Below are 72,089 nucleotides of genomic sequence, written 5' to 3' on the forward strand. Positions count from 1 at the left end.
CAAACTAACCAAAAACAAAAGTTTAAAGAAGTCCTAGCGGTTGATATTTTTGACTGGATTAAACTGAGAATGAAAGATACATGTGCATAAAAGAATATCCCAAAATCCAAAGCAGTGAAGGGGAGAGGATGTCCTTATAAAAGTGTGTCATGTCTGATGACACATGCTCTAGGTCTTCACATACTGCACTGCACCAAGAATCTTGCACTTTAGTGGGGAAGGTAGAAGAGAGCTGGCAGTAGAAGAGGCATTAGAATGTCCTTAAAGTTTAGCAGTGATTAAATAAATGAAAGAGGCTGGCATGAGAGTGAGATCCATCCACAGTCAAGAGAATTATGAAGATACTGTAGGACAAAGCCAAAGTGATCACCCACTCCTCTCAGTGAGCCTTGTGCCTTTTATCTTCCATGGTTCAAAGAACAAAGTAGAAGAAACATGTATTGGAAGAAAGATGAGAAACTGTTTGTTTGTTTTTGGAACATTAAAAATCTTTATGTAGAAAATAATAAGATGTTTTATTACCCGAAAGGATAGAAGAGAAAGACTCAGGCTAAAACTGTGGGATATCAGGTTTATGTAAAATAGTGATATAGATTTTGAGGCATAAAGATTATTTAGTACTATGATGGTTTATCAAAAGAAATGTTAGAATAAATTTCTGTGGAGGTCTTTACACACATTTTTTTTCCATGAGGATTAATTCTTCAAAACTAGTTTTGTAAATAAGGAACTGGATTTGAATTTGATACACTAAACTGTTTCTGAAATAATCTAGAAAAAAAAAAAAACTTGGTTGTTCTCCTTAAAAAAGAAATATGGTCTGGCATTGTGTTTTAATGCTGTACCCTGCAAGTAATTTTAGAACATGTAATATTACCCAGGAATCTAATTGGAGCTCTATTCCAACAACCAGTACTGATGTTCATTATTTGTTGTCTGCTACAGTTTGTGGCTCTTAAGAGTTCTGACCTTGCATTAAATATACTGCATAAGTAATAAGAGACCTGTATTTTTTCACTGTCCTATTCTACTAATGCTTACAAAATGGGTTTCACTCACATTGCTGACAGATTGATGATGTAAATTTGTCTGCGGCTATGCTGTTTGATTTCAGTGTGTGCCTTTTTAAATTTGGAATGGGGATCTAAACTATTTTTATTTTCCCTTTAATCTTAGAAGATCACCTTTGTACAATTGTGAGTGTGGTTAGGAGAGAAGCTGTTGTGAACAATTTTGCTTTGATGTTCACACTGAAAAACAATGTTGACTTCCAGATTCTGCTGCTTGAAGACTACTAGGCTTTTCCTCAGATGAACTTCTCTGGCTCACTGTTGGTACAAGTCAGTTTGTTCTAGCTGCCTGATTGATGGATTTCCATAGCAATGCAGCAACTTAAATATCTATGTGTGCATAAATACATTTACATGTGTATTTATCTATGTACATATATATAATATGCATATATTTATATATAAGCACATATATTTTTCTGAAGTTACTGTAACTATCAATAAGCTAGGGAAAAACATATATATGGTAAAGATACTTAGAAAATCAGGAATGGGAAGAAATGTCCTCAACTTAATAAAAAGCATCTATAAAAAATCTATAGCTAATACTATATTAAATGGAGAAATACTGAATGCTTTCCTCTTCAGATCAGGGACAAGTTTAGAATGCCCACCTTCTACCCTTTTTGTCAACAGTGTATTTGGGATCTGAACCAGTACAATGAAAAAGACAAAAAGACTGGTAGGAGAAGAAGAAATAAATTTTGACTTATTTCTAGAAAACATGATTGTATAAATAAAAATACCAAAGAATTTACTCAAAAGCTACTGTAGGTACTGAGAACATTTAATAAGGCTGTAGGATTCAAGATGAATATATAAAAATTAATGGTGTTTCTATGTGCTTACAATGAACAATAGAAAGATTCTTGATACTAAGAAAATGTGCATACTGAAAACAACAAAATACTGCTGAGAGGTATGCTTTCTTTGTTCATGGCACAGGCCTTCAAAATTGTTAAGATGGCAATTATTCCAAATTACTAAGTAGATGAATCTCAATTTCTACTTAGATCCTAGCTGGCTATTTTATAAACATTGACAAACCAATGCTAAAATTTAGGAAAAAATATAACAGACCTAGAGGAAAAGAATTGTGAAACTAGAGGGATGGAATATACACTGACTTCAAAGCTTACTATAATGAAAGAATAATTAAGACAGTTTGACACTAGCATAAGGATTCACAGATCAATGGACTAGAATAGAACATCCCAAAATAGACCCCTACCTTCTGTCCAATTGTTCAAAAACAGCCAAGATGCTTTAGTGGGGAAATAATATTTTCAACAAATAGCGCTCAAAAATTTGGACTTCCTTATGCAAAAAATGCACCTTGATTCTTGTACCATGTACAAACATTAATTCAAAATGGATCATGGACTTAAATGGTAAAGGCTAATATTATAAAACTTCTGTAATGTAATATAAGAGGGTATCTTTGAGTCTTCAGATAAGATAATTTTAAAAAAGAAAATAGCTATAGTTTTTTATATGTTTCCAGCATTAAAACGTCAGTACAATTAAAATAATGAACCTATCGAGCCTGGGTGACTCAGTCAGTTAAACATTTGTCTTCAGCTCAGGTTATGAGCTCAGGGTTGGCTCAGGATAGAGCCCAGTGCTGCCTCCCTGCTCAGCAGGGAGTCTGCTTCTTCCTCTTTCTCTGCTCCTCACCTCCTGTTCATGCTGGCTTTTGTGCTCTCTCTCTCTCTCTTTCTCAAAGAAAGAAGAAATATTTTTTTAAAAAGAAAGATAATGAACATACCACTCATTAATTTTCTCATGTGTCTTTCTAATAATTTTCCTCCTTTGTCTTCTCCCCATCTTAATAACACTGATCTGCTTTCTGAATTCATAGTTTGCATTTTCCACAATTTTATATAACTGGAATAAATTATGTTCTTTTTGGAGTATATTATATATTTTTAGCATTAAGTATGTTTTAATAAGAACAATTTGCATAATTATATCTCAACTTCATATGCCCATTTAAATTGGATTTTTCTGCTGTTCTAAAATATTTTTACAAATTTGGTTGCAAATATGTTACCAATTTTTTAGTTTCCTGTGTACAACAGTAATTTGGTATTTATATAAATTATGAAATGATCACCACAAATTATGAAATGATAGCCTGTCATCACACAAAGTTGTTACATTATTGACTATATTTCCCATGATGTACATTACATATGTAGGTCTTAATTTTATAATTGGAAGATTACATCCCTAATTTTCTTCACTTTATTTGTCCACCAGCCCTCACATACACACCCTTCCTCTCTGGCAACCATCAGTGTGTTCTCTGTTATCTATGAGCTTGTTTCTGTTTTGTTTGTTCATTTGCTCATTACACATTTAAGTCCTACACATTAAGTCCTACAGTATTTGTCTGTCTCCTTTTTTAGGATGGCACCCTATAGGTCCATCCATTTTCTCACAAATGGCAAGACGTCATTCTTTTTCATATCTGTAATACTCCATTTTGTATGTATTTCCACATCTTCATTATCCATTCTATTAATAGACATTTTGGCTGCTTTTATATCTTAGCTATCTTAAATAATGCTTCAGTGAACATAGGGGGTGCCTATAGTTTTTGGAATTACTGTTTCGTTTTTTTTTTTTAAGATTTTATTTATTTATTTGACAGAGAGAGATCAGAAGAAGGCAGAGAGGCAGGCAGGGAGAGAGGGGGAAGCAGGCTCCTTGCCAAGCAGAGAGCCCGATGTGGGGCTCTATCCAAGAACCCTGAGATCATGACCTGAGCTGAAGGCAGAGGGTTAACCCACTGAGCCACCCAGGCGCCCCTGTTTTCATTTTCTTTAGATGAATATCTAGAGATGGAATGCTGAATCATATAGTATGACTTTTAATTTTTTGAAGAGCTTCCATACTTCCATCAGTTGGAATTCCCAACAGTATACAAGACTTCCTTTTTCTCCATGCCCTCACCAAACTTGTTTTCTTTTTGATAATAGCCATTCTGACAGATTTGAGGTAACAATTTTACTGTGGTTTTGATATGCTTCTATCTGATGATGAGTGATGTTGAGCATCTGATTCATGTGCCTGTCAATATCTATAGGTCTTCTTTGGAAAAATCCCTGTTCAAGCTTCTGCTTATGTTTCAATCAGATGGTTTTTTGATAGAGTTTTGGAGTTCTTCATTTTAGATGATAAAGAGTTATCTTTATCAAATGCATCACTTGTGAATATCTTCTCCCATTCAATAGGCTGCCTTTTCACTTTGTTAATGGTTTCCTTAACCTTATGAAGGTTTTTTAGTTTAATGTAATGCCACTTTATTTTTGCTTTTTTTTAATTTTTTTTTAAATTTTTATGTATTTATTTGACAGACAGAGATCACAAGTATGCAGGGAGGCAGGCAGAGAGTTATTTTTGCTTTTGATGCCCTTCCCTGAGGATACATATCCAAAATATTTATGTCTAAGACCATTGTCAAAGAACTTACTGCCCGTGTTTTCTTCTAGAGTTTTAAGTTTCGGGTGTTACATTTAAGTCCTTTGGCTATTTTGTGTTTATTTTTGTATATGGTATATAAGAAAGTGGTCCAGTTTCATTATTTTGCATGTAGCTGTCCAATTCTCCCATCACCATTTATTGAAGAAATGGTGTTTTCCCCATTGCATATTTTTCCTTTGCTGTAGATTAACTGACCATATAAATATGGGTTTGTATTTAGGCTCTGTTCTATTTCAGTTGCTTTGTAGTGTAGTTTGAAATCTGCAAGTGTGCTACCTCCAGCTTTTTTGTTCTTCTTTAAATTGCTTTGGCTACTCAGGATCTTCTGTGTTTCCATACAAATTTTAAGATAATTTGTTCTAGTTTTATGAAAAATGCTATTGGTATCTTGATTGGGATTGCACTGAATTTGTAGATTTCTTTGGGTAGTGTGGACATTTCAAGAATTTTTTCTAATTCATTTTAGTTCATCTAATTCTTTTCAATTCATTTTAAGATTCTTCCAGTCCATGAGAGTGATCTGTCTGTGTCATCTTAAATTTCTTTCAGTGATGTTTTATAATTTCCAAAGTATAAATTTCACCTCCTTGGTTAAATGTATCCCTAGGTATTTTATTCTTTTTGATGCATTAAAAGTGGAATTTTTAAAAATAGCATCCTTTCTAGCAGGAGTTCAAAACTCGAAACAGCTAAAACTAAATAAGTAGTTAGCTGGTAGACGGTACAGGCTTTTCCCATTGTATATTCTTACCTTTTGTCATCGGTGAATGGATAAAGATATGATACATACATAATGGAATATTATTCAGCCCTAAAAGAAAGAATGAAATCCTGCCATTTGTGACAACATTGATGGACCAATAGGGTACCATGCTAAGTGAAATGTCTGTCAGAAAAAGACAAATACCATATAATTTCATTCATATGTGGAAATTAAGAAACAACAACAACAAAAAAACTCTCTTTAATATGTATTTATTTAAGAGTGAGAGAGTGCATGCAAACAGGGGAAGAGGTTAGGGAACAGGAGAGAGAGAATATCAAGCAGACTCCCCTCTGAGTGTGGCGCTCAATGCTGATCTCAATCCCAGAACTCTGAGAACATGACCTAAGCTGAAATCAAAGAGTTGGAGGCTTAACTGAGCCACCCAGGTGCCCCAAAACCAGATTCTCAAATACAGAAAACAAATAAGCGGTTGCCAGAGGGGAAGCAGGTGAGAGGATGAGTGAAATAGATAAAGGGGATTAAGAATACACGTATCTTGATGAACACTGGGAGATGTATAGAATTGTTAAATTATAATGTACATCGGAAATTAATACAACACTGTTAATTATACTTGAGTTTAATTTTTTAAAAAAATTTCTTTCTAATAGTTTATTAGTGTGTAGAAATACAACAACAAGAACAAAAGAAATACAACATATTTCTGTAGATTGATTTTTGTCTCTTCTTACTTTACTGAATTCATTTATTGTAATGGTTTTTTGTAGAGGTTTTGGGGTTTTCTATATATAGTATGTAATCTGCAAATTGTGATACTTCTTCCTTTTCAATTAGGATAGTTTTTTGTTTTGGTTTGTTTTTGTTTTTGTTTTTTTTCCCCCTTGCCTAATTGCTGTAGCTAGGACTTCCAATAGTGTGTTTAATAATACTGGGGAGAATGGGTATCCATGTCTTGTTTCTGATCTTAGAGAAAAAGCTTTCTGGGGGTATGTCATATATATCCTTAATTATGTTGAGGTATGTTCCCTTTAAACTCAATTTGTTCCCTCTAAACTCAAGAGTATTATCATGAATGGATATTAAATTTTTCAAATGCTTTCTCTGCATCTGTTGAGATGATCATATGATTTTCATCCCATTTTGTTAAAGTGCTGGATTTCATTGATTGGTTTATAAATATTGAACTATTCTTGCATCTCTGGAATAAATCCCACTTGATCACGGCATATAATTTTTTTGTTAAGATTTTATTTATTTACTTGACAGAGATCACAACAAGTAGCAGAGAGGCAGACAGACAGAGAGGAGCAAGCAGGCCCCCTGCTGAGCAGAGAGCCCGATGCGGGGCTCCCCATCCCAGGACTCTGGGATCATGACCTGAGCCAAAGGCAGAGGCTTTAACCCACTGAGCCACCCAGGCACCCCTGGCATATAATCTTTTTAAAGTATTGTTGAATTTTGTTTCTGATTCAAGGGTTTTGTATCTAATTCCATCAAGGATATTGACCTGTAGTTTCCTTTGTGTGTAATGTCTTTGGTTTAAGTATCTGAGTAAAGATGGTCTTGAGGAATGAGCTTGGAATTGAATTTTTTGAAATAGTTTCAGAAGGATAGGTATTTACTCTTCTTTAAATATTAGATAGGATTCACTTTTTGAAGTCTGGTTTGGATTTTTGTTTGTTGGGAGTTTTTGAACACTGATTAAATTTTATTATTAGTAATTAGTCTATTCAAATTTCTAGTTCTTCCTGATTGAGACTGGAAGATTGTATGTTTCTAGGTATTTTTTCTCAGTTGTACATCTGTTGGCATCTAATTGTTCTTAGTAGTGTTTTATGATTCTTTTTATATATGTGGAATTAGTTGTAACTTCCCTTTTTTTTTTTCATTTTTTTGTCATTTATTTGGGTCCTCCGTTTCTTGATAAGCCTTACTAAAGGTTTATCAGGTTTATTATTTTGGTTCTGTGTTTCATTTATTTCCATTCTGATTTTATGATATTCTTCTTTCTACTAACTTTGGGATTTGTTCTTTTTTTTCTGGTTCCTTTATGTGTAAAATTAGATTTTTTTTCTTGTTTGTTGGGTTAGGTCTGTATTACTATAAGCTTTGTTTTTATAACTGTTTTTCTTTTTCTTTGTCCCATTAATTTTGAAGTGTTTTCATTTGCCTTAAGGTATTTTTTAAAAATTTCCTCTTTGATTTTTTTTCATTGATCCTTTGGTTATTTAGTAGTATGTTCTTTAGTCTCTACATGTTTGTGTTTTTTTTTAAATTTTCTTTTCGTTTAGTGATTAGAAAAGATACTTAAAATGATGTAAACCTTTTTAAATTAACTGAGACTTATTTTATGGCCTAATGTGATCTATTCTGGAGAATGTTCCATGTGTACTTGAGAATAATGTTTAGTCTGCTGTTTTTGTATTGAATGTTTTATATATATATATGTATATATATATATATATAATATTATTATATTATACACACTCACACACACGCACACACAAAGTCTATATGATGTAATATATTGTTCAAAGCCACTGTTCACTTACTAATTTTCTGTCTAGATGATCTATCCATCAATGTAAGTGAGGTGTTAAAGTCCTGTCACATTATTGCTTTGCTGTCAATTTCTCTCTGCATGTGTTAATATTTGTTTTATGTATTTAGATACTCTTATGTTTAGTTAATATATACTTATAAGTGCTTTATCTTCTTATTATATTTGTCCTTTAATCATTATATGATGCCCTTCTTTTATTTATTTATTAATTATTTTTATTAACATATAATGTATTATTTGCCCCACGGGTACAGGTCTATGAATTGTCAGGCTTACACACTTCACAGCACTCACCATAGCACATACCCTTCCCCATGTCTATAACCCAACTACCCTCTCCCTACCCCCCCAACAACCCTCAGTTTATTTGTGAGATTAAGAGTCTCTTATGGTTTGGCTCCTTCCTGATCCCATCTTGTTTCATTTTTTTCCTTCCCTAACCCCCAAACCCCCCACTCTGCCTCTCAAATTCCTCATAACAGGGATATTATATGATAATTGTGTTTCTCTGATTGACTTATTTTGCTCAGCATGAGACCCTCTAGTTTCATCCATATTGTTGCAAATGGCAAGATTTCATTTCTTTTGATGGCTGCATAGTATTCCATTGTGTGTGTGTGTGTGTATGTGTGTATATATATATCTCACACACACACACACACACATATATATATATATATATATATATTTATATATATATATGTGTGTGTATATATCTTATCTTCATAAAGAAGATGAATAATCTTCTTTATCCATTCATCTGTTGATGGACATCTAGGTTCTTTCCATAGTTTGGCTATTGTGGACCTTGCTGTTATAAACATTTGGGTGCACATGCCCCTTCGGATCACTACATTTGTATCTTTAGAGTAAACCCCAGTAATGTGATTGCTGGGTCATAGGGTAGCTCTATTTTCAACTTTTTGAGGAACTTCCATGCTGTTTTCCAGAGTGAGTTCACCAGCTTGCATTCCCACCCAAGTGTAGGAGGGTTTTGCTTTCTCTTCATCCTCTCCAACAATATGATGCCCTTTGTCTCATGTCACAAACTTTGTTTTAAAGTCCATGTAGTCTGATAAAATATTGTTACTTCATCTTTACTTTCATCTCCATTTGCATGGAATCTGTTTTTCCACCCAGTCATTTTCAGTGTGTATGTGTCTTTAGAACTGAAGTGAGTTTCTTAAAGGCAGCATATATGTGTGTCTTTATTTTTTTTAATCTATTCTGTTACCTTGTGTCTTTTGATAGAGCATTTAGTCCATTTTCACTTGAAGTAATTATTGATAGGTATGTATTTATTGCCATTTTTAAATTGTTTCTGATTGTTTTGCAGTTGTATTTATTTTTCTCTTGCTCTCTTCCTCTTCAATTTAATGAATTTTAGTGTTCTGTCTGAATTATTTTCTTTATGTTTGCATATATATAGGTTTTTGGTTGCTGTGAGGTTAATATAAAACCTATTTTTTTAAGGTTTATTTATTTTAAAGAGAAATTGTGTGTGAGTAGGGGGAGAAGAGACTTTCAAGCAGACACCTGCTGAGCATAGAGCCCAGAGTGGGGCTCTGTCCCAGGACCCATGAGATCATGACCTGAGCCAAAATCACAAGACAGACAGTCAACCAACTGAGCCACTCAGGTACCCCATAATAATCTATTTTTAATTGATGATCATTTAGGTATAAGAACAATCTAAAAGTGCTACATTTTTACCAACATACACAAATATTTTGTTTTTAATGTATTTTGGATCTTTTTATTTAGTCTATCATTTAATTATTCTAGATTTAATTGGTTTTACTACTTTGGTCTTTTAACCTTAATACTAGCTTTATAAGTGATTAATCCACTGGTGCAGTTTCTTTTACTTAAAATTTTAAGACTCATCTATGTTACTTATTTTACCAGTGGTTTTCAAAAAGCCTAAATCAATACTTCATTTATTTTTTTATTGCTAAATAGTATTTAATTTTATGAATATACTGCAGTTTACACTTTAACCTGTTGATGGACATTTGGTTTGTTTCTAGTTTTTAGTTATTGAAAATAAAACTGCTATGAATATTAATATGTTTTTGTAGGAATAAAGCTTTTATTTCTCTTTAAATACCTAGAAACAGAATGGCCTATTCATATGCTGTTTATGTTTAAATTTCTTTTAATCTTCCAAACTGTTTTTCAAAGAGGCTGTACCATTTTATATTTAACCAGATGTGCAGAGTGTCAGTTCTTCCACATTATTGTCAGTACTTGGTGTTATGACCAATGCTTTTAGACATTCCCATAAATAATGGGTTTTTATTTATTTTATTTATTTTATTTTTGTGGTTTTAATTTAGTTTTCTAAATTAAATATTTGTCCAATATATATTTGTCCAACAAATATATAGCGTTTGGTGAGGTATCAATTTAAATTGTCCATTTTAGAAATTAGTTTATTATAGAATTTTACCCCTGGGGATAAAAATATATGTTTATAAAAAATAAAAAATTAATGAAAAAAAAGAATTTTGAAAAAGTTTTATATATTCGGAGTATCCATTTTCAGACATAAGACTTTCAAATTTATAAGATTTGTTACTCTGTCCACATCAGATGGTCCCTGCTAAAATAATACTGCAACTAAAGAATGAACTCATGAAGAAAATCACATATATATATATATATATATATATACACACACAAAATATATATATATATATATATGTATGTTTATATATAGAGAGATTTTTCTTTTAAAGACACAAGAAAATGTAAATATAAATGACTATTCTGAAATAGTTGCTTGGGGGAAATTGAAAGTATTATACTAAAACACAAAATGGTAGAAATATAAAATGATGAAACTCTGAGTATTTAAAACAAAGATTTGAATGACAGATTCAGGAGCTCTAAGAGCAAATATATTTCCTAGATTTAATATACTGTTCTGTGAAACTATCTTGTCCTGCTGCCTTCTTTTATAGTAATTTTTTAAGGCAAAAACATTACCTTACATACCTTCTAAAGTTATTTGTATATTCTAGCTTTTCTTCTTGGATCAATTTTGGTTATTTATATTTTGCTAGGAAATCAACTGTTGCATGATATCTTTTTTAAAAATCTCTAAATATTTAGAATCATAATAGATTTTTAAAATATGTGATGAAATAGTATAGAACTTATTCTCACAAAAGTTATTTTACTTTGGTTTGCAGTGGTTGTCAACCATGAATAACTCATAAATACAATACTATTTTTAAAGGCATTTCAGAAATCTTGAAATTGATTTGTGCAAGCATAATCTACTTAATTGAAAAATTGATCATTGGTCTTTTATTTTCTGAAATTATAATCCCCTGGAACAGCAGACAATTATTAGTATCTGACTGAAAATATAACTTTCTTTAGAACAAGTATAGAATTGATTTTGACACTTTTGTTTGGAAGAGGGAAGTAAGAACTATCCAGGAAACAAAACAAAAAAAAAAGGGGGGGAGCGGTTTATACACAAACAATTTTTAACCCAGATTTAACTTATGGGCTAAAGTAATACTCTAAATCAAAATGGTGTTTAAAAACATCACCATTTTTTCTTATCTGTGGTCAAAATCAGTGGGAGTCCTAGTTTGAGATCATGGTTTTGTTTTGTTTTTAATAAAGCGTGACATGCAAGTTTCAGGAGATCATTAAAATCGGTCCAGGCATTTTACTCTTGCTTATTTTTTTTATATAAAGTAAGATTTTGAAACATTCAATATCATCCATGAAAGTTTTAGAGTTTTTTAAAATCCCAAGTACACTAATAGTACTTGACCAACTCCTATTGGGTAAGTAGCAGCATCAGGGAAGGGACTTTGTGAAGGTCTGTTACTAGAGGCAGGGGAGGCTATCTTGAGGTAACTGTTTGAAGGGCAGAGTTTGGAGAGGGCTGCTTTGCATTTTAAAAACAGAGCTGCCCTATGACCCTGCAATTGCACTACCCCAAAGATTTACCCCAAAGATACAGATGTAATGAAAAGAAGGGCAATCTGTACCCCATTGTTCATAGCAGCAATGACCACAGTTGCCAAACTGTGGAAAGAACCAAAATGCCCTTCAATGGACGAATGGATAAAGAAGGTATGGTCCATATATACTGTGGAGTATTTTCCCCCCATCAGAAAGGATGAATACCCAACTTTTGTATCAACATGGACGGGACTAGAAGAGATTATGTTGAGTGAAATAAGTCAAACAGAGAGTCAAGTATCATATGGTTTCACTTAGTTGTGGAGCATAAGGAATAACACGGAGGACGTTGGGAGATGGAGAAGAGAAGTGAGTGGGGGAAATCCGAGGGGGAGATGAACCATGAGAGACTGTGGACTCTGAGAAACAAACTGAGGGTTTTGGGAGGGGGGGTAGGTGTTAGGTGAACCTGGTCGTGGGTATTAAGGAGGGCACGTATTCATTGAGCACTGGGTGTGGTATATAAACAATGAATTTTGGAACACTGAAAAAAAGTACATTAAAAAAATTATTTTCCCGGGCACCTGGGTGGCTCAGTGGGTTAAAGCCTCTGCCTTCAGCTCAGGTCATGATCTCAGGGTCCTGGGATCGAGACCCGCATCGGGCTCTCTGCTCAGCGGGGAGCCTGCTTCCTCCTCTCTCTCTGCCTGCCTCTCTGCCTACTTGTAATCTCTGTTCTGCCTCCTTGTAATCTGTCACATAAATAAATAAAATCTTTTAAAAAAAATTATTTTCCCTATGACAAAATGATGAGCAGACCTGTTAGGCTTGAGTAGTAATTGATTTGACCATTCTTCCTTTGCGTTCTGGGCAGAATGAGTCAGAGTTAGAGATCAAAATATTGTTAATAAACCTGAATCGAAGATTGAAGCTTGACATAACATCAGAGTTGAACTTCATAATATTTCTCATTAAAATAAATAAACTTACCTGGAACTTTTTTAAAGACAGTATTTCAGGGTAGGCAATAGAAAAGAGGGGAAAAAGAGGAGAAAATGTGTCAACACTAAGGATGAACAGTTTCCAACAATCAGATAAATCACTTCACCTTGGGGACAAAAAAGAAAAGGGGTAGAGCCCAAACTCCTTCAGTATACTCTTTTCCATGGAGTGGAAGCTAATTCTATGAAAATGTGAGGATTTGGAGTACTCCCTGCGAAGGCACATATCTAAGCATGAATCTATTACTTCCCTTGAGGGAGGGTAGATTCTCTTCCCTTTTTTGTTAGTTGAAACATTTGGTAGGGTAGCATAATTTTGGATGGAGAGATTTTTCTACAGGATGTTTGTAGGCCTTACATACTTAGAATGTTGCAATATATATGAAAATTTACATGCTTCCTAGGGTACTAGAATATCTTACTGATGGACAATAGACAATATTCCATCTTTTTTTTTTTTTTTTCAGTAGGAAGCAACAAACACATTAACTATACGCTAGGGAGTATTCTGTGTGTGTGTGTGTGTGTGTGTGTGTGTGTGTGTGTGTGTTTATAAAACAAAACATGATCAAAGGCCATTTAAAACACTCTACTCCTGTAGTTTTTTTTTTTTTTTTTAAAGATTTTATTTATTTATTTGACAGGCAGAGATTACAAGTAGGCTGAGAGGCAGACAGAGAGAGAGGAGGAAGCAGGCTCCCTGCGGAGCAGAGAGCCCGATGCGGGGCTCGATCCCAGGACCCTGGGATCATGACCTGAGCCGAAGGCAGAGGCTTTAACCCACTGAGCCACCCAGGCGCCCCTCTACTCCTGTAGTTATCCCTGTGAATACATACAAACTTTTTAATAGCTGTGTTAATCATACCTCACACTTCTGTCTCACTCATGGTACCCAGAATGGAATGCCCTATTCTGTCTTCTGTCTGTGGAATCTTTTGGTATTGTCTAAGAGTCCTCCCTAGAACATTCCAGGATTTCTCTCTTGGGCTTTCTTAGCATTTTCTTTCTGCTAATATTTTTTTAAAATATTATTAATTGTTGTGTTTAAAAGACAAATTTATAGTTTTTTTTAAAAGATTTAATTTATTTATTTGACAGATAGATCACAAGTAGGCGGAGAGGCAGGTAGAGAGAGAGGAAAGCAGGCTCCCTGCTGAGCAGAGAGCCCAATGTGGGGCTTGATCCCAGGACCCTGGGATCATGACTTGAGCTGAAGGCAGAGGCTTAACCCACTGAGCCCCCCAGGTGCTCCCAAATTCATAGTTGTTTCTTTTTTTTTTTTTAAATAAAATCTATAGTAAATATAGAAGATGTAGAGGAGATATTAGCAACATCAATAAATCATTTATATTTACTGAGCCTCAGGTGTATGCCAGACACGTGCTAAAGGAAAACGATGAATATGACCAAAAAGGTCAATACATTCACCAAGAGTTACCATTCCTGTATTTTATTTGAAATTTTTCAATTAAAATTAATGACTAGGATTAATTATAGGATTTTGATATGATTTTTATTTAAATTACTTATAATGCACCTTTCCCCTCAACCACATCAAGAATTTCACTAAAAAATGCCTATGCATTTTTATTCTTATAAACAACCTAGTTGATTTAAATGCCAATCCCTCTTGTTAGTTTTAGTTTTTGTATTTAAACTTGGTTTGCTATATTAATATTGTAACCTTCCTAGTGTTATCTGCAATAGGATCCTAGTATTCATTCTCTCATTATTTCTTAATATCAAAGGCTCATTTTGTGATGGCACTAATGTGCCTGGATAAAAATATTTACTTCCCAGGACTCTCTTACATCTAGGTGTGGCTGTGTATCATAGTTCTGCCTAATGACATTAAGCAGAATTTCTCTGAGAACTTCTAGAAGAGATTTTGATTTCCTTTTAGAGGTTCTGCTCCCTTTTCTTCCTGTTTGAGTGTGGAGAGGAAGCTGGAAGTTGGTTAGCTCTCTTGAAATCCAGAGGCAACAAACATAAAAACAGACTGACATTGTTATGACAGAACTAAAACATCAAAAAACTTTGGTCACTAATAGCATACTTGAGTTACTGTGACCTGGGCTTTTTATTCCATAAAATAATAAAGTTCAAGCAATTATTTTGGGGTTACTTACCAGCAGTCAAACATCTAAATTGATATAACACCATACAGATTTGTTCAGTGTTAAGGCAGAAACAAGCAATCTTCACTTGGTATTAATACTATAGATACTTAAAATTAACTGGAATTGTGTGACTTAAATCAAGAATATAATAAGTTACGGGTTGAAATATATAAATATAGTACAGTCTAAAGTAAGAGTCATCCCCTTTTAGAAGTTATTAATTTGGTGGCTAAAGTAATAGCTTGAGCACAAATGGGACTTTCGAGATGAATATCACACATTCTTGGACGCAAAGGTAGGGGCGAGTTGGTCCTCAGGAAGGGAATAGACCTAAGAATTTGAAAGCCATTTCCCCATTACTCATTTTTCATTTCATCTTAGAGCATGAATCTTCTCTATTGTTCTCTCCCTGCAACTAATGAAAACTTCTTCATGGTCAACATAGCCTTAAACAGCCATTTCCGTAGCTCTTGGAGTACAGAATTTACCATCTAGCTCCTCGTGAAGTCTGATTCATCTTCTATCTTACATTACATGATTCCACATTTCTGGGAAGTGATTATTTGGGTCAGGTGTCTACTTTAGTTCAAATAGTTATTGTTGGACCAAATTTCAGGGAAGGAAAACTCAAAAGATCAACTGGGGAGAAAACCCAGAAAAACAAAATCATTCACATATCAACAGAAAATGGCACCACATTATTTTACCTAAGCTTATAAATGTTGGAGAATCACTCTGTTCTTATCCTCAGATTTCTAAAATGGGACTTAAGACAATGCAAAATAATGCTACTAGCTCTCCTCTCCCATCTCTCACTCCTGCTTTATTTTCTAAGAAGGGGCTTACGTAATTGAAAACAATAGAGAACAACTAAGCATGTGTATCTCCTGTCCTTCTTGGCTCTTCTTTTCTTGTTCCATCATGCTGATGTTTTTCATCAGACCATCTGTGGCCTGCTCTGCTTCTGTTTCTGTGCACAAATACACTCGAGCCACAGTTGAATTCTAACTTCTGAAGGCATTTCTGTGGTGTCTTTTCTCACTAGCCCTCCTGTCAGGTTTTAGTAGATGTAACACAATAAAGCAGAAATTCCCTTTGCTGTTTTCTATTAGGTGTGTTTGTTTGGCTCTGTGAAGTTATGTGCAGCTGTGAGCGTTAAATGCAATAAAATGAGAGCGACTCTTTAAGTTTATTTCTTTCACGTATAGAAGTTAAGAAATAAGCAGTTTGATTCTTCTCTGGTGACCCTGTAACATTAGGGTCTCAGAGACGCCATCTCTTTGCAGTTCATTTCTCTGCAACCCCCAGATGTCGCACTCATCCACATAGGCCAAAACGGGAGCTACAGTTCCTGCCATCATGTCTGTATTTCAAGGATGTAAGCAAAGAAGGGTTTAAAAAAAAAAAAAAAGATTATAAATAATTTATTGAATTTGTTACAGAACACTTCTGTCTTATTGGTTAGCACACTGTTACCTAGAGACTCTACTTAGAAAATATGAAATGGAAACTTTATTCTTGATGACCATGTAACCAACTAAAATCTAGATATTTTATTCTAGGGGAAAAGGGGAAAATACTAGGAGATTGTGCCCAACATAGGTCATGAATAAAAATACTTAATCAGGCAATGTGTTTATCAGTCTTCTTTTAATAGTTCACTATTGTTAAAATATTTGTCCCTTCCACAATATTTATTAAGCATCTGCTATGTGCGGGATATCATGCTTGGCTCTAGGAATACAGAATTGAATTACTTACCACTACCACCCTTGATGATTTTATATTCTAGTGCTAATTATGCTATTATTCACTGTATAATTACATAGGTCAGTCTTTAGGGATTATTTACCTTCTATTTTTTTAATTAAACAAATTAGACATTAAATTATTCATACTATTGGAATACCTATTTTCTTTGATTTTCTCTCTTCTGCATTCTACATCCATTGGTAGAAATTTGAAAAGAAAAATAAATGTTTAGTCCCCTTATTTAAAGAAATGTTGATTCCTCTACCTCTCTGGCTGAAAAGTGCATACAAGAACACTGCCAAGAAGCCTGTAGGGATTAAATTCATTATCTTGATGAATTTATTAAGCTTCAGATATGGCCCTTTGCTGGCTCAGCACATTGATTTTATCAGCATACCAGGAGCATATTAATATCTCAGAGGTAGAAACACTTTAAGCAAGCTCCTAAGACACTTATAAATTCAGAGTTGTGAATGATTAATTCACTGAGAAATGGAAATGCCATAGGAACAACATTTGCACCCCTCATAATCACCCATTTTTTTCTCACCCTAGGTAGGCTTATATAAGCTGTCATGTCATACTCTGAATGTCAACTTCTCTTTCCATAAGATGTAATTATCACAGGTACCATATAAAGTTCAGGTTTATATGACCAGGAATTGTATTTGATCTGACACACCAAAGTGGGTAATGAGTGCTGCTAATGACAAGCCACAATTAATCTGTGCACAATTACAAAAGCTGGACAGATTTCTCCTTTACCTAATGCATAAAAGGAAAAACAAAATAAAAACATTGCACCTGTATTAGGGTGCATTAATTAATACAAAACCAGGTGTGTGTGTGTGTGCATGTGTGTGTGACAGAGAGAGAAAGGATTCATGGAGTCCTGTCGCCAAAATGACGACCTGCCTCCATCTTCCCCCAAAGACTGACAGCTATCCCAGACCAAAAGCAGCTCTTAGGAAACTTTTAGCAAGTCACTGCAGCAACAAAAAAAGACCTGAGAATGACTGCTAAGAAGGTAATCCTACTAGAAGGAAGACCATTTCACTTACCTGCAGTCATCCTGTTCTCCAAGGCAGCACTGCACTGTGCTAAAAGGGAACTTCTCAGCTAAAAAGAGCTCCCTCGATTAGAAACAGAAGATAGGGTTGGGTGGCAGTTTCCTCAGACTTGCAGGGCACCACATGAAGGTCTCACCTCGGTTTCATTCCAGCAAAGCTGAGCACTACGGAGAGATCTAGGAATAAGATGAAAAGCAGGGGCTAACAACAGCGGTCACATAGTGGGAGCTATGGAGGTTCATGGATCTGCTCTGCAGCCAGCCCTGCAGATGTTGCCACTTTAATGGCTAGCAAATGTCTTGGACCCCCTACAGATTTCAACAATTTTTGCCCCAAGGGCATTCACATTTGTGGGAACCAGCCACCCAGATCCTTCCATTCCCTCTCTCTCTTTTCCCTCACAAGAGCCCAGGTCCTAGCCTAGGCGCCTGTGCAGGTGCTCAGGTACACACTGCCAGCCTAGGTCCCTACAAAGGGACCCCTAAAGCCATGTGCAGATGAGGCTGGCCATTCCAGCTGTGCACATACAGAGCATCAGCCAGCACTGAGCATTCTGCTTTGCTCAGCTTACTAACTTAAATGTTAATTTCATCCAAGGACACACTCATAAATATATTCTATGCTAACATTAGAATATTTGACCAAATTATTTGGACACCTGGTGGCACAAGTCAAATTTGATGCATAAAATTCACCATCACAAGTAGCTGTGAAGGGATAGTGTAAAATAAAAACAACACAAGGGCCATCAGTGTGACTGGTCTGAGTCTCCCACTTTCGTTTACTGCTTATTCCCTGACAGTAGGATTTAAGTCTTGTTCCCTCTTCCATCACTAGCACCTACATGGGTCCTGGCACATGAAGTGTTCAAAGGTTATATTAAAAAAGATGTTATAAAATGACTTGGCATCTTGATTAAGATAGGAAAAAGTATGGCTTCTCTGAAATAAGGTCATATAATCATAGTGCATAGACTTAGATGTGAAGATAAGAGCCAAAGATGAAAAAAGGTAAGATATGGAAACATGTTAGCAGAATTAAAAAATCGTCTCAAATAGTTATAAGGCTCAAGTATGTATTAGCTGTATATAAAATTATATATAGGTAAACTAAAAATCTTAAAATACTGAAAATATGTTTGAATTTTCCTCTGAGAGATACATAATCAATAGGAAAAACATATGTGGAATTGTCAGTAATAATAGCAAAACGCAGGGTTAATCCTAGGTATTTACCCTTAATAAGGCTAAGATTTAATAAAAAGTGAGAATGTGTGTGAGAATGATTTGGTAATAATGAGTGTTGACAGTTTCAAACTTCCTTAGTTAAAGATTCTGAATTCGTGAACAAGGAAAAGTTCTAAATCCTCACTTAATATGGTAGAGGGCTGTCTTACTCCATTCAGTGTGCCATAATACAATATCATAGAGACTGCAGCATACAAACAGCCTGTATTAATTTCTCGTGGTTCCAGAGGCTGGGAAGTCCAAGATCAGGACAACTGGTAGACTGGTGTCAGGTGAGAATTTACTTCTTGGTCCATGGACAGCCATCTTCTTACTGTGCACTCAGATGACAAGGCTGAAAAAGCTCTCTGAGGCCTCTTTTATAAAAGCACTAATTCATTAATGGAGACTCCACACTTATGACCTAATCACCTCCAAGAAGGTCCCACATTCTAATACTATCACATTGGGGATTAGTATTTCAAGGTATGAATTTTGGGGGGACATAACATGCAGTCCATAGTGAGAGTCAAGACATATGATTCAAGTATTGACCTCCGTAAATTTAGGGTAGCATTTACATACAGTCTTCCTCTCACACTGGGAAGCCATTGTTCTGAGGGCAATTCCAATGTGAGTCACAGGAGGTCTCCTATAAAAGTGATCTGCTTTCCTGGGATAACCTGCAGTTGCTGTTAAGTGCGCCATCATATTTCTGAGTGTTATGAAAGGAAATTTGCTTTGAAGGTAGAAGCGTGTAATTTTTGCTAGAGGAGACACAGACTGTAATCCATTTGATTATTTAATCTTGGGCAAATTACTCAATTTCTCAGCTCTTCAGTTTTCTTTTCTATAGAACACAAAACAATAAATTACCTCATGAAACTGCATTGTAGAGCAAAGTAGACAATGTTTTTAAAGCTCTTGACATAAAACCTAGTACATTCAAAATATTAACAATACCAATGAAGATGGTGATGATGAAAGAAAGCATTTTTCTGCTAAGACTGCCTCTGTGCTTGTCCCTCGAGATATTTTTCTGCCCATTTTGAGGCTGTTGGTATTTTTTTAATTTTTAAAATGTTGGCAGTGGCTAGTCGCCTGGCTGCCCAATGCCTTCCTGTGGTCTATATCTGATTTCAAAGGGAGCGATGCATATTAATTTTTTTTGCTGGTAAGTGTCTTCATTTTCTCTTCCTTTCTGGGGGTGTCTGTGTTTTCTTTCCTTCATGCTCCCTCTCCCTCTCTGTGGGCCAGTGAGATGCTTATTGTTTTAGTTAAAGAGCATGCTTTCCCTTTGTTTATCCTAAAATGACTGACAGAATTTCTCCTTTGTCGTGACTCCTTACCATCTAGTCATGATAGTTAGGATTTTGTTGATTTGTTCTTGTTTCTTCTGTTTAATTGTGATAGATTTGTAAACTTGATTTCATAGACTATTATAGGGCGTGTGAATCCAGACAAAAGTGAGGTACATGCAGTAAAATGTCAGGATATCTCACAGATTATGAGGTAGGCACTGAGATAACAAGTAATTAATTGTAACATTAATTCCATTGTAATCCTGTGATGACAGATGATAGTACTCAAAACAAGCTGTCTGCAGATGTCTCCACCATTCACTTTTCTTACCCAATAAATGAGGGTAACATTTTCCCAAGTAACCTTGGGGACTTGATGTGAGCATCTAATAAGGAAATAAAAAACTCTTTGAAAAGAATAAAGCACTTTTGTTGAGTTTGGGGAATTGTTAATTATTGATATTGTTAAACCTAATTAGGAACTAACCTTAAATAATTTATCTAATTCTATACATTATGTTCCTTGAAATCTCTGCCATTCTCTCAACAACTAGTATAATTTGTTTTATAACTGAAGCAAAATTTTTTTCACACTATAATTTAAAATTCTTGCTATGAATAACATTTTCTTTGAATACAAATTGGCCTTTGAAGTCAAGACTCAATATGAGTGATTGCTGCTTGGCATTGTTTTAAATATTCATTTGAAAATCACATGTAGTAGTCAAACTTGCCCATGTTTTTACTCTTTGATTAATGAATTTTAAGTGATAAATCTTAATTTATTTTACCTGTTAACGCATGAACCTATAAAGATATGTAGTATATTTCTTATGTATAATTTCACAACTCCTCTAATAGTCACAATTTTCTGAAGATTCCAAAAGTGATAAGGTCTGCTTATACTATTTCTAAGGATGAGATATGATTATTTACTTTAAATTTATTTAGACTTTTTTAAAAAAGTAATCACTTTCTTAAGAGTCATATTTTCTTAATTTAATTCAAGTTATGTACAAGGAAATCCATTTCTCCATCACTCACCACATTCACAATTCCAGTGAATTTTGGTAATTTCAAAAAATCCAAGTCTTCCTGTTTTGAAAATTGCATCTCTGCATTTCTAACAAGCTCCCAGATGATGTCAGTAGCTTCTGATCCACCAGGAATACCAGACCTAAGAAATAACACCTATGAAATTAGAACCTAAAACTTCATACTCTCATTTCAAATATCCTTGCTGAATTACTACAATACTCTTCTACTTCAGACTGGGGTGGGGGGGTCTGGGAGGATTAGGGTAAATCCCAGTAAGTTAATGATAGCCTAATTGGCAAAAGAAGAACTCTGTCCATTAATTGAAAAACAATAATAATAACAAGTTAGTGACTATTTTTGACTAAACTGATTCGGATTTAATTAACTAGAAACTCAAAAGGAACTGTGTTTCAGTACTTTGTCTTTAGGACACATTAAAACAAACAAAATCAACTTTTAGGTGATGTCTGAGATAGTCCCTACTCCGTCCAATCTCTCTCTTTTGGTTCAACGTATACTCCATGTAACAATGAGATCTGGCTTCGGTGATGATGATTCTGGAACATCAATTAGTTCTTCAAATGTCAAAAATATAATTGAGGGAATCCATAATAAATAGGATTGTGTAATCACTTTTTATAGAGTATATCTTTCAAGGTCAAGGGATGGATATGTATATATATATAATCATGTACATGTATATGTTAGATATTGATATAAATAGATTATATTATATGACACATAATGTTTTATAGTACCATTCCAAGTGTTAGATATGCATTAAATTACTTAATCTTTTAACCTATGAGTTAGGACTGTGATGAATGTACTCGAGGATGAGTACACAGAGGCCTCACTTAACAGGAACTCTGATTTCTAAGGTGTAGGCTTTGTCTGGCAATGGTATGTGTGAGCCTCATGCTAAAGCTGAATCTGGTAATATTTTTAAAAACTATGTACTGGAACTGATGGCTGTTGCCATTTGTGGAGAAATGCCCACAGTAACAACAAGAAAAATAGTAGAGAAAATGCTGTCCTCCCCTACTTCTACCTCTCAGTCACACTATAAGGCAAAACCCTGGTGGTTCTCTGAAAACAAAAGTGCAACCTGTAGCAGCCCAGCTCCAGAATGAGAGAACTGAGTAAAAGTGAATAATTTTGGAATTAGGAGATAGTGGCTAAGTAACTGGCACCTTAGGGTAATGACTACAAGAATATTAAAGAATGAGAGTGACCTGGGTAAGCTCAGGCCATTAAATGTCTATCTGTAGCTCAGGTCATGATCTCAGGGTCCAGGGATTGAGTCCCACCTCAGCTCTCTGATCATTGGGGAATTCTGCTTCTCCCTGCCTCTGCTTCAACCCCTGCCTCCCCACTTGTGCTCTCTGCTCTCTCTTGTGCTCTCTCTCTCAAATTAATAAAATCTTAAGGATTATTAAAGAATGTATAACTTTCAAGATAAATTTATGTAAGCTTATATAGCAGAATAAGAATAATAAAAATTATAATAAAAATACTTTTTCAGAGAAACAAGAATAAAGAGAAGTAAAATGCAGGAGAAGCAAATCGGTTTTAATCCCTCTTCTATTTGTTTTCTAACACATCAATTGCATGTTAATATTACTTGGACTATATTCATTTGACAGAATAAAATGGTTAGGATGGATGACAACCTAAACTACACATTGCATGGATATGCATTTAAACTATATATTGTATACTTTCAATATAAGGACATATAAGGATTGAAAGCAAAATTATGGCCAAAAAAAACCCCAAAAGGTCTCACTAATATTAACCCAAAAACCTTTATGGCAATATTACTATAAGTGAAAATATGTTTTAAGTCAATAAGCACTAGCGATAAGACAGGGTGTATGTCATAATATTGCATGACCAATGCAATGGGAAGATTAAAAAAACTTCTAAATATCCCTCTATCCATCTATACATATATGCCTATATAACAAAACTCTTAAACATATAAAACACATTTCATTTATTCTTCTCCTAATGAAACAAGATGGGATTGGGAGGGAGACAAACCATAAGTGACTCTTAATCTCACAAAACAAACTGAGGGGTGCTGGGGGGAGGGGGTTTGGGAGAAGGGGGTGGGATTATGGACATTGGGGAGGGTATGTGCTTTGGTGAGTGCTGTGAAGTGTGTAAACCTGGTGATTCACAGACCTGTACCCCTGGGGATAAAAATATATGTTTATAAAAAATAAAAAATTAAAAAAATATATAAAACACAAATAAAAAAATTAGGAAAATTTACATAGTGGAAGATCTTAATATATCCATTTTAATTATGGATACCTCAAGCAGATGGAAAATCAAAAACCTAGAGAAAATTTTAAGGCAATTAGTACATTTCATTATAGAAAGTGCTACAGAGAAGAAAAAGCTCTACAGAAGAGTTGCAGAATAGTTTTTTAAAAGATTTTACTTATTTTAGAGAGAGAAGGTATGTACTGGGGAAGGGGCAGAGGGGGAGGAAGAGAGCAAATCGCAAGCAGACTGTGCACTGAGCATGGATCCCAGTGGGGACCCCTATCTCATGACTCATGAGATCATGGCTTGAGCCAAAACCAAGAGTCAGAGATTTAACTGACTGAGCTACCCGGCACCCCATGTTGCAGAATATTGTTAAATAAAGTTGGAGAGATTATCAAATTGATAACAAGTCAGGTCATAAAATAGTCACAACAGTTTTTAAATGAGTTAAATTATATAGATTGTTTTCTGAATAGAGTAAAAGTTACAATAAATAATAAAAGATAACAAGGAAATCCTCAAATGTTTGGAAATTGAACAATATATATCTAGACACTATATAAATCAAAGAACAATTCTAATGGAAATGTATTTTGATAATGAAATATCAAAAAATTCGTGGGTTTCAAATAAAGTCGGGTTTAGAGAGAAATTTGTAGTTATAAAAAAAAGGGTTGAAGACTGAATATCTATAATCAGAAGAAGCTGGACAACTTTATGAGAAAAGGGAAGTAAGAAACCATAATATAGAAAACAAACTTGTGGGGCACCTGGGTGGGTCAGTGGGTTAAGCCGCTGCCTTCGGCTCGGGTCATGATCTCGGGGTCCTGGGATCGAGTCCCGCATCGGGCTCTCTGCTCAGCAGGGAGCCTGCTTCCTCCTCTCTCTCTCTCTCTCTCTGCCTGCCTCTCTGCCTACTTGTGATCTCTCTCTGTCAAATAAATAAATAAAATCTTAAAAAAAAAAAAGAAAGAAAACAAACTTGTAATAGAGAATATCAACAAATACAAAAGTTATTTGACTAAACTTGTAACCCAACAGAAAAAAGTGGAAGACCATGGTTGGAAGAAAATGATGACTTGAATACTGATTCTAAAATCATTAAAAAGATAATGGGAGGGGGAAAAAAAGATAATGGGAGAATATTACTTTAATGTAAAACTTCAACATAGCAAAATTTAAATTTCGATGCAATTGTTGAATGACTAGAAAAATACATTGTCAAAAATGATCAAGAAAGATTAGAAAATCTAAATAAATATTATAGCAATGGAATCTGTAACTAAGAACTTACCACAACATTATCTCCAGGCCTAGGTAGCTTTATCAGTAAATTCCTTAAGCTTTTATAGAGTAAATCAGTCTTATCAGAGTACTTTAGAAAATGGAAAAAAGACCTCCAAGCTCCTTTCATAAAACTTATAAAGATATTACAAGAAAGGAAAACTATTCCGTGAATTCTAAACAAAGCGCTACCAAATCAAATTCAAGAAATACATTAAAAGGATAATATATCCCAGCCACGTTGTTATTTCCTGAAAAAAAAAATTTTTTTTTAAACCTTCATTAACCAGTTAGTATGAGGAACAGGATTCTTGAAAGATGGCGGAGTGGGAGGTACCAGGAAACCGTCTCCCAACCTCTACAACAATTGCACTGGCAGAATCTGTATGTTGTAACAATTTTGGAAGTCTGGCGCCTACTGAAGCTTATGACTTAACAGAAAAAGACTTGGAGGCAAATCGTGACTGATGTCCCGCAATTTCAGCTCTTAGCTCTGTAGCAGCTACCTACCCCAGCCCCCACATAGACAGCTCTGCACATGTTCCTGGAAGAGCTTAAACATAGCTTTTAGGAACAAGAGTAGGCAAAAAGGTCTTTCCTCAGAATTTTGAAGATCTGTTTTCTGATCGCTGATTGCTCCTTCTGATCACAGCCTTCTTTGTGGATATAACTTCTCATTCCTTTAGAATGATCTGTGAGTGAGTGGAATTGGTGAATAATATGGTAAATGTATAAGAAACTACCAAACTAGTTTCCACCTCATTAGAGTACTTTACACAATCCCCACCAACGTGTGAGGATTCCCAGTTGCAGTACATTTTTGCCAAATACTTGGCATTATTGTACTTTTATTTTAGTGTAAAGTAGTGATTAATTGCGGTCTTAATTTGTATTTCTTCTGCTACTAATGATAGTGTGATATTTACATATGCTTATTGAACATACATCATAAATATATTTCCTTTTTGATATAGGAGTTCAAATCATTTGTACATTTTATGGGGTTGTTGTTTTTTTCCTGTTTTTGGACTTCTCTTGATTATGAATTGCATTTTTTCTGTTTCTTTCCATGTCTCATTTCATGTGTACCAGACATTAATTATGACATAATTTAAAGGTACTGTGTCCATTGTTTTCCTCTGAAAGTTTCTGAGTTGTTGTATTAGGCAGTTCAATAATGGCTGATGGGCTTACATTGTGTAATGTTGGTTTTACCCTTTGTCAGGATAAATTTGCAGCAAGTCCAAGTCACTGTAATCAGATTCAAACTCCAGACCTGGTCTTTCCTTAGATCATCTGAGTTTGCCTTGAGAACTTGTTGGTGGTTGTGGGGGGGGGGGGATGTTTAGAGTAGCTTGTACTCCTGAGAGCATCCTTATTCCTAAAAGTAAGCCTTTCTTGTGTCTCAGTTTTTTCCTAGTGTTAAGGAATTCTTTCTGTCTTAATGGGGGCAGGTCTCTGCTGTTACAAATTCTGTCCTATAATGCAACTGCTTTCTACTAAGCCTTGCATAGTCTCACTCTGTGTATGCAAACCTAGACTTCAGCTATGGGGGTAGAGGGACCCTCCTGTCCAGTTCTTTGCTTCACTAATCCCAGCTCCGTCAGTAGCTACAAAGTCTGATTTTTTTTTAATTTTTTATTTTTTATAAACATATATTTTTTATAAACATATATTTTTATCCCCAAGTCTGATTTTTCATCCTTCACAGCAGAACTACTGTCCTGCTAGGGTTCCATCTTGCTATAGACATTTAGAAATACTGTGCAGACAGAAACAAAGATGATCATAAGGCTTACCTCAAGAGTTCCCATTCTCTCAGGGACTGCTTTCTTGGGCTTCCCTGTATAATTCCTGGTGCATTCATTATCCCTACATTTTCCTCATGTTATGATGTCTGAAAAATTTCAGGGCCCCAATTCAGGAGATAGGCAAACTTCTTAAGAAATTACATTCTTGGAGTAGAGCTGTCTTCCAGCATCCTAAATGTAGCCTCTCTAATATGCTATCCTCTTCCAGTTTCTCACATTTATGAATGCTAACTATATTCCAGTGGATTATCTCAGTTTGTTGAGACATGATGTAATATTATAAAAATATACAAAAATTTGAAAATCATGTTCTTTAGATAGTAGATTTATTTGATTTTCCAAGACTAATTCCTAAATGCCCAAGTCCTAGTGCAGTAGAATATGATGAAAATGCTGAGAGTCAGTTCCACAAAATGTAAAATACTTAAATAAATTGGAACACAAATTAATTTTACAGTCCTTTACACAACAACATCCACCATTATGTCCTTCTTATGATTTGCAGATGAAAACTAGGTTTCCATTTTACTCTGTGATAAGTGGCTGCCTTTATCTGAGAATGCAAATCAATGTGTTCATACGTGTAAGAAAATACTGATGCAACTTTTGACAGAAACCGAAAGCCTAATTTACACTTCAGAAATATTGCACCATTAGGCAATCGTTTTAGGAGTTAGCAGCTACAGAATCTATAGAGTTTGTAAAACTTCTGGTTATAAATATAACTTTATTTTGAAAAATAAGTGATAAAAAGAGATTTCTGTACCCAGAACTATATTTCTTACACTCTCTGTCAAGCAAGTAATCTTCCTGGTGCTGAGTCAGCAGGACATTTATTTTGGTAAGTTATACAAAGTACATTAATTTTCACCAAATCCTTAAACCTAATTCAGGTATTTATATAAGATATACATATATATATATATATATATATATATATATATATATATTATCCTATTACATGGTGGTGTACATTTCCTCTAATGATATTACGCCTCAGAATTCACTTTGGTGGATCAGTGTAAAAATCAGTTGTATCTTTTTATCATCCTGCCTTATGTGAAGTATATTGTCCTCAAGGGACTGCAGGATTTTACAGTATCCAAACCATCATTTTCTTGTTCACTGAAAATACACAGAATAGCATTTCCTGCAGCCATAAGTAGGCCCAAACTTCCCTGTTGGGTCCCAGAGGATGTAAGCCAGTTTGGATGAATTAACTGTGAGTTGAGAGAGCACCATGGGTAATGACCAGAAAAGATCTCACAAGCAAGGAAAATGTGCATTGCCAAGATTAGAAACACTTTCACCTCCTGGGCTTGGCTTGCAAAGTCAGCTTGAATCTCTGGGGACTCAAAAGGAGGTTTTGTTTGTTTGCTTCTCTTGAGAAAATTGGTTTCTCATTTATAAGAGAATGGGTACCAAAAGGGTTATAAAATAGGCCAATGTACTTTGGAATTGCTTTAACAGCTCAAATTTGGGGGGACTTGAATACAGCTGTTAATCAAACCCCAAATCTATGTATATACTCCTATATCTAATAAACTCCATATACAAAAATGCTGGTTAAGAGAGGTTTCCTCCTCTATATTCTTAACTACCCTCTTGTGAAGACTTGATCTACAATCAACAACATTATGAGCTTGTTTTCTCTTAGTTGTATTCATTCTTCCCAAGAACAACAAAATTAATATAAAAGCAGGTGAGAATGCAATACTAAGGAAAAAATTTTCCTTCAATAGCTTGATTCTTTGCTCATCTTACAGTCTCATCTAGACTTAGTCTGATCAACCAAAATTTATATTGCACTCGCCTAATCTCCCAGCCTCCTTTACCTACTCTTTTCCCCACCTAACACTTATTGTATTAAAGCTAAAAACTTATTTATTATATTTACTGTTTTAGTCTTACAATATAAGCTTCACCAGGAGGAACTTTTGTCTGTCCATTAATTATTGAGAGAGTTCTGCATGGCCCATTTTCAGTTTTTTCTTTGCTGTTTTGTTTGGTTGAGCGAGTGAGTGGAAGAAGGGGCACAGGAGAAGGGATAGAGACCTATTAAGCAGGCTCCACCCTGAGATTATGACCTGAGGCAAAATCAAGAGTTGGCCACCCAACCAACAGAGCCACCCAGGTGCTCCAGGTCATTTTCATTTCTACACTTCTTATAAGCCGAGGCACTGTAGCCTTTTGATCTGGAATATATATATATTTTTTCAGGGATTCTTGTATAGCAAACAGTCCTGGAAGATATCATAGATAGCATCTTCCTTGAAAATGGAAGGCAAGTTTTTGTTTATTTGTTTCCCAATATAATAAGTATAGTATCTCCCAGCAGGTCAAAAGTTGGGCATGTTTGCTAGCATCCTGTTGTAAAAGATTGGAGTTGACTGAATTTGGGCTTTTGCAGGAGTAATGCAAACCCACTGTGTGCACGGATTGCTCTGAAGCCATTCCCTGCCTCTCTGTATGTCTTTAGGACTAAGGGAGCTGGTGCCAACACACATTTATATTGCCTGCTATTCTAGAAATAATAAATTCCTTTGTCTTTGGTCCAGGAGTTCTTCTTTGTCCACATCTATGAAATCATTACAGATTAACTGATTAGCTTCCAAGTAGGGAAAAAATCTCAGACCCTTCACAGTTGGCCTTAATGTAACCCAAACACCTATAAAAGTGTATACTTCACTGAGGGTACTAAATAAATGTATGTGTGTTAATGGATGTGTGGGTGAATAGAAAGAACTACAACACTTATCTGGATATATAATAGTATTTATGAAATGATAGACCTTGAAAGTCATAATTTTTGAGCCAAAATTTATATGTCAACATGATTGAAGTATTGTAGAATAGAATGGTTTAGAGTTTGGGTTGTTATATCAAACAAACATTGCAGTTCTAGAGGCACTTCTTAGTCTCTGTGTGAATGTGGGGGGAAAAAATCCTAATTACTCAATCCTAATTTCCCATTTGAAAATTAGAAGAAAAAATAATATAGTGCCTATACTGTTGTTGAGTTAGATGAGCTAATACAATAATACGATAAGTCTCTTGAAATTTATTACATGCCTATTTTGCCCAGACTCTTTCTGAGTCATCCTTATTCTATGAATAATGTTATTTGCAGAGAGATCACAAGTAGGCAGAGAGGCAGGAAGAGAAAGAGAGGGAGAAGCAGGCTCCTTGCTGAGCAGAGAGCCCAATTTGGGGCTCGATCCTAGGACCCCGAGACCATGACCTGAGTTGAAGGCAGAGGCTTAACCCACTGAGCCACCCAGATGCCCCTATAACACACTTCAGATTCATAAAACTTCTTGCATCTGCAGCTCACTCTTTCCTCTTTCTGAAAACAAAACAAAACAAAACTTCAGTCCTTAATATAGGAAGTATTGCTTCTGCTTTATTCTTTATCCTTTTCCCTTCTCTTCCTTCTCTTCCTTTCTCTCCATCCTCTCTGTCCTTCATACACAAGATCATATCCTAGAAATTCAGTTACACATATCACTGACTCTTTAAAAGCAGCATCCTCAGTAGCTCTCCTTTAATGTACGTAGCATTTTGTGTTTCTGGGCTTCATCCCCATTATTTTTACATGTCCCATCTTGCAGTGCCTTCCTCATCTGTGTCTAACAACTGTTAAACACTGTAAATTCTCACTTTTTATTGTTGTACCTTCCTGTTCTAGAAATTTCCTTTTCAAAAAAAATGTTTCCCATTCTCTAACAGATTTTTGACACTTTTATTTCTGTTAACACATTCAAAATAGTTATTTTAAAATCTCTGTGTAATAATCCTTTATTTCAAGACCTTAATGATTTGTCTTTTCTGTTTGCTTGGATTTTGGCTTCATCTCCTATCCTTCAGTGCCTGATTATTTTTGTTTGAGTGATGAACATTGCATTTTCTTAGATATAGTTGGGGGGAGGGAGACTAGAGGCTATGTATAATGTTATCTTCCTTCAGAGAAAATTTACATTTGCTTCTGGCAGATGGCTAGAGGCACTAGCCACTTGGATCACATAAATATAATCTCAGGGAATAAGGTAATGTAAATTTTTGCGTTCAGTCCTTAAGGGTAGTTCTATTTGTATCTCTTTCTTAATCCTATAATGTATCCATTTGGTGTTTCTGTCCAGAGTGCTTGTGATTTCCCATGACATTCTCCCAATGAATAACCTTCAACTCTACTTTTTGTCCTTAGACATTCAAGACTATTAGCATTCTTCCCCTTCCTTGGTTCACAGATGCTTTCCTGGAATGCACCGATACCTTAGAGACAATATGGTCCCGTATGTACCAAAAGCAACATTTCTATGTGTCCTTCATTGTGTGTCATTTCTATATGGCATTCATTTCTATGCGTCTTTTCATTGCCTTGTTAGTTTTCCAGTGCCTTCAAACAGATCTTTACATTCTCAGCTTCTATATGTGTTTTCAGTAGATGAGTTGCAATTAGTGGAATTCCAGCAGACTCAATTTTTTCATTTTTAGAACTTGTTCTCTATACGGAGCTAAGCAGACCAGCAACTAATTAAGATCAGGGATTTTTTAAAAATACAAATTACGTATTTACACATACATGCATTTACACATACGTATTTACAAATATGTATATATATTTGTGTATGAGTTACTGTATTACCTGGAATAATATTTAAAATGCATTCCATTATATAAGATAGATAGAAGTATAAAAAATTTTTGAAAAAACTTCTGGAATAATTAGATTTTCTATTCACACCTATAACCAATCTTGAGAATACAGATTGGTTGAGAAGCTTGAGAATACAATCTTGAGAATCAATCTTGAGAATACAGAGAAACTGTTGGAAGTAGAAAAATGTCAAGTTAAGGAGTAAGGGGTAGAAGGATCAACTTCCAGAGCTTTTAGGAAGGAACAAAATGGTGCACTGAAGGTAGTCCTAAAATTTTAGGTAACTCTGGGTTATCCCGATGAAACAAATACGTGCTGGTTTTACGATAATTTCTTCATCTAGCAGATCATAGAGAGTGAAGTAAAGGGGGTTGAGAGGGAGAGAATCAATCATGAAATGTGAGAGCCTGATGGATGAGGGGTCTGCTGAACAAAGTGGAGAGGAACAAGGATGACAAACCAGGACCACTTGTTTGATCTGCCTAAGGCTGGCAGCTTTGCTCTTACCTGAATTATTATACTCAGAGGGCATAATAGGCTCCCTTTCCACTACATTTGACTGTGGATACAAACTGATAGAATAGTGTAACAGATAAATCTTCATCTCCTCTAAAGCCTCAGTGTCTTGCCAGAGCACTTCCTTTTTTGTTTCAGAAACATTTTTTTTGTCCATTTTATTAGAGTTAAGAGTACTTAACAGTCTTTAAATCATAATTTGCTTTCCACGCCACTGACTGTAACTTCTGCCCTAAATACAAGCAAAACTAAAAATCCAACTCACTGACTAAATCATTTAAAGACTACAGTAGATAGTTTTTATATAGCAAATGATGTCAAAATTGCTGTCTAAAATATGGACTGACTTTTAAAGTATTAGTGGAGAGCAGTCTTTCTCAGTGAACTAAGGAGGAAGTCATATTTTCAATTTTCAGTAATGTTTTAAAAACGTATTCCTTGACAAAAATTCTCTTTTAAGAACTTGGCCAAATTACTTCAAGGATGTTTTATGTATTATCTTATACATGTGAAAGGTAATTCCCTTCCCTTCAACTGTTTGATACTTTAAGTATAATGCTGCCCTCCACTGCATTATTGAGATACAACTGATACATAACATTGTGTAAATATAAGGTGTACAATGTGCTAATTTGATACACTTATACGTTGTAAAATTAGCAGGTCCATCATCTCCTATAAAGGTCATTGTGTGTGTGGTGAGAATATTTGATATCTTACTTAGCAGCTTTCAAATATATAGTTCAATACTGTTGACTATAGTTACTATGCTGTGAATTAGATGCCCAGAAATTTTTCATCTTCTAATAGTAAATTTGTACCCTTTGACCAGCACCTCCCCATTTCCCCCACACTTTAGCCTCTGGCAACCTTTAATCTCTCTCTGTTTCTAGGAGTTCAGCTCTTTTAGATTCCACATAAAAGAGATCTAACAGTATTTGTCTTTTTCTGACTTATTTCATTTAGCATAATGCCTTCAAGAGCAGTCCTCAGAAATACTCGTCAGAAATACTGACCTGTTGTTTTTTGTAGTGTCCTTATTTTGTTTTGGTATCAAGGTAATGCTGGCCTTATAAAATAAGCATGAATGTATTCCCTTCTCTCCAATTTTTTTGAAGAGTTAGAAGAATTGGTATTATTTTTTCTTTAAATGTTTGGTAGAATTCACCCACGAAACCATGATCCTAGGCTTTTCTTTGTTGGAAGGTTTTTGACTACTGATTCAATCTCATTACTCATTACTGATCTGTTCAGATTTTCTATATGATTCAGTCTTAGTAAGGTATCTATTTCTAGCAGTTTATTTCTTGATTGGCTGGTACTTAATTGTTCATAGTAGCCTTTTATCATATTTTATTATAATATGATATAATATATATATTATATTATATTATATTATATTATGATATTTTATGATATTTGATTTTTGTGACACTAGTTGTAATGTATCCTCTTTGATTTCTGATTTGAGTCTTTTTTTCTTAGTGTCACTGGAGATTTGTCAGCTTTAAAACAAAAAAAAACACCAACTTAGTTCCATTGATCTTTTGTCTTTTTTGTCTGTTTCATTTAATTCCATTCCAGTCCATGTTTTTTTCTTCCTTCTGCTAGCATTGGGCTTTGTTTTTCTATAAAGTTCCTTGAGGTATAAAGTTAGTGATTAAGATTTTTGTTTTTTCTTAATGCAGGCTTTTATTATTATACACTTTCTTCTTAAAACCGCTTGGTCAACATCCCATAGGTTTTAATATGTTGTGCTTCCAGACCGATTTGCTAACAGCCTCCCTTTTCCTTTCTCAAGGGCTATGCTAAAGTTTGTGGGTCTTCCTGGCCCACAGGTTCAAGCCAGTTTTCTGAACATGCTGTCCAACTGTCTACCAAACCTCCCTCTCATTGCAGTCGGGATTGTGTGCAGGGAGTCTGCTATGGGTTAGAAGAGTTGTGGATTAGGCATCTCAAGCACTGGATAGGCCAGTTTAGGAAGTCAGGGGCATCCCAGTGGCTTGTGTGTAAGTTTCCTAATGGAGTTCATGACACACTTATTAGTAAGATCTGCATGCCTTTGACACATTTCTGAGTCATGGCTGCTCTTCTCCCAGCCACTCTCATCCCATTTCTCAAACTCCACCATTTTCATGTAGCTTTTAGTTCAGTACTCTGAATGGGGGGAGTGGGGGAGAGAAAAAGGGGACTTTTTGACAGCAGGCCTAACATCTGGGAAAACCTAGTGCTCCCATATACACCTTCATGTTCCCTCACTCCTGATGGCTCCTGTGCTGCCTTTTGGGAGGGGTGACATAGTTAAAGTCAAACTGTTCCTCTTACCTTCTCAAATGCACCCAGTCTCAATTTTTTTTTTTTTTTCCTTCAGTGGGGGACTGGAATTTCACTGGATGCTGGGTTTCCACAAAGGTTCTCTTGTATGTTGGTGGTTGTCTAAGTCAGTGTTCTCCAGGGGCTTCCAGACTGCAGCTAAGAGAGGCTGGAGCTGCTCCACAGGCTACTTCAGGGTCTGTAGCTGGTACCAAAATCTGTCTGCCTATTGTTCAGTGCATGCGTGGGCAAGACTCTAAGTCCCGAGTCTGTGGTGTTGGATCCCACAGATTCCACGAAGGCACTTCTGTCCATGGAAGGATCCCAAATTTAATTGTTGTTGTCAAGTGGAGGATATGTTGGAAGACGACCTACTCAGCCATCTTGCTTGATATATTGCTTTTTTTTTTAATTTTATCAATTCCTTTTCTTTTCATGACTTATGAAACTGAATGAATTTTATTTAAGAAACTTTCAGAAACTCACAGAATACTTTTTAATCAAGAAAAATATTTTAGATATGAATATTTATATACATACTGTTCAACAACTCAAGCTCGGCATCTAGAGTGCCTCACATTAAGTACACCTTCTGTTTAATTCATGCAGTATAAGTGCACACTCGCTGAATTGCTTAAGCTAATTAAGCCCAAGGCATAGATTCAATTTCCATATAGGCCAGCGCTCAAAAGGAGTGCAATCTTCTTCTAATGTTTCCTGTATCCCTTTTCTTTCTTTTTTCTTTTTTTAAATGTATAAGCATATCCTTTTACTTTTTCTTCCCTCTTTTGCTTCCTCTTTGCCTCCTACATAGATTTCATAAGTTTCCTATACTTTATAAGACATTTTTTTGGATTCCCCAAATATTCATCTACATATAACAAAAATAAGTTCATCCACTTTAATTTTTTTGTTCTCAATACTTTTGCTTCATTACCTTCTACCCTCCTCACTGTGGATTATATATATAACATGTATATAATATATATAGTATATATAAAACATGCACAAGTTATATGTATATATGTATACATACATAGGCACATAATTAGCACATCCTGTTTTATCTGAATAATTACATATTTGTCTGACATTCAGGGTAGGTTATAAAAACATACAAATAGAGACAGGAATTTAAAGTCATTTAGAATAGATTGACCATTAAGAAGAAACATGAGTAAGTTTTCAGATCTGTTTTATTGAGTCCTAAATCAGGAAATACCAAATATTTTTCTATTTTGTCTTTTTATAGAAAAGTCTTTGCTAATTTATATACATTAAGTAATTTTATATATCCAATAACAAATGACCTTTATTGACAAGTATACAATGAAAACATCAGGGAAAGTCTTGAAAAATTTGAATCGAAGCCACTGTTACTTCAGGAAGAGATTTGAGATGTTTGTTTTAACTATAAAGTCTGGAGCTATAAGTCAGGAGCTAGATACGTAGTTACTGAGTATGGCTGCCTGTGAAGTACAGCTTCTTATTGAATCCATATTTAAGTTTTCTATCCATGAATATGCAGTAAAGAAGAAGTGTCTCAAGATACCTTTCTTAGGCTATATTTTTCTATTGGACAAATTCAGCACGTTTCAAAAGATATGCATATTTGGCTTACATTATTTTGTGAACATATTGGTGGATTATGAAATAGATAAGCTTCACAGACTGTTTCCTTCCCAGTCTTAGTGAAGTGGCGACAGTTTTTAAATAAGCTAATAATATGCACTTCTATTTTTATCCTTCTGAACACATGACCTTTGTTTCAGTTGACCTATACTACCTCTTCCTGGAGTGTGGATTAAATTTTGTTACAGAAGTCATGAAGAGAGAGAAAAGTAGTATTTATCTGTTGACATTCAAAAATAAAATTTGGAATAAAAGCTAAGCTATTGGTTTGAGAAAGTGCATTTTAGTGTTCTAAATGGAGTTTTCTCCACTTAGTGATCAAGAGAAGTTTCAAATTAGGCAGTCTTTTAATACCTATTTAAGGGTACCTATTTTTCCACTTAAGTCTTACACAGAAAGTTTACAGTTAAGGGAAGGAAAAATTGAGTTAGAGAAAAAGAGAACTTGAGCAAAAGGAGCCCTTCTTTTCTGGCTCCAGAGAATTGTGAAAAGAAAACGTTACCAGTAATGATCTTGTTTCCTTTGAGGACAGAATGCCCTGGTCCCAACCCAGGATACAGCCACATAAACTAGTCTTTAGTATACTTCTCCCCTTTCTTTCCTGAAAATTTGGTGGAAGGGAGAGGGGAGATGGGTAATTCAGAAGAAAACATGAAAATTCCTCCTTCAATTAACTATGCCTTAGGAATTCTTATGTATCCCATGAAGAGGTTGTAACCTTAGGGCAGCAGGTCGTCTTTTGTCTCATAGCTTTCTAAAATAAATAATCAGCATCCCCGCCTCCCCCCCCCCACACACACACCAAATTCCTCAATAATGCACTAAGTAGGTCTCTGGAATGATACATGAAAAGTTCTGTGATGAAATGAAAACAAAGGAGGGTTGGAGTTTACTCAAATATATTGAGAAAAGTGCACCTTGGAACTCATAGCCAAGGCAAAATAAAATGGGAAATTATAATTGAAAAGGAAGAAAAATTAAAATGTGAAGCCAAAGGCCTAGGTGATAGGAATACAAATAACACATAACTAGTTCAGCATCACTATTTAGCATTTAACTTATAAAAGCAGAGCTCATAAAAACAATCAATATCCCAGAGTCACTAGAATTGAATTATGCCTTAATCAACAGCTCTCCCTCTCTCATCCAATTTGATTAAAGCTCTGCAACTGTATTGGCTGTTTTAGAATTAGAGATTATATGCCTCATACTTAAAATGCATTGATTTAAAGAAAGCCCAGCTACATAGCTTCAGTGCCTAATAGCTTCACCTATAACAATCTCCAGATCTCAACCACATGGAAGAGTCATAGAATTAGTGACAGATAATTCCGAAACTTTCCCTTCAGAAGAACCATTCAAACACAATATAGTTTTATGCAATCAATACAACAAAAATTGTTGAAATATGGTTAATATCTTTAGAATCTAAGTCTGAGTCAGAACCCTGGAGGATTCCTAGGACCCCATAGGGGAGATGAGGACTTTAGTGGCTTAAAAGTACCCAACAAAATGTCTGGAAATATAGTTTCAGAATGAAGCATTACCTATTCTGAATTCAAAATATATAAAAATAAGTTTAACATAACTTCAAGTGTATCACATTGAATTTCATGCACATTTTTTAGTCATGAAAGCAACATAAATATGTTTCAATGGAGATTTCTAATTTCTATGGACTCATCCAAGTGCAGTGCAAAAATGTAATGTTTGTATTCTAATATATCCCTAAGGATGAACATATGCAAATGTGACCAACACATTCCTTGCCCATGTGAAACTCCTAGCCTGGTAGACTTGCTTAGAATACCTAAAAAGGAGGTAATAATATAATTCTTTAGTCTATTTTCCTATCTGCGATGGACCCTCACCTCTCCTTGCATGTGCTTATCACAAGATCAGCATTTACATTATGAAGCTGAAAGAATGCCTATCACTGTAGTGTCACTGAGATGTCATCTGATTGTTCTTAGCCCCCATAGATGTTAAGTAAATGAATCCTCCCATACACAGAAGAATACATGGCAGAAAACAAGAACTTTGAAAGGCCCTCTGAAAATTTCTATGGGACTTAAACTGTCGACTTCCTGGGTTGTGCTTCAGGAGTTGTGGGTACTGACACTAGGTGTTAAATTTATCTCCTTTAATTTTGTATGTATATCCTTATGGCATGATTTACAAAAATTCATAAACTGGTCTGCATTACTGAAGATTGTGGAGAAAATATATAACAGTTATTATTAGGACAAATTCTTACTCTATCACTTAACCATTTAACACCCAATTTTTTTTTTTATTTTTTTTTTTTATTTTTTTTTTATTTTTTATTTTTTATTTTTTATAAACATATATTTTTTATATACATATATTTTTATCCCCAGGTCTGTGAATCACCAGGTTTACACACTTCACAGCACTCACCAAATCACATACCCTCCCCAATGTCCATAATCCCACCCCCTTCTCCCCAACCCCCTCCCCCCGGCAACCCTCAGTTTGTTTTGTGAGATTAAGAGCCATTTGCAACAACATGGATGGAACTAGAGCGTATCATGCTTAGCGAAATAAGTCAAGCAGAGAAAGACAACTATCATATGATCTCCCTGATATGAGGAAGTGGTGATGCAACATGGAGGCTTAAGTGCGTAGAAGAATAAATGAAACAAGATGGGATTGGGAGGGAGACAAACCATAACACCCAATTTTTAATGGTCCTTCGTTTTTCAACCTGTTTCAATTTTGTCAACTCCCCCATGTCCCTTTTCTCACCATTTAGCTCTTTACAAGTTACCTTACTGTGGATACTGGACAGAACATACCTAGTATCATTTGTGTCAGTATTGTGATTGTGTGTGTCTGTGTGTGTGCGCACGCACATGCGTGTGAGCACACACGCCCCCATGTCTGTTCACACATGGCAGAGGGGAGGCATGTTTGATGTCCCAATACTCAGTGGTTACAATATAACTCGAGTTCCAATTTTTTTTTGGAATAGATTGGTAAGCTGTATTTCTCTAGGAACTTGTACATTTTCAAATTTGTTGACATAAATATTTTCTTAAAAGTTTAAGTTATATATTCTTCTTCTACCCACTTAAGCCCCATCTTGCATCACCACTTCCTCATATCAGGGAGATCATATGATAGTTGTCTTTCTCTGCTTGACTTACTTCGCTAAGCATGATGCGCTCTAGTTCCATCCATGTTGTCGCAAATGGCAAGATTTCATTTCTTTTGATGGCTGCATTGTATTCCATTGTGTATATATACCACATCTTCTTGATCCATTCATCTGTTGATGGACATCTAGGTTCTTTCCATAGTTTGGCTATTGTGGACATTGCTGCTATAAACATTCGGGTGCACGTGCCCCTTTGGATCACTACGTTTGTATCTCTAGGGTAAATACCCAGTAGTGCAATTGCTGGGTCATAGGGCAGATGGAATTGGGAGGGAGAGAAACCATAAGTGACTCTTAATCTCACAAAACAAACTGAGGGTTGCTGGGGAGAGGGGTGTGGGGAGAAGGGGGTGGGATTATGGACATTGGGGAGGGTATGTGCTTTGGTGAGGGCTGTGAAGTGTGTAAACCTGGTGATTCACAGACCTGTCCCCCTGGGGATAAAAATATATGTTTATAAAAAATAAAAAATTAAAAAAAAGTTTAAGTTATATATATTATAAAGTACAGAAAGTACTTTACACATAAGGTATACACATATACACATAAGGTGTGCATGATGAATTTTTATTTATGTATATATCCATTTAATTACTACCTAGATCAAGATAAAAAAACAAATGCTTTTTCTGAAATTAAAAGAAAAAACAAATGCAGTGAGCCAGTGGATTTTCTCTGGCCCCTTCAGAATTGATACCCGTCAAAGGTGATCCCAGGACTAATTTCTATCTTTATAGATTAGTTTTGAATAATTTTGGAATTCATATAAATGAAATAATAAGGATTTTTAAACCAAGCTATTTCACTCAACATTATATCTAGAAGAATTATGCATCATGTGTCTAGCCATGTTTTGGGGTTTTTAAATTGTTGTATATAATATTGTTGTCTGAATAAAACTCTCATTATTTTCAAACTTTTTTTATGATTTCCATTTGGTTGCATATTTGAACCTTGAATTATAATTTTTTATGAATTATATATTATCTTATATAATTATATTATATTAGATAATTATTTCATGAATTATATATTATAACCGTATCAGGTATTTCTAACTATGTTTTTGTTATGGATTTGCAGTTTAGTAATATTTTGGCAGAGAAAATAATCTGATCCTATCAATTATTTGAAATTTGTTTCTTACCAAGGATATAGTCAATTTTTAAAATGTGCTATTTATGCTTGAAAGGAATGTGTGACTTAGAGTTTTATAGTTATTCTTTGACTATCAACTTATGATTGCTAAATACTGGTGATATTGTCTACTTTCTTATAGGTTTGTCTGGTTTTTTAATTGAGAAATAATTGGAATATAATGTTTTATAAGCTTAAGGTATCTAACATTCATATGATACATTTATATACTGTGATATCATCACCACTTTAGCATTAGCTAATTCTCTATCATGTCACATAATTTTTCACTTCTTTTTTGTGAAGAGAACAGTTAAGATCTAGTGTCTTGGGAACTTTCAGCTTCATACTATAGTATTGTTGTCTATCATTTCTTTTGTGTATTGGATTTCCAGGGCTTCTATATCTGCTAGTAGGAAGTCTATAGCCTTAAACAATATCTCCTTAATTCCCCCACCTCATAGCTCCTGGTAATGAGAGAAGGGTTTTAAACTCCCCAAATATATTAAGCATTTTACTATATTCTTATATATGGTTCCCTGGTTTTTGCTTTATATATTTATGCTAATGCATTAGATAAATATTTTAATTATTATACCATCTATTGAATTTCAGATGTTAAAATTACAAAATTACTTATATATCCCAATAACATAATATGCCTCAAAGTTAACTTTTGTGGCATGCCACAAAAAATTCCTTTGGATTTTTATAAATACCTTTGGATTATTATTTGTATTTTTCTGGTCTTTTACTTTAATTCCTTTTGTATCCTTTCTGTATGTTGTGTAACTTAGAGCAAAATAGGTTTATTTTTTAAAACCCAGTTACAAATCTTTGGACACTGATGGACACCTGCTTGGTGCAGTTGGTTGAGTGCCCGACTCTTGGTTTCAGCTCAGGTTATGATCTCAAGGTTGTGGGACTGAGCCCTGTGTCAGGCTCCAGAGTGTGGACTCTGCTGAGAATTCTCTCTCCCTCTGTCCCTCCCCACCCCCATCCCCACACATATTCATTCACTCACTCTCAAGATAAATAAATCTAAAAATCTTTGGGTGCTGCTTTTATGTATTTATTTTTGAAAGGTTAACTATATTATTAGAACTCAAGGAACATGACTCCATAAAGTGATAAAGTGTAAATATGGAAAAAATGTTAAGTTTATCAAACTATATATAACATTTAGATTGAGGCATAATAAAGGTAAATACTCAGCACTGAGTCTTCTATTTGAATAACATGGCACTAGTTTTATGCTATGATTAACTACATTGGAAAAAAACAAATAGTCCTCATCTTTTCATAGTTATTTATACCTCTAAACACACATATCAAATTATTAGTATTTCCAGAAATCACAACATCCATATTTTATAATGTAAAGGAATCTTTTATCTTTTGAAATGTTAGCCATGATCCTGAGAACACTAATTCCTGATTCAATGATCTCTTAAAAGAACCAAGATTACCTAGAGATCCCCAGGAAACTATAAATTTTCAATAACAAAACAAGCAATCCAAGTGGTCTGATGTTACAGAAAGAGTGTGTGTCAAGATTTTAAGAGGTATTGTCCATGCAACATCAGTGGCTACAAGCATTAGCAGAGCCTCACGAAATTTGAATGTGGATTGATTATCCACCAGACCATAGAGGACTATTGTGCCAATGAAAAACACTGCAATTTTGATACTTTGATAAATTTTCCCCAGTGATCCCGGTTTTTCTTTCTTTTTCTTTTTCTTTTCTTTTCTTTTCTTTTTCTTTTTTCCAGTTGTTGACAGAAAGATGAACCAAGGCTGACTACTAATAACATACCATTACGGCAACCACTTGGCATAGAATTGGACTATGGAGTATATCTAATATATCCCATTAATGTAAACCAGTAAAAATGCTCCTATACTTTTGTTCAACTATCCTGAAGATTTGCTACTAATTAGATTCTATAGAGCCAAGCTACATCCTCAGAATCAAGCCTTTTATGTTCCCTTTACTGATTTAGCTAAATCAGAACCTTCATTTTCATCAAAGGTTTATCATAGAGCCATGTTACTGTCTGCTTCTAACATTTTCTCTATAAATCTGACAGGACAGCAATGAATAATGTTGAAACACACTGAGTGTTTGGACCAGAAGAGATAGGCTCTAAAATCTGAGATAGTTCTCAGTGGCCTATAGAAGTTACAAAAGTCCACAGATGAAAGAAGTTTCATATTTCAGGGTTCATTTTTATTTTTTTGGCAAAAACAAGATGCAGACCATGAGAGATGAGAGGTGTTGAACTGTAATGCTCAGAAAATGCATTTGTCATAATGTGTTTTCCATCCATGTGGCACATATTGTGCTGCTGCGTTTCTGAGTTTTATTATTTAATTGAGCCACATTTGTGATATTGTATAAGATACCTAAAGATTCCAGTGATTTAACCAAGACATAAGGTTCAGCCAGTGGAGTTTCCTAGTCCTATATCAGAAAATTAAATAAAATGGAATTTGGTTTGTAAGTCCTTTACTTTAAAATTTTGCTTTGACCCTAAACTTAATTACACAAGCACACTGTATATTACTCACCTAATTTCTAGTATTTTTTATCCTAATATAGACGTTATTTGAATTCTTTACAACTTGGTTAAACAATTGATCTTTAGTTTATAAAACTATCCATGACGATTTTACACAGAATATCATGGGAACTTATATTCATTGTTATGAATTTTTATTCTTTAATACATAATTTGCAAATAAAGGAATGGGTTACTAATAGAAGCAGTATGGGTCAAAAAGATGAAAGGGAAATTATTGAAATAAAAACAATACAATTGTTGATTTATGAAAAATATTTTAACGTATTGAGGTTATCAATATTTTTTGTTTACACTGGGAAGCAAATGATACAAACCCAGCAACTCTCAACATCAAAACTTAACAACTAGTGAATTTGGCCACTGCACACAGGGCTTACTTGAGCCTTCTGGTCCTGAAATCTGTACCATTTCCATTTTACTGTGGACTACTGTTCAGACCATCTGATTTTATAACTTGACAAGTATGACAAAACGGAGCTATTAATAGTTTTGAATGCCTACTCACTTGGTATCCCATGGTCAAGTGTTCTTTTCTCTACTGTGTTCTTGTAACACAAGAAGATCTGTTTATGGAAGGTTATAAAACACCTTGCTACAGAGGGCATGGCCTTATCTGAAGTCCCAGGGTCCTGCATTGTGACTATGCCCTCCAGAACTTTCTCTGAGTTCTAGATTGCATCTCTTTCTACCACCAACACTTCTGATGTTCTAGGTTCTGTGAATCCTATGTCCCAAGAAGAAGGGCTGATTGGATTGTGGCCATGTCTACTATAGTGCCGTTCTCTTGGCTCCACTTAAGCTGAAAGCCTCCTGTGCCAATATTCCTGGAATACATTGCCTCCTGAATGCAAAAAAAGCTACCAGGCACAATGCTGTTTTCTTACTACTGCAAAATGTAGTCATTTATCTTTTACTTTGATGAGAGTATCCTGACCACTGCACCCATAAAAATTGATAGCAGTTCTCACTGATGGCCAGTCTATGAATCTTCACAGGTTTTCTCTTCCACTTTGTCTTACAAAGACTTCCATTGTACTAGTCACCTTGTTTCTCTTTTCAATCTGCATACTATTGTCAGTGTACACATAAGTGTGATTTCTCTGATCCCACACACAGTTGATTGAGAAGATCTAGGTCTCTTCAGATTATTTAACACAGGATGAAAGTATAAACAGCCCTGAGACAAAAGTATAAGAGAATAATTTCCATACCATGTAAATGCAAACTGTTTCTTTTCTTTTTTTTTAAATTTTTTTATTTTTTATAAACAAGTATTTTTATCCCCAGGGGTACAGGTCTGTGAATCAGCACTCACCAAAGCACATACCCTCCCCAATGTCCATAACCCCACCCCCCCCTTCTCCCAACCCCCCTCCCCCCAGCAACCCTCAGTTTGTTTTGTAAGATTAAGAGTCACTTATGGTTTGTCTCCCTCCCAATCCCATCTTGTTTCATTGATGCAAACTGTTTCTGATGCCATTTTGATTGTAGTGAGAAATACATTTGCTAAATTAATAGCCACATACCATGGGCTGCTGTACCTGGTCTAACAATTACAGTACATGCAGCAGAACAGTTGTGATCAGAGATTCTACCTTATTACATCAGTGGTACTCTGTGTCCATTCTCTAGGATCCATTTGGTTTCTGTGAGGGCCAGGATGGCACATAAAATGGATAAATTCTAGGCTCCACCAACTATGATTGCTTTAGGTCTTCTTATGGTATCATTAGTCTCTGTCATTCTGGCCTATGTTGATGTCTGTGCATGTTGAGTAAGGGCATTTAGAAGTTTTATTTTGACATTCCTTATAATAATAGATCTTACTCCATAAACCTGGTATCTGATGATCTAAAATTAGAGTTACTCCACCTGCCAAGTCAGTGAATTTCAACAGTGCTCTCAGATACTCAGGAAACACACACACACACACACACACTCCCTGGATGGGTTCTTGAACAAAGTGCACTCACTGTAACTAGACTTTAAATAAGTTTCCATTTTAAAATTTATTGTAAGACTCTAATAGGCTCCAATTATAATGGGGTCATCATGACCCTGTGGGTCTCCAGGTGTGGGTTCCAATTCAGCTTCAATATTCAGTAGTCCTCAGTATATCTTCTCATTTCCCACTTCCCCAGGTACAGTCACTTGAGTGACTGGCTATAGGTGTCTATGAGGAAAGACTGGAGAATCTTCAGAGTGTATATTCCCTTTGGTACTATAGGGTTTTTCTCCCTAGATTTCCATGGGTCTGAAAATCAGTTCAGGTCTTAGAATTACACAAGGGATAATAAACTTTTTTTTTTATTAAATTGATTTATTTATTTTCAGAAAAACAATATTCATTATTTTTTCACCACACCCAGTGCTCCATGCAATCCGTGCCCTCTATAATACCCACCACCTGGTACCCCAACCTCCCACCCTGCCGCCACTTCAAACCCCTCAGATTCATCAACTTTTTATCCCCCTGAAATGAGTACCTTCTTGTAGTCTGTCTCTTTATTCTTGTTTTTTTTTAATATAACATATATTAAATAACATCCTTGTTCTCTTACCTTTATGGACACTATACTACATTAATGATCTCAACTCCCCAGAGGTCAAATGCTATTGCCTGCTCTCTTGACCTTGTTGGTTATTATGACAATTGAAGATTCCTGGTTCTAGTTGTTAACGCAGGACCAAGTGGCCCCTCCTATTTTAGGAACTTATCATCTCCATGTATGTTAATGAGAAGGCTATGTGACATCATTCTACAGCTGGCTCTGACTTACAGAGGAGAATCACCACAGAACTTCTTTTGATCCTGGAATTACTTTCTGCAGTGCTTTCATGATGTTTTTGGCCAGTAATAAATATCTTGAGCTGCCTTATGGAAGACAACTCACCAGATCTTCTAGTTTTACCTCATGTATATCTTGCAACATGTTCATTTTCCTTAGCTTCTTTATTTCTTCCTTTGCCATCTATCAGAACAAAACTTAGGTATTTCTACTACACGGAGTATTGGCTGTGGTTTTTATCTCCCAGGCTTATAAGAACTATATACACAGTAAATTTGCCCTATCATCTCAGCTCATGGCCAGTGTGTTAAATCCTGTATCTCAAGAAAGTATCACTCACTTTATGTTTAAAGTTTTTATTACCTGGTCTTACACTTTGACCCCATTAATCAAGAATCCTAAAAGTCCAATCCTACAAATATTCTTCCTAGCTCCAGCTGATACCTGTAAACCTGCTTTAAAAACAAGCAAACATTACACAGCACTACCCATGATAAGTACAGTTGTCATCTTGTTACAAGGATATTTCAGTATTATTTATTATATTTCCTGACTGTACTTCTCATCCCCATGACTTATTTATAACTCTAAGTTTGTACCTCTTAATCCCCTTAGTTTATTTTATTGTCCCTCTACCAACCTCGCCTCTGGTAACTATTAGTTATTTTTCTCATAAATACAGAGAGATACTAGCCATTTTGACTGTTGTGAGGGGATATTTTATTGTGGTTTTGATTTGCATTTCCCTGATGATTCTTGATTTGGAGCATCTTCTCATGTGTTGGCCATTTGGATACCTTCTTTGAATGAATGTCTATTCAGATCTTCTGCACATTTTTAATTCAATTATTATATTTTGATGCTGAGTTGTAGGAGTTCTTTGTATATTTTACATATTTACCATATTAACCCCTTTTCAGATATATCATTTGGAAATGCCTTCTCTCATTTAGTAAGTTGCCTTTTCATTTTGTCAATAGTTTCCTTTGCTGTGCCAAACTTTTTAGTTTAATTGTATTCCCAATTGTTTATTTTTGCCTTTGTTTCACATAGCTGGGGAGGCAGTTCTGGAAAAATATTGCTAAGGCTGATGCCCAAGAGTATACTGCCTGTGTTGTAAGAATTGTATGGTTTCCTGTCTTACATTCAAGCCTTTAATTCATTTTCAGTTCTTTTTCACGTATGGTATAAGAAAGTGGTCCAGTTTCATTCTTTTGCAGGTAGCTGTTCAGTTTTCTTGTTATCATTAATTGAAATGGTTGTCCTTTTATTATTTTATATTCCTGCCTGCATTGTCATATATTAATTGATCACATAAGTGTGGGTTCATATCTGGGCCCTCTGTTGTGTTCCATTGATCTAGGTGTTTGTTTTGTGCCAGTACTGTACTGTTTTGATTACTACAGCTTTGAAATATAGTTTAAAATTGGGGATTGTGCTACCTCCAGCTTTGTTCTTCCTTCTCAAGTTTGCCTTAGCTATTTGGGGTATCTTGTGGTTTCACAGAAATATTAGGATTATTTTAGTTCTGTGGAAATTAATAATGGCAGTTTCGTGGAGATTGCATTGAATCTGTAGATTGCTTTTGGTAGTATGGGTATTTTAACATTATTCTTCTAATCCACATGCATGCTAGGTATTTCCATTTATTTGTTATGTCTTCAGTTTCTTCCATTGGTGCCTCAATGTTTTTCAGAGTACAGGACCTTCACCACTTTGGTTAAAATTTATTCCTATGTATTATTTTTTTCCTTTTGAGTAATTGTAAATGGTATTGTTTTCTTAATTTTTCTTTTTGGTAGTTTGTTATTAGTACATAGAAATACAATAGATTTCTACCTATTTTGTATCCTGCAACTTTATTGAGTTTATCAGTTCTCATAGTTTTTTGGTGGGATCTTTGGGATTTTCTGTATATAGTATAATGTCATCCACAAATAGTGAACAGTTTATTTCTTCCTTACCAGTTTGGGTGCCTTTTATTTCTTTTGCTTGTCTGATTACTGTGGCTGGAACTTCCAGTATGGTGGTGAATAAAAGCGTCACAAGTAGATATCTGTGTCTTGTGCCATATCTTAGAGAAAAAACTTTGAGGATTCACCATTGAGTATGATGTTAGCTGTGGTTTTTTCATATGATCTTTATTATGTTGAGGTACGTTTACTTTATACTTGTTAGAAAGTTTTATCATGAATGGAGGTTGAACTTTGTCAAATGCTTTCTCTGCATCTATTTATATGATCACAGGATTTTTATCCTTCATTTTGTCAATGTAGTATATTACATTGATTGATTTGTGGATATTGGACCATCCTTGCATTCCTAAAATAAATCTCACTGATCATGGTAAACTAGGCCTTTAAAAACCATATTGTTGAATATGGTTTGCTAATACTTTCTGAGGATTTTTGCATTTATATTCATAAGAGATATTGTTCTTTCATTTTCTTTTTTCATAGTGTCTTTGGCTTAGGTATCAAAGTAATGATAACCTTGTAGAATGACTTTGGAAGTGTTTCTTTCTCTTCTGTTTTTAGGAATAGTTTGAGAAGGATAGCTATTTACTGTTCTTTAAATGTTTAGTAGGATTCTCCTGTGATGCCATCTAGTCCTGGGTTTTTTTTTTAATTCTTTATTTTTTATAAACATATATTTTTATCCCCAGGGGTACAGGTCTGTGAGTCACCAGGTTTACACACTTCACAGCACTCACCAAAGCACATACCCTCCCCAATGTCCATAATCCCACCCCCTTCTCCCAACACCCCTCCCCCCAGCAACCCTCAGTTTGTTTTGTGAGATTAAGAGTCACTTATGGTTTGTCTCCCTCCCAATCCCATCTTCTTTCATTTATTCTTCTCGTACCCACTTAAGCCCCCATGTTGCATCACCACTTCCTCATATCAGGGAGATCATATGATAGTTGTCTTTCTCCGCTTGACTTATTTCGCTAAGCATGATACGCTCTAGTTCCATCCATGTTGTCGCAAATGGCAAGATTTCATTTCTTTTGATGGCTGCATAGTATTCCATTGTGTATATATATCACATCTTCTTGATCCATTCATTTGTTGTTGGACATCTAGGTTCTTTCCGCAGTTTGGCTATTGTGGACATTGCTGCTATAAACATTCGGGTGCACGTACCCCTTTGGATCACTATGTTTGTATCTTTAGGGTAAATACCCAGTAGTGCTATTGCTGGGTCATAGGGCAGTTCTATTTTAAACATTTTGAGGAACCTCCATGCTGTTTTCCAGAGTGGCTGCACCAGCTTGCATTCCCACCAACAGTGTAGGAGGGTTCCCCTTTCTCCGCATCCTCTCCAGCATCTGTCATTTCCTGACTTGTTGATTTTAGCCATTTTAACTGGTGTGAGGTGATACCACATTGTGGTTTTGATTTGTATTTCCCTGATGCCGAGTGATATGGAGCACTTTTTCATGTGTCTGTTGGCCATCTGGATGTCTTCTTTGCAGAAATGTCTGTTCATGTCCTCTGCCCATTTCTTGATTGGATTATTTGTTCTTTGGGTGTTGAGTTTGCTAAGTTCTTTATAGATTTTGGACACTAGTCCTTTATCTGATATGTCGTTTGTAAATATCTTCTTCCATTCTGTCAGTTATCTTTTGATTTTATTAACTGTTTCCTTTGCTGTGCAAAAGCTTTTGATCTTGATGAAATCCCAATAGTTCATTTTTGCCCTTGCTTCCCTTGCCTTTGGCAATGTTCCTAGGAAGATGTTGCTGTGACTGAGGTCGAAGAGGTTGCTGCCTGTGTTCTCCTCAAGGATTTTGATGGATTCCTTTTGCACATTGAGGTCCTTCATCCATTTTGAGTCTATTTTCGTGTCTAATGAAAGAGGAGAGATCACAACTAACACCAAAGAAATACAAACTATTATAAGAACATACTATGAGCAACTCTACGCCAACAAATTTGACAATCTGGAAGAAATGGATGCATTCCTAGAAACATATAAACTACCACAACTGAACCAGGAAGAAATAGAAAGCCTGAACAGACCCATAACCAGTAAGGAGATTGAAACAGTCATTAAAAATCGCCAAACAAACAAAAGCCCAGGGCCAGACGGCTTCCCAGGGGAATTCTACCAAACATTTAAAGAAGAACTAATTCCTATTCTCCTGAAACTGTTCCAAAAAATAGAAATGGAAGGAAAACTTGCAAACTCATTTTATGAGGCCAGCATCACCTTGATCCCAAAACCAGACAAGGATCCTATCAAAAAAGAGAGCTATAGACCAATATCCTTGATGAACACAGATGCGAAAATTCCACCAAAATACTAGCCAATAGGATTCAACAGTACATTAAAAGGATTATTCACCACGACCAAGTGGGATTTATTCCAGGGCTGCAAGGTTGGTTCAATATCTGCAAATCAGTCAATGTGATACAACACATCAATAAAAGAACAAGAACCATATGATACTCTTAATAGATGCTGAAAAAGCATTTGATAAAGTACAGAATCCCTTCCTGATCAAAACTCTTCAAAGTGTAGGGATAGAGGGCACATACCTCAATATCATCAAAGCCATCTATGAAAAACCCACCGCAAATATCATTCTCAATGGAGAAAAACTGAAAGCTTTTCCACTAAGGTCAGGAACACGGCAGGGATGTCCATTATCACCACTGCTATTCAACATAGTACTAGAGGTCCTAGCCTCAGCAATCAGACAACAAAAGGAAATTAAAGGCACCCAAATCGGCAAAGAAGAAGTCAAATTATCACTCTTCACAGATGATATGATACTATATGTGGAAAACCCAAAAGACTCCACTCCAAAACTGCTAGAACTTATACAGGAATTCAGTAAAGTGTCAGGATATAAATTCAATGCACAGAAATCAGTTGCATTTCTCTACACCAACAACAAGACAGAAGAAAGAGAAATTAAGGAGTCAATCCCATTTACAATTGCACCCCAAACCATAAGATACCTAGGAATAAACCTAACCAAAGAGGCACAGAATCTATACTCAGAAAACTATAAAGTACTCATGAAAGAAATTGAGGAAGACACAAAGAAATGGAAAAATGTTCCATGCTCCTGGATTGGAAGAATAAATATTGTGAAAATGTCAATGCTACCTAAAGCAATCTACACATTTAATGCAATTCCTATCAAAGTACCATCCATCTTTTTCAAAGAAATGGAACAAATAATTCTAAAATTTACATGGAACCAGAAAAGACCTCGAATAGCCAAAGGGATATTGAAAATGAAAGCCAAAGTTGGTGGCATCACAATTCCGGACTTCAAGCTCTATTACAATGCTGTCATCTTCAAGACAGCATGGTACTGGCACAAAAACAGACACATAGATCAATGGAACAGAATAGAGAGCCCAGAAATAGACCCTCAACTCTATGGTCAGCTCATCTTCGACAAAGCAGGAAAGAATGTCCAATGGAAAAAAGACAGCCTCTTCAATAAATGGTGCTGGGAAAATTGGACAGCCACATGTAGTCTTGGGTTTTGTTGTGAGTTTATGATTGCCAATTTAATTTCACTGCAAGTAATATGTTCAGGTTTTCTATTTCTCCTGGATTCAGTTTTGGGAGATTGTATGTTTCTAGAAATCTATCAATTTCTTCTAGGTTGCCCAGTTTGTTGGCATTTAATTTTTCAAAGTAGTATTTATATTTTTATGGTGTTGGTTGTAATTTCTCTTTCATTTCACATTTTGAGTCCCCTCTATTTTTTTTAAATTAATGAATCTGGTGAAAAGTTTGTCAATTTTATATTTTCAGGGCATCAGTTCTTAGTTTTATTGGTCTTTTCTATGATTATTTTTCACTTCCATTTCACTTATTTTCTGTCTAAGCTCTATTATTTCCTTCTTTTTTTCTAAATTTGGGGTTTGTTCTTTTTCTTCTTCCTTTAGGTGTAATGCAACTAGTTCTTGAAATTCTTTACATATGTAGCCTCTTTCCTCAATTATCAGAACCAGTATATGCAGAGCTGAGTTATCCTAAGATTTAACACTATTTTTTGGTCTGGCAGCTTGGAAAGGTAATGGGGCATGGACCTAAATAGGCCACATACCACCTCCTGAGAGAGAGAATTGTGCGGTCTATTCCATTTCAAAAAATTGACTCTTCCAAGGGAAGTGTTGGCTATCAGCACAAGCATAGGAGGTCTTGGTGAAGATATGTGGTTGTAACATCAACATCCCTAGGAGCATCCATCCATATAAACTTTTCTGAGTTTTCAGGATCATAGCTTTTCCTACCAATGCCCTCTTCTTTGCATAATAACCCTGCCTTGACTGAGCATTCAAATGTTTTTACAGCTCTATGACTTCTAGCAATTATGTTTTTTATTTATTTATTTTTTATTTATTTTCAGCATAACAGTAATCATTATTTTTGCACCACACCCAGTGCTCCATGCAATCCATGCCCTCTATAATACCCACCACCTGGTTCCCCCAACCTCCCAACCCCCTGCCACTTCAAACCCCTCAGATTGTTTTTCAGAGTCCATAGTCTCTCATGGTTCACCTCCCCTTCCAATTTCCCCCAACTCCCTTCTCCTCTCTAATTCTCCATGTCCTCCATGCTATTTGTTATGCTCCACAAATAAGTGAAACCATATGATAATTGACTCTCTCTACTTGACTTATTTCACTCAGCATAATCTCTTCCAGTCCCGTCCATGTTGCTACAAAAGTTGGGTATTCATCCTTTCTGATGGAGGCATAATACTCCATAGTGTATATGGACAACATCTTCCTTATCCATTCGTCCATTGAAAAGCATCTTGGTTCTTTCCACAGTTTGGCGACCATGGCCATTGCTGCTATAAACATTGGAGTACAGATGGCCCTTCTTTTCACTACATCTGTATCTTTGGGTAAATACCCAATTGCACTACTGCAATTGCAAGGTCATAGGGAAGTTCTATTTTTAATTTCTTGAGGAATCTCCACACTGTTCTCCAAAGAGGCTGCACCAACTTGCATTCCCACCAACAGTGTAAGAGGGTTTGTTCCCCTTTCTCCACATCCCGTCCAACACATGTTGTTTCCTGTCTTGCTAATTTTGGCCATTCTAACTGGTGTAAGGTGATATCTCAATGTGGTTTTAATTTGAATCTCCCTGATGACTAGTGATGATGAACATTTTTTCATGTGTCTGATAGCAATTAAGTTTTTAATTTGCCATTCAGTTGCCTGCATCCTTCCACTATAGCTGATGAGGGCTTCTTTATATGTTGCTTCAGAAGCTCTCTAGTTCTTATTTACCCATTATCAACATTGATTATCATGTTTCTCCTATAGAGCATCAATACAATTTAACAATAATCTTCTATTTCCTCCCTTCACATAAGCATCATTTTCTGCATCTTACTCAAAATGGCTGCATCTATCACACCTATCACATTACCCACTTCTGAACAGAAGTCAGGCATTTGATATCTACCCAACTGTAATTTGTTGATGATTGTCCTTTTCTAATTCAGCCATCCATATCATATCCAAATATCAACATTAAATCAGAGTTGGGAGTGATAGTCCATGGTGCGCTTGCAATGAAACAAGAAACCAAGTCCTTTCAAAATTGACTTGTGGGTTATATGTCAGCTCTTCAGAAGAGACTGTTATTGAACCAGAATATGGTAACTGAGGCAAAAAATATACAGTCTACTGAAAGCATCTCAGCATTCTCCTTGAAGTATATTACAAGTTATATCTGAATGTTTCAAGTAAATTAGAGTTCACAGTGTGAGTCTAGGATAGTTTTCTGTGGAGACAGGTATATCTGAGTTTTTATAGATTTCCTATGCTGTCACAGGTCTTCAGTTCATATTTAGAATGCAGTCAGGAGTACCTGAGGTCAGGGTGAGGGTTCAGAAGACCTTGCTGGTCAGAATCAGTAGCATGCTATGTATATTTAAGAAATCTTCCCAGCAGTGATCTCCCTAAAGAAGAAGAAAACAAGGTCACATATAGTTAAGTGCCTGATGGTATTAAAATTCAGATGTGTATGGCTCCAAAATTGATGTCCTTAACTTGTACTATGTTATGGTATAAAAAAGTAAGATTTTTTTCTACTTAGAAAGTGCCAAAAAGGTAACCCCCAAAACAAGTGATGAACTCACAATCCCAGATATAGAAATTTATGAGTTGTGAGAATATCAACAGTCATAGACAATTCAAATTCCTGAGAACTTGGGATATTTTTTCTGAAGTACAGAGCTATGAAATGAAAGAGTTTTATGACCATCAGAGTTGATCTGTCCTTCTCTAGATGCTAATGGCTTTAATCACTCACAGTGGTGATTCTTACCATTTAATAAAATTCAGGGCAGTTGGAGTATGTCTGGCTATGGGTTAGAACAAAAATCTATTAAGCTGAATACCAAAATTGAGCCATTTTTCCTCACATAAAGAATGAGGCTTATAGACATCCAAATACAGTACAAAGTAAAGGTTATGTTGAAAAATTCAGATTAGATGGGTATGATGAAGAAAGGAGGTTCAGCTTAATTACTTTGTCAAGGGTAGAAATTGCAACTCAATCTCAGGGATCCATAAGGGAAGAGTAAATTAGACAAAAGGAATTATATAAATAGATTTCTGTGTGTGAAGAAAATAATTAATGAGAACAATTATAGGATACAATCCTAAATTATTAAGGGTTTAACACAATAAAGGCTCCATTATCTCTCATATCACAGTCCATGAAGTTGTTAGGCATTTGGTCTTCTGCGTGGTGACTGATGTGTCAGACTGCCTCGGTCTAGGGGTTCTGGCATGACCCAAGGCTGTCTCTAAAATCTCTGTTTTACCTGTCCAATGAATAAGCAAGGAGAAAAAGTTATTTAGACAATCTCACAAACTCTTACGCTCCAGAATATTCCTCAGAAGAGCAAAAAGAAAAAACTCTACCCAGGATAATGTAAGCCTAGTAATCTTGCAGATGAACTACCTCCTCTCCCAAAGTTTCCATACAGTATAACTTTTTAAATTTTTCCCCACAGGTCTTTTATTGATTTTGATAATAAGAAAATATGAGTATAGGTGAATTCAGAACAGAATAAGAATAAGTGATTAATCTTTATGTCCTGGAGCCAAAATGTGCCTAGTTCATTTGTGTCCTTAAAGAGAACTCTGATTTTATAGAATGGAGTGGTATCATCTAAGGTGGAATTCTGCAGTTCTCAGTACCCAAGGATCTCATTAGGAAGAAAAAAATGCCAGTTGAGATTATTGAAAAATGAAATGATGCATCAAAAATATTTAGCACAATATCTAGCCTATACTTAAAAAAAGTACTCAAAAATGTACTTTTCTTCTACTATTAGCTATCAATACTTTACATAAGAAAATATATAGCAAGTATTACTGTTTTAATTAACGTGTATTGTTTATATTAGTTTTCTATTGGCTGTCAGTTTCTTTTTGGCTTCTGGCTGCATTACCCTGATCACTCTCTCTCTTTATATTACCTTGTTTTCTGTGTGACCATCAAATATCCCCCATCTACCTCTTAAAAGGACACTGGTGATAACATAGAAAGCCCATACAGATAACCCACTATCATCTCCTCATCACAAGATCCTTAAACACCTCCACAAAGACAGTCTTTTCAAACTCTACAGTATTTATAGGTTTTACAGGTTAGGAGCTGATATCTTTGGGGAATATTTTTCAGCCTACCTACCACAATGGTATAATGTAAAATTAAAATAATAGAATGGGTAGATAACAAAAGATTCAGATTCTGCCATTTAATATCATTTAAAACTTACATAATAAAATTGTTTGAGGTGTGAAGAATGCTTACTCTGTACCCGGTTTCCAGGCAAGAAAGGGTTTTATGCAGCTTGTCTCATTTATATTCAAAACAACCATGTAAGATAGATATGGTTATTCTCACTGTACTGGTGAAGACACTAAATTGTATTCAACTTACAGGTAGTCAGTACTCACACAGCCATTAATATTGTCAGAATTGAAATTTGGGTCTATTGCACTCCAGAGTCCACCATTGTAGGTGTTGCACATGGCTACATTGCTTCTCTACACCGAATTGTGCTAATTACTAGTTTTAGTGCAGGAATTGATAAAACAGTGTTAACACTTGTCTAACATACTCCAAAGGGTATTGTAAAATCCAACTGACATAAATATATGTAAACTTTGTAAATTGTGACCCTGTAGGTCAAATGTAAAATATTATATATTTTAGAAGAGCAGTTTCCAGTCCTTTGTCATTAGAATTATCACAGTGTAATCATTTGAAATGCACCAGCTCTTTGTTTCATTAAACCAGAGTTCTCTATTGTTGACGCTTGTGCAGGGGTGTTTGGTTTCAGAGACTTCTCTTCAAGTCCAATTGTGACCACAAAATCTGAATCATTTTAGAATAGACTTACTTTGTAACACCTTTGACTAAAACTCTTGAATAGCACAGGTTACTTTCTAGGATAAAGGTGCAACTTCTTTAACTGCTATGACACCCCACTTAATTTTACCATTTTACCTTGACCACTTGCCACCCCTTCTTTCATTCTAGCAACAAAAAAACTTCTCATTTTTCTCTTCTACAAATTGAGATGTGTAGATGTCTGTTCGTATAGAACAGAACTTGATTTTTTTTTTTTTTGAAAGTCAAATAACAGGCCAAAGTAACGAAAGGAAGAAAACTAAGCTTAGTTCTTGGCATTTGTATATATATAATTACTTGGCTCAATTTTCAACTTGTCAGCATGTTGTTACATAATCCAAATGGAGTTTTAGACCTTGTAGTCATTTTAATATCATAATGATTTTACTAGACATAATTTGAGATTCTGGAATAAAGTGAAAAAAAATGAAATGACATCTTCTAAATGCAGGAACAGTAAATGTGCAGCATACATAGCTCAATCCATGGACCACCTTGTATGAAAGGCTACATTTCAATAGAATCCTAGCCCTCTTTGCTTTCTTGTTGATCCTAGACAAACTGATAGGTTGCTAAATAAAATCACCACAAAAGTATCAAAGTTTCTGTGTTATGAAACATATGCTTTATCAAATAATATTATCTTGAGTAGTTAAAGTCAAGTCTTAAAATAGAGAGCTAAAAATAATTTCAGATTTGATGATATTGCAACTAACAAAATACATAATTTTTAAAAATTAGAAAGTCAAAAACATTCCAAAAAACTAGGAAAATGCTAGTAACAAATAGGATAAAGGTGAGTAACTATTATATACATATCACATTTTTAAATATAAAGTATCTGTAAAGGGTGCCTGGATGGTTCAGTCGTTGGGCATCTGCCTTCGGCTCAGGTCGTGATCCCAGAATCCTGGTATTGAGCCTCGAATCTGGCTCCATGCTCTGTGCAAAGCCTGCTTCTCCCTCTCCCACTCCCCCTGTTTGTGTTCCCTCTCTCGTGTGTCTCTGTCAAATAAATAAATAAAATATTTTTTAAAAAGTACCTGTAAGTGAAAAAGTTTTAAAACTCAAGTTACAGAAAAGAAATGCAAATAATCAAATTTGAAAAAGTTCTACCATATTAATAATCAAATAAATGTATTAGAGTTTCTTTTATCTAATTTTATCAATTATGAGGAAAAAACTTGTTTAATATACACATGGTATTTATGCAACCACAATAAAACATTAATTCATTGCTAATTTCAATAAAATTTTTTTGAGATTTTATTTATTTATTTGACAGAGAGAACACAAGCAGGGGGAGTGGGATAGGGAGAGGCAGGCTTCCCACTGAACAGGGAGTCCAATGTGGAACTCAATCCTAGGATTCAGGGATCATGACCTGAGCCAAAGGCAGATGCTTAATGACTGAGACACCCAGATGCCCCAATGAAAAATTTATTTTAATGATAATTTATTAGTTTTCTTAATATAAAATGTATGTCTATTGATGATAATCTTGAATATACATATAATCCAAAAACTAACAGAAAATCTAATTCATACTGCAAATATCCAAATATTCTCAATTAATTTGAGGGATACATATCCTTTCTGATACTCCCCACAAAACATGCATGTTTGTTTGTAAATACCTATATTTATACATAAAGAAATATATGTATGATATATATACACTTATATGTAGTATGTGTATATATATACTCATTTATACATAGATGCATGTATTTATATACATAAACAGCATATACCTATAGGCTATATAAATGATAAAGTGTATATACATATATATATATGCAGATTATATATTTAAATGTTATATTGGACATTCTTTACCTGACTTTTTTTGTATTTAACTATATTAACATGTATTTTGTCTTTGTCATTAAATATTATTCTGGGGCACCTGTGTGGCTCAGTGGGTTGAGCCTCTGCCTTCAGCTCATGTCATGATCTCAGGTTCCTGGGATGTGGTCCCGCATCAGGCTTTCTGCTCAGCAGGGAGCCTGCTTCCTCCTCTCTCTCCCTGCCTGCCTCTCTGCCTTCTTGTGATCTCTCTCTCCGTCAAATAAATAAATAAATAAAAATCTTTAAAAAATAACCTGTACCCCTGGGGATAAAAATATATTATATGTTTATAAAAAATTAAAAATTAAAAAATATGTATATATATTTTAAATATTATTCTGCCCCACCAATTTAATGACTTTATACTATTGCATATTAAGGATACATAGAATTCATGTAATTACTATTTGATATAGAAAATGATACAACATTTTAATTTGTAATTATTTTATAGCTAAGTAAGGTTAAGCATGCTTCAAAATGATTATTAGCAATGGTACTTGCTTTCATGAATGTCTTTTTCGTGTCCCCTTTTCTATCCATAATTGTTGATTTGTAAGAACTCTATAGTAGGAAAAAAATTTTCTTTTCCAATAAAATACTTGCTAATGTTATTCCAAATTTGTTATTTTTGTGTGTGTGATTTCTCTTTTCATGTTGCTGTTATTTTACTTGCAGCAAAATCAGTGAAATCACAAGCTTTGTTTCTCATTCTGTGGTTTTAGAAGATTCTTTTATATAAAAGACTATGCAAATTTACTGCTTTTGTTTTCTTATAAGACATTTTGATTTCATTTACTATGTTTAAATAATGTAATTAGTTTAGCATTATCAGTATAAGGGATGAAACAGCTGTTTTTTTCTATTCTTGTTTGATCAAAATGTTATATCAAATTTGCATACATCTTTTTATAATACAACTTGGCAATATTAAAAATAAACAGTTTTATAACCTTTGTTATAATAATGTATCTCAAGGAAAAATTCTAAGCAAAACTCAAGCTTGAGAGCAATATAATGACAGTTGCTTAAATTACTAAGGTCTATTATATGTCAACAACTGTATTAAGAATATGATCTTATGATCTTATGTAATTGCTAGCTGAGGAAGCAAGCTGTGTTTTACCCATTTTGCAGATGAGGAAACTGAGGATGCAGAGGTTAAGCAGCTTTAATGATAGTGTGTATAGTATTTATACTATGATTACAACTATTATTTCCAGGCATATCAGGTCATTGTAGGCTTAAAACCAAGCCAGGAAGAAGACAGAGAGGGAGAATAGAGAGAAACAGAACAATGGGAGGATAGGAAAGAGGCGAGAGTGGGAGGAAGGAGGGAGTGTATGAGGAAGAAAAGAAAGAAAGAGAGAGGAAAGAAAGGGAAGCAAGCAAATACTACAGGAAAAAATACCCAATCCAGGAATTATACAATTGGTATAATGCAGCAACAATTGTGGGCAAAAATTACAATCTTTCTAAAAATTATACTACAGGGGTATGTTATTACCACCTGTATAGTGTTATGAAATGTTATTGTCTCCTCATAGTAATAAGTAAATGAAAAGGCCCTCTATAATCTCTTTATTTCCAAGTTAGCTAAGAGAGACAGCTTTTTAAAAGCCTTTCTTTTTAAAAAGCATTCTTTTAACCTTCCTTTGTACTTTGCCCCAGCTCTGTTGTGATTCTTCCAGACAGTCTGAAGGGCAGCTGGAGCAAGAGTGGTTTCTAGACAGTACAATGAGTTCAGTTGGGCCTGGCACATTCAGTGTATTTTTTTTCTTTTTTTCTTAACACCTGGATGCCAATTTTGTACATACTTTCCTGATGTGCCTTACATAATAGCCGGGCTAAGGGAAAGAACACCACTGCTGCCACCCGCCTGTGTGTTCTGGCAATGGGCAGTGGCTCATGGTCCTCGATCAGAGGACATGCTGGGCTGCCACACAAGCAGGGGGCTAAGGAGATGGGGAGGTCTGAGGCTTACAGATGCCACTCATAGCTTGCCTCCAACTGAAAAGATGATGATACTTTGAGATTAAGGCTGTGTATGCAGCACACAGTAGAGAATGAACCAATTATGGGGTGCTTCAGTTCATTATAATTGAACTAAGTTTGGTTCAGAGCAAAAATTACCTTGGTAATTGTATCTCCTTTCTTTTCCTCAGCTGCTCCCCCATCTTGGGTCCAATAAAATCCCATGCTAGTTCCATAATGACACAGATCTCACTGTACTCTCCTTACTGATTCTTTGCCAAACACTCCCTTTCCCCAGGCTTGCTTGCCTCCAGGAGAACCTTGACCACTGACTTTGATGACATATTTTTCAGCTCTCAGAAACTAAAACAGTCTAGTGCATAATACATCCTCAATAAATACACAGTAGTTAAAATAATTTAAACATGACTTCTTGGAGTGTTTTTAATTTTATTGGGGCTAATAGGAGATGACAGCCTAAATAAGGTTATAAACAAATATACTTGAATGGAAGTAACCGCTTTATCTGAAAGCTAGTGGCCCCATAGAAAGTAGATAGCACATGATTGAATATATAAGATCTAATTAGAGATTTTTTCCTTCAATTCTTTCAGCTTGTGAAACCCTCTTTAAATTCATTTATTTTCTGATATTGTTTTTATTTTGTGAAAATTACATAATATTAACCCCTCTTTACCACCAAAGCCAATTATGGAAGAAAAGACCAAAAATAAGGCTATTAGAGGAAAAAGGTGATTTCTGCTAGCTTCCTCAATTGTGTTCTTCTTTCTCATTAGGATTTACTAAACTTTGTGATGATCAACACATAATTATGTTTTTCAATTTCAGTATAACTTTTTTGTTTCCCAAATTATATCTTAGCTAATATATATATATCTTAGTGATATTAGTGATCTAATCTTAGTGATGTTAGTTGTTTTTTTTAATTTATTTTTTATTTTCAGCATAACAGTATTCATTATTTTTGCACCACACCCAGTGCTCCATGCAATCTGTGCCCTCTATAATAGCCACCACCTGGTACCCCGAGCTCCCACCCCCCAGCCCCTTCAAAACCCTTAGATTGTTTTTCAGAGTCCATAGTCTCTCATGGTTCACCTCCCCTTCCAATTTCCCCCAACTCCCTTCTCTCCTCTAACTCCCCATGTCCTCCATGCTATTTGTTATGCTCCACAAATAAGTGAAACCATATGATAATTGACTCTCTCTGATTGACTTATTTCACTCAGCATAATCTCTTCCAGTTCTGTCCATGTTGCTACAAAAATTGGGTATTCATCCTTTCTGATGGAGGCATAATACTCCATAGTGTGTATGGACCACATCTTCCTTATCCATTCGTCCATTGAAGGGCATCTTGGTTCTTTCCAGTTTGGGGACCATGGCCATTGCTGCTATAAACATTGGGGTACAGATGGCCCTTCTTTTCACGACATCTGTATCTTTGGGCTAAATAACCAGGAGTGCAATGGCAGGGTATAGGGAAGTTCTATTTTTAATTTCTTGAGGAATCTCCACACTGTTCTCCAAAGAGGCTGCATCAACTTGCATTCCCACCAACAGTGTAAGAGGGTTCCCCTTTCTCCACATTCCCTCCAACACATGTTGTTTCCTTTCTTGCTAATTTTGGCCATTCTAACTGGTGTAAGGTGATATCTCAGTGTAGTTTTAATTTGAATCTCCCTGATGGCTAGTGATGACGAACATTTTTTCATGTGTCTGATAGCCATTTGTATGTCTTCATTGGAGAAGTGTCTGTCCATATCTTCTGCCCATTTTTTGATATGATTGTCTGTTTTGTGTGTGTTAAGTTTGAGGAGTTCTTTATAGATCCTGGATATCAACCTTTTGTCTGTATTGTCATTTGCAAATATCTTCTCCCATTCTGTGGGTTGCCTCTTTGTTTTCTTGACTTTTTCCTTGGCTGTGCAGAAGCTTTTGATTTTGATGAAGTCCCAAAAGTTCATCTTCGCTTTTGTTTCCTTTGCCTTTGGAGACATATCTTGAAAGAAGTTGCTGTGGCTGATATCGAAGAGATTACTGCCTATGTTCTCCTCTAGGATTCTGATGTATTCCTATCTCACATTGAGGTCTTCTATCCATTTTGAGTTTATCTTTGTGTACGGTGTAAGAGAATGGTTGAGTTTCATTCTTCTACATATAGCTGCCCAGTTTTCCCAGCACCATTTATGGAAGAGACTGTCTTTTTTCCAGTGTATATTTTTTCCTGTTTTGTCGAAGATTATTTGACCATAGAGTTGAGGGTCCATATCTGGGGTCTCTACTCTGTTCCACTGGCCTATGTGTCTGTTTTTATGCCAGTACCATGCTGTCTTCGTGATCACAGTTTTTTAGTAAAGCTTGAAATCAGGTAACGTGATGCTCCCCATTTTATTTTTGTTTTTCAACATTTCCTTAGCAATTTGGGGTCTCTTCTGATTCCATAATAACCTTCTAACCTGAACTTTTTGATACATACACCTGTGTTTTCCTTTTGCATTTCTATTTTTAAATTTTTTTAAATTTTATTTTAGTTTAGTCTAGTTTATTCCTTTTTTAATTTTTATTTTCTAATATTCATATAGAGTTAAACTTCAAGGTAATCCCCTTTCCCCAATCAATGCCACCTCGATAGGAAAACCAATTCCTAATCCTTCCTTATCTTAGGAAAGTTGAATCCTTTAACAAAGATATCAAGATACATTCAGGAAGAATCAAAACAACCTTCCTCACCCACACTGAGAATTTACAACCACTCTCCCATCTTTTTCTTCCACCAGTATTTCTGTGTTTTTGTGTTTGTCCTGATAGTATATAATCTTACACTCAGGGTTCTTTTTGACGAGGTTCTTTCTTTATTTGCATATATGTATGTATATATGCAAATATATATATTTTTTTTCTCTTGTCATATACTTTTTTTTTTTAAAGATTTTATTTATTTATCAGAGAGAGAGAGAGGGAAGAGAGCGAGCACAGGCAGACAGAACGGCAGGCAGAGGCAGAGGGAGAAGCAGGCTCCCTGCTGAGCAAGGAGCCCGATGTGGGACTCGATCCCAGGACGCTGGGATCATGACCTGAGCCGAAGGCAGCTGCTTAACCAACTGAGCCACCCAGGCATCCCTCTTGTCATATACTTTTATCAGTTTTTTTGTTTGTATGTTTTTGTTTGTATACTTCATAAATCTTACCTTGGGGCCCATTTGGGCTGAACTTTCTCTTTTATCTCACCTTTCTTTCCTGTCTCTCTCCCTGTCTCTTTTTTTCTTTTCCTTTTCTTTTTCCTCTCATTTGGGTGGGGAACCCTGATTGCTCAGAAGCATTCCAGGGTGCACTTTGACTGCACCACAGTCAATACACCCAGCTACAACTGTTCAGCCATCTCTCACCAAAATAGACTAGGAGGAGGAATGCCCAACAGAAGAAAAATACAGAAGATGGACCTTCTGTAACAGAGCTAACGGCTATCAACATAGACAATATGTCAGAAAGAGAATTCAGGCTAACAATTATCCAAGAAATAGCTAGGTTGGAGAAAGCCATGGGTGACCAAACAGAATTGATTAGGGCTGAACTGAAAATGACCAGAGATCATGTTTTCAATATTAGGGAAGAGTTGAAAGCTACCAGAGATGAGCTTCACAATGCTCTCAATGAGTTCCAATCGAATCTAAATTCTCTCAACGCTAGAGTAACTGAGACAGAAGATAGAATTAGTGATCTGGAGGACAAACAGATAGAGAGAAAGGATCAGTAGGAAGCCTGGAACAAACAGCTTAGAAACCACAAAAACAGAATCAGGGAAATAAATGATGCCATGAAACGTACCAACATCAGAATTATTGGAATCACTGTAGGGGAGGAGAAAGAAAGAAGTCTAGAAGATATAGTGGAACAAGTTCTTCATGAAAATTTTCCAAATCTTGTGAATGGAACCAGCATTCATGTACTAGAAGCCGAAAGGTTTCCCCCCAAGATTACAGATTCTCGAAAGTCCTCAAGACACCTAATAGTAAGAATGAAGAATTATAATTGTAAGCAGAATCTCTTGAAAGCAGCTAGGACAAAGAAGATCCTTATGTACAGAGGAAAGCCCATCAGAATAATGTCAGACCTGTCCACAGAGACCTGGCAAGCCAGAAAGGGCTAGCAAGATATATTCAGGGCACTGAATGAGAAGAACATGCAGCCAAGAATACTTTATCCAGCAAGACTGACATTCAAAATGGATGGAGAGATAAAGAGTTTCCAAGACTGGCAAGGCTTAAAAGACTATGCAACCACCAAGCCAATACTGCAGGAAATATTAAGGGGACTTCTTTAAAGGAGGAAAAAGCCCAAGAATAACATTGACGAGAAATATAGAGGCAATCTACAGAAAGAAAAACTTCAAAGGTAACACGATGTCAATAAAAACGTATCGATCAATAATCACTCTCAATGTGAATGGCCTAAATGTGCCCATAAAATGGCACAGGGTTGCAGACTGGATAAAACGACAGGACCCATCCATATATTGTCTACAAGAGACTCATTTTGAAACTAAAGGTACACCCAAACTGAAAGTGAAGGGATGGAGAAACATCTTTCATGCCAATAGGCCTCAAAAGAAGGCTGGGGTAGCGATTCTCCTATCAGACAAATTAGATTTTAAACTAAAGACTGTAGTCAGAGATACAGAAGGACACTACATCATTCTTAAAGGGACTATCCACCAAGATGATCTAACAATTGTAAATATCTATGCCCCCAATATGGGAGCAGCCAATTGCATAAGAAAACTGTTAATCAAGATAAAGAGTCATATTGATATGAATACACTAATCGTTGGAGATAATAACACACCTCTCTCAGAAATAGACAGATCATCGAAGCAGAAAATCAATAAACAAACAAGAGCATTGAATGACACATTGGACCAGATGGACCTCATAGATATATACAGAACATTCCACCCTAAAACAATATAATACTCATTCTTCTCAAGTGCACATGAAACCTTCTCCAGAATAGACCACATACTGGGTCACAAATCAGGACTCAACCGATACCAAAAAGACTGAGATTATTCCCTGCACATTCTCAGATCACAATGCTTTGAAACTGGAGCTCAATTACAAGGAAAAGTTCAGAAGGAACTCAAACACCTGGAAGCTAAAGACCACCTTGTTTAAGAATGCTTGGATCAACCAGGAGATCAAGGAAGAACTGAAACAATTCATGGAAACCAATGACAATGAAGACATTTCGATACAAAACCAATGAGATACAACAAAGGCAGTCCTAAGGGGGAAATACATAGCCATCCAAGCCTTCCTCAAAAAAATTGAAAAATCCAGAACACAGCATCTGTCTCTATACCTTAAAAAAAAAAAAAGTTATTGTTGTTTTTTTGTTTTTTTAAAGATTTTATTTATTTATTTGACAGAGAGAGATCACAAGTAAGCAGAGAGGCAGACAGAGAAAGAGGAGGAAGCAGGCTCCCTGCTGAGCAGAGAGCTCAATGCAGGACTCGATCCCAGGACCCTGAGATCATGACCTGAGCCGAAGGCAGTGGCTTAACCCACTGAGCCACCCAGGCGCCCCAGTGATGTTAGTTTTAAGAATATCCTATATAATATTGTGGCTAAATCACCAGATATATTTTTGCTTGTTTGTTTGTTTTGATTGCTAATGCTGCAACTGAATGTTGGCTTTGATGCACATGTTTACCAAGTTAGGTGGTACTCAGTGCTCTGCCAAGGAAAAATCCTTCCCCACCACAGTATTTTCTCTAAAGGCCAGAGTAGTCATGGATAGATTAAATCAATAGAAACCCCCCAAAAAAAATTATTAAATCATAAAAATACATTCTAAGTAGGGAAATTAAAGTGGCTTCAAGTCACATAGTTTTCGTATAAGAAATACTTTGAGTCAACGTTCTCTCGTTTCTGTGTTTGAGAACATACTGAGCATCATGTGTGGAGAAACTCTTAGATACTGAAGATACAGAGATGAGAGACATGTTCTCTCATTTGAGGGAATTTATAGGCCAGTAAGAAAGACAGACTAAGCAATACAAGATCATATGCTAAATATTGGAATACAAGCCAAATATCTACTGTATTGTTGGAGGACATATTTGGAAATTTTTGCCAAGACTGAGGGAGAAGTGACTAAATCTTGAAAGAGTTAAAGGATTTAATTAGGTATAAAAGAGGAATAATTGTAAAGAGAGGAAGCAGAATGGGCAGCTAACAGGCCTGAGAGAACAGAGCACATCTGAAGAAACTCTAGTGAGGATTCTGTAGGATAGAGAGGAGCCAAATCAAGAAGGATCTTGTACTTAAGCTAGAACTTGAACTTGTAGGCACAAAGATTCACCAAAGATCAAGTAGGAATGACTTTTTTTTATAGTGATTATGACATATAAGGCAAGAAGTCATGAGACATAATGATAACCTGGGGTAAGGCAGCAGAAAAACCTAATACTGTGCCTCGCATATAATCATCGAATATAAACTGTCCTACGAATGAATATTGGACAGCTGAAGATAGAGAAAGAGAGAAGAATTAAAAAGAAATGTAGAAATTGGAAATATAGATTTGATAACCATTAAGTCTTTGGATATGGGGGCTGACTTCCAAGTTTGTAAGGTGAATATATGATTTTCAAAATAAAAAGGACTGTAAGAAATTGGAGACTTGAGAGATACCTGCATTTAGGAGGGAGGTATTTTGAAGCCTGGATATTAACACACTGTTGAGGCTGAGATGTTAGTACAAGGAAAGAATCCAGTAGAGAACATTTCGGTTAAAACAATATTTAAGTGAATGGAGGAGGGCATGTCTATAAAAATTCCCCTTTTCTCATTAAAAAGAACAATCAGAGAACTATGACAATAATGTCAAGAAAACAAGGAGAGAATCCCATAAGGAAGGGGATAATTTAAAATGTGTCATATGCCTGAGAATATTAGGTTGAGATTAGTTCAGCAATTCCCTATCATGGGTCTTAAAAAGGAATAAAGGTCCCTTATTCATAGGACTTGGAGGAAGAAAGCAAGAATGAGTATTTGCTCAGAGCTGTGGGTATGAGAGGGTTAGTAAAGGACAAAGAATCTAGTTCAGAATTCCAATTTCTGTTTGAGGTAGGAGATAAAATGGTGTGGGAAGGGGAGGGAGAGACAGAAGTTAGGAACGGGCATAGGGTAAAGTTGAATATTATAGACAGAGGTGACCTGGCACACACAAAGGAAGCTCTGGTTGCTCCGAAAGGCTCAGACCATACTAGAGACAAATAAGTGACAAAAGGTCACTCAAAAGGATCAAAAGTGCTATATGCTCTCTGAATGGCAAATGTTTTTTTTCCTGAGTACTGATTTTTAAAAAATGATCTGAGGAGTATCCATGTCTGTCCCAGAAGTCTGGAACAAACTTGGTTCTCTAGGCTGAAATCCACTGATCACAATCTGAATAAGTAGCTCAGAGAGATAAGGACCTGTTTTCAAATACACATAAAGTATCATGTGCATTTGCTTAGAAAACAGCATTCCCTGGGATTATTAAGGTAATGCAGTGTAAGATCAGTTGGTTGCTTCTCCCTTTTCCAAGAGGTCAGAGTGCAATTTGGTCGTACTTCTCCCAGTAGTCCTTTGCATTATCTACTATATTGCCTTCAGATTAAGTATTTACTAAATAAATGAAATGTTGCAGTTATCAACTTGCTGTGAAATAAAATCTTGTCTACAATAAAACAAAAATTTGGTTGACTAAAATTTAATTTACATTGTCTTAGCTGCTTCCATAAGTTGGCACTGCCTACTAAGACCTGAGTATGAATAAAAATTTAGAGACCAAAAAAAGTAAGCATGTGTGAAAAGTCAATATAATAACTGTAATTTTGGAAAGTCCCATATTTATTCACTACTCTTTTCCAAATCCAGAAACTGGATGATCAAATTTTGAGCCATCCAATGTCAAAATGTTTTAAGGAGCAGTCTAGCTAGCTCCTCATGTATTCTGATGACCTAAGAGTGAAATTGGACAAAATTAGAAATATTTTAGAAGTTTTCTAAGTGTGTAAGGATAAATGTGTCTTTTATTTGCATTGAAAAATGGGGTAGGAAAAACTATATTGTGTTTGAGCAAAATCTCTTGCTCCAGTAGTAGAATGAGGTTTGTAGACCTTAGAGTCTCAATGACTTGTGTATTCTCCGTTCTAATCTGTCTTGCCTAATCAGCTAGAACCCCTGTACACATCTGAAGGCTAGCAATTTGTTATACTTAATTGTCATGGGACAATAAGGAATGGTCTTAGAACAAGTTGTAGATTATCTCAAATTTGGAAATAATACATATGATAAAAAATTTTAAGCTGTATGATAATTCATGAACTCTTTCGAATGAAGGATTTTGATACAATATTTTTAACATACCATAAAGAAGAATATTTGAGGAATTAAAAAAAAAAACAAGGAATGAAATCTTCACATTTTCTTTTGCCCACTTTTACATTTTTCCAGATATACTATAGAACTATGCAGGAAATTAAATTTTACAGAAAATTTACGGTGCTATGAAAGGTTCTAAAAGTGATTTTTTATATAATGAAATTTAGATATGCCTATTTTTTGTATATATATCTTTATCTCTACACACACACACAAAGCACATAAATGTCTTTTAAGTATTTTAACTCTGAATGGCATTTAGGATTTAACTCTGAATGGCATTTAGTACAACTTGCATCACACAAAGGTGGGACTAAAATGTCACATTTTTCCTTTATAAAATATTTCACAAGCAGAAAGAAGTGCATTTAACTTAGTGTACTAAAATCAACTCTGTCTTTGTTAAAATTTCTAAGATCGATCATCTCAGAGTCTGGTTTTAAGTATGGAACCTGGGTTATGTGAGAGTTGGTAAGCAATTAGGTGAAAAAATTGCTTATTTGTACACACATAGATGCACAGTCACATTTCATCTCATCACAGGGAAAGGCTGTGTGATGTCCTAGAATCCCAGTCTGACACAAGGTAGATTGAAAAGTGACTTAATAAGTTTTAGATAGGCTTAAAGGCAACAAAAAGGCATGTGTGAATGCTCTGGACCTTGTTACAGTGAGAGCCTTTTCCTTCCCTAGACTTCAAGTGGCAAGGGAGGAAAAGATTGCTGGGTTTGTAGTTTTAACTGAGGCAGAGAGCTACCCAATAAACAGTGCAGCATCATAGAGAGAATGCAGCCACTGCTAACTTGAAGCCCCACAAACATACTCATAGGAAAAGTATTCTATGTTTACTGTCCCTACCTCAACTCTCCCATCTATTATACCTTGCATTGACTTAAACCAACTGGAGACTGGCTAGCAAGTCAGCAGTGATAAAATTTGTGAGGATGAACTTCTGCGCCATAGAATGAGCATGACTAAATGAGGTCAAGTGAATCTCAAGTGGCAGACGAGAATACCCAGCCCTGAAATTAACAGAGATCATGTCCATCTTTAGTTATAGTTTTCATCTCCCTTTCCAAACTAATGCCCAAACCATCTCAGTACTCTAAATATTTGTTGAATATATAAATGTCTGGAAAGCTGTTTTCCTCCTAAGCCATAATTGTTTGAGTATACATGGAAAAAAGCTCCAGTTGTTAAATGAGTTATCCACAAACCAGCATCACTTACTAGGTCTTTATACTCCATTTTTCTTTCTTGTGTTTCTGCAATATTACCTTAAAACAACTTGCTGGCTATTACTCATTTTATTCCATTTAGAATGGTATCATAATAAGGTTAATCCTTTTTATCTTTTTGAAAGTTTTCCAAATGCCCATTTTTGGAAGATTTACTTATTGTTTTAGTATGCTTCTGTTTTGTTTCAGGAAGGTTCATATTTTCTTAATTTGGTGAAATTACTTTCCACCTGTTTCATCATGAGATTTAAAATGTTATTCTTTGTTATCTTAAATCTATTCATTCTATAGATGCTTGATCCTTTATGCACATAAGTTATATTATTACATTCTATTACTCAAGTTTCCTTCTCTCCTAAAGATATATGTGATACAGTATTGTACAAGATACAATAATTGAAGTGCTTCTATTACCATTTGTGTCCATCATTGATTGAAACAAGAGACTGAACACCTGATAATGTGTTATGTTACCTGCTGTTTTTAGAAAACAATGAGATGAAAAAAGAAAATAAGATAAGTGGTTAATTTGAGTCTTTCTTAACAAACTGAAGACATACTAGAACAATATGAGAACTTATTGCGAGAAAATGATTATTAATGAAAATTAAAGGTATAGCTTCCACACTTAACCTTCTGAACCCTGGAGTCAATTTAATTTTCTGGCTGAATTCAAAGTGGTTTGAAAACTTGCCTAATCTTACAAAATGTTATAATTTAATGGAATATTTGTGCTCTAAAGGAAGGTTGTTCTTAACCTGAGGTCTGTGGATCCCTTGTGGTCTCTGGGATGAGCTTTAATGGGTTTGAGAATCCAGTTGAAATTGTACGAATATTTTGCATACATTTATACACATATATACATATTCTTAAACAAGTACCTATCCCAGCCAAGGTTAAGAACTTTTTTCACAGGTTTCACAGTGAGATAATTCAGTCCAAACTGTATATTTCATCTATGAGAATATGGAGGTGTCTATATCAGCAAAATTACATAGTCAATATCTGGCACAACCATGACAGGAAACTGATTTTCTTATTTCCTATCTGAATGTTTTTTGTTAACTCTGCAACTGTGATCTAGGTTTATTAAAAGATAAAACCATGTGAGAATCCATTCAGTTTATTTACTTTTTCACTCACTGATTTTGTAAAAAACAAAACAAAACAACAACAACAACAAAAACCCAAACTTTAAAGATTTACTATGTACACATCTGAGTCAAACATACAGTCTAGTGAATTAAAAAAGTCTCTGATCTCAATAAAATCCTGTGAGACAGTATACAATAAATAAGTACATACGTGATGTAAAGGTTTTGATAGTTCCAATAGGAAAATACATAAATACTAATATTCAAGAAAAGCAGGGTAGTGTATTTTGAGGTGTTGGTCAGAAAGGGCCTTTCTGAGAAAGAGACATGTAAGCCCCATTGCGAGGTATGAGAAGGAACAGGCAGGTTACAAGTGAGAGAAGAATTTTCTAAAAATGAGAAAGAAGGTAGCAGTCTAAGGACAGAGGTTTTTCTGGATGTTTCTGAGGAACTGAACGGGAGCCTTAGCTCAGTGAATGTGATAGGAAGGGAGAGAGTGAAACACCTCCTGGAAGCAGACAGTCAGGTGCCCCATTGTGGGAACCTTCACAGGGCCCTGGGGAATACTTCCTATTTTCTAGAACATTGTCACTGATGTTACAGTTGCGACCCATGTAACTGTTCTCATAGCAACCCTTTTGAAGTAGGTGTGGCTGTGCTGATTGTAGAAGTGTCTAAACCGAAGCCTGTTGAAAGTCATACCTTTAGTAAGTGATGGGGACATTCAAAACTAGGTCTTTTTAAATCCAATGATGCCTTCACACGTGACGTCCCTACACTGTGCTAAAGTACAGTGGTCTTATTTGCTTATATTTTGCTCAATAAATTGACCTTATCTGATATAAGAGAAGCCATTTTATTTTTCTATTTATACATGAATACCCTGTGCCCTACACAGTGTAGGAGTGGGTTTCTAAAATATGTGTCAGAGGATAATTATACATACATGTGTTGGGGGGGAGTGTATTATGATGTGATCGAGGATCAAGAGTAGTTTTTTCTATTTCTCACTTTTTCATTCCCTTTGTCTTTTCTCTGACTATGCAAATGCACTGGCCTCTTGAATATTCACTAATAAATTCATCTTAAGTGAAACTTGCCATATCCCAGTGACCTGAAAAAGTTTAATTGCTCCCCGTAGAGTCTGAATTTTCAAGCCGCAATTTTCTAGATAGATTTAACCAAATATATATTAAAAGACTTCACAGTCAGGATAAGAACATAAATTTGTATTTGCAATATACTTTAAAGATAGAACATTCCTTGTTAAATTTATATTTTTGTCCTCATTGGTGAAATCTGGTAGAAAGAGAATAAAATGTGCAGAAGTTATTAAAGTATTTCAGCATCAGGATCACAGCCAAATCGAGGACCATACTTTATAGTTGAGGAAGCTAACCTTGTGTCTTTAGTGTCTCATGGAACTTTTGATTCAATGCAAAAGACAATGGATAAAATCCAAAAAATTGCATCAAGGATCTTACTGGTTTTCCCTACATAATATAGAACAATTATTTAAAAGAAAGTGGTGGGAGTGCCTGGGTGGCTCAGTTGGTTAAGGGTCTGTCTTTGGCTGGGGT

The 72,089-nt window shown here is 35.4% G+C and overlaps 1 long non-coding RNA gene across 1 annotated transcript; it reads right to left on the minus strand.

Annotated features, from left to right (window-relative positions):
* Positions 1-16,113: 16,113 nt before the first annotated feature.
* LOC131820753 (uncharacterized) lies at positions 16,114-43,314 on the minus strand. The gene is made up of 4 exons (XR_009349767.1): positions 43,189-43,314; positions 21,294-21,426; positions 17,714-17,898; positions 16,114-16,263 (listed from the first exon to the last, which is right to left on the minus strand). It is a non-coding gene; the product is annotated as an uncharacterized LOC131820753 (long non-coding RNA).
* Positions 43,315-72,089: the final 28,775 nt, after the last annotated feature.

This window comes from Mustela lutreola, chromosome 1 (assembly GCF_030435805.1).
Source record: "Mustela lutreola isolate mMusLut2 chromosome 1, mMusLut2.pri, whole genome shotgun sequence".
Taxonomy (NCBI): Eukaryota; Metazoa; Chordata; class Mammalia; order Carnivora; family Mustelidae; genus Mustela; species Mustela lutreola.